Source organism: Panthera pardus, unplaced genomic scaffold, assembly GCF_024362965.1.
Source record: "Panthera pardus isolate Hobbes unplaced genomic scaffold, ASM2436296v1 HiC_scaffold_22, whole genome shotgun sequence".
Taxonomy (NCBI): domain Eukaryota; kingdom Metazoa; phylum Chordata; class Mammalia; order Carnivora; family Felidae; genus Panthera; species Panthera pardus.
In genome coordinates, this window is record NW_026526788.1 from 38,013,167 (window position 1) to 38,085,036 (window position 71,870).

Consider the following 71,870-nt stretch of genomic DNA (forward strand, 5'->3'; position numbering starts at 1 on the left):
TGCAAATATCTACGTGTGTCTGACACGACGGAGAAGAGGCATAAGCCTTACAGCTTGGAGGCTGTGGTTTGGGTCTCAGCATTCAGTAGGACCTCTGCCCTCCTGGAGCCTCGGTTTCCTCATCTGGGATGCAGGCATGGTGACTGTCCTTAGAGACCGAAGTGTCAATGAGAGTGACGGGGAAGGGGGCCTGCTAGAGGCATGAGGACTGATCTTCGGACACTGTTCTGCTTCTGCGATTGAGTTTCCCAGACCCGCCCCCTCCCCCTGCCCGTGCACGGATGACATTCAGATCTCCAGCTCCTGCTCAGGATCCACCTGCCGGCCAGACACCTCCAGTCCCCCCAGGAAGTCAGGAGCGGTCTTCTCCCCGAAGTGGACGGTTGCACATAGACGTCTCAGAGCTGAGAGCCCCGACTCAGCTCTAGCGTATTCTGTGACCATTGGTGAGCACCTTCCTCCATCTTGTCCTCAGTTTCCCCACTTGTATAATGACAGCTTTGGCTATTTATTCATTCTTCGTGTCTCAGAGAGCTTTGGGCCCAGGGAGGGAGAGAAACACTGGGTGTGTGACTGGGCAAGAAAAGGTGTGGCAGGGCAGGGTGATGACCCTGAAGTGGATGTGAATCCAGACGACCAAAGGCACCATTTTTATCTCATTCTTCACTGAGAGTCTGTCCCTCGGCCTCACAGCTGCAGCCTCCTCTGCCCAGTTACAGAAGAAGCCATATTAAAATAAGGTTCTGCTCTCAGCTGAGCTGCTAAGCCCCAGTATGTGGTCCACCATCACCTCCCTTATGAATGCAACTGGCTAATCATGACGTCCTTTCCCAATACTGAGAGCCAAGCAGAGGCACCCCCCCACCCCCCAACCTTGGATAATAGCAATGCAACATGGCCTCTCCCTCATTTCCCCTTCTCCACAGAAGACAAGGTGGAGGAAAGGATGGCTTTCCCAATCTCACAGAAGGACAAGGGCCTCCCCACCGCAGTCGTGTGGCTCACGGCATTCAAGGGTCGCCCACTGCCTCTGGCTTGGGAAACTTGAATGTGTGACATGACTTTACCCTCTTCCTAGCCTGGACCCTGCCACGTCCCTGCAGTCCCCCTGTACTGAGGCTGGAGCAAGGCTGCTGCTCCCCAGATGCACCCTCTAGAATACGGTCCCTTCTTCTGAGCCCGGAAAACTGTAAGTCATTCTAGGCTTCACTCTGAGTAGCCTCTCCAGTGAGCACTGGTTTCTGGGCCCACTGTCCTGGCCTTCTCCTTTGGGCGCCCCTTGCCTACAGGATCCTTGGGATTGTGTAGCAGCCTATGTAATCCTCTCCCCACGTGCCCATGGAGCTCTGTCACAGCAAGGTCACTGCCTTGTTCCTCCTGGTCCTCAGCCCCAGTCCAAGCTCTGGATCTAAGGGAAGACCTGAAACACATTTGCTGAGCCCGGGATCCTTGTGGTGTCTGTGAGAACTGACTGCTGGCCCTCCCTCATGCCGGAAGCACCATGCAGCTCCCTGGACCCGTGGTCCTCCCAGCTGCAAGTTCAACCTGCTCGCAGTGTCCCAACTCTCTGCCTCTGAGCCCTGAATGGGATGGAATGCGATCCCTGCTCAGTTTTGTCTGGGATTCCTCTTGGGCCCTGCCTCTTCTCCTCTTCCCTACCCTTCACTTCAGAGGCAGAGAGAGGGCCGGAAACACAGAGAGGAAGAGAAACACACACAAAAGAGAGCTGTAGGCTGAGGCCGAGACAGACGCACGGGGGACACAAAGAGACAGGGAGAGAAGGAACAACAGAGAGAGACAGAGAGGGAGTGGGAGAAGGGGAGAGAGAGACAGAGAGGGAGAGAGACACAGGCAGGCGGAGGCAAGGCCGAGGCAGCAGGGGGAGGGGAGGGAAACGCAAGCTGGAGGAGGCAGACCTCCTCAGGTCAGAGCGGCCTCGCAGCTGCAGCGGGGAGCCTGCCAGCCTGGCGGCGAGGCTCTGGCCCCAGTGTAGGGCCCAGCACGGGGCCGTGGCAGCTGGGCTGGGCATTTGGCTGTCTCTGCTGAGCCCAGGCAGAGACACCCCTTGTGCCTGACCTGAGCCCAGCTGCTCCAGCTCTCTGGTTTTTTGTTTTTTGTGTTTTTTTTTGGTTTTTTTTGTTTTTTTTTTTATCACCTGCAGCAGCCAGACCCCTTCCTGCTCTGAGACTCGTAGCCTGGAGAGCGGGTGGCAAAGCCTGACCTCCTTGGTCAGCTCTGCCAGGGAGGGAAGCAACCCCTCATCTTCCACCAGTGGGGCCCATCCAGAAACCCATCCCGTTTGGCTTGGGGCTGAGACATGTGGTTTTTGTGACAGTGGATCTCCTTCCTAATTAGGGACTTACTGAGGCGTGCGTTGAAATCAACGGCATTTCCTGAGCTCCACGAATGAGAAGAGCACCACACATTAGGCAGCGCTTTCCTGGGTTTGAGGAACCTCCCCGATGTTATTTGTCTAATGCCCTTTCCATAACATTCCTGCCCGTCAGGAGTCAGTGCAGCGGAAAGTGGGGCCCCAGGAGGGTAAGTGTCAATGCCAGGATTTGAAACTGACTTGCAGGTGTTGTGCTCCAGCTGGCCCCTGGATACTGTGGTCCTGTCCTGGCTAACTGGCTGGAGGGCCAACCTGTGGGTAGGCCATGGAGCCAGGTTGGAGAGTATCTCCAGTAGGGTGCAAAGTCAGGATGCGAGTTCGGGAGTCCTTTTCGCCTGTTTTGCGGAGCCTGATACGTTTAGGGATGCGGGGTGAGTCAGCCCATATAATTTTTAAAGCAGTGAAGACCTTTCAGATTTCTTGCCTTGAAGGCATACTCATTCTTTGTGCTTTACTGCACTTAAGTGGGATCAGAGCCCAGACACTTGCTTGGTGGCTGGGGAAAGATAGAGGATCCTGGGGACCTAAAACCCAGTCAGAAGTAATTGACATATAATGAGATGGGGGGAACATTCCCTCACGTGCCTCTTGAGGCAAAAGCTAAGATCCCCACAGACCGCCCCCCCCACCCATGGAGGTAGAAGGACCGAACAGGAAGTGCAGGGTGGAGTTTTGTGCAGAGGGTAGGGGACGGCAGGGAGAGCACGTACAGGGGCCCTGGCCTGTGATATGCGCCACCTGCCCCACGATGCCCTCATCAAAGTCACCGACTTATGACATGCTGGCTGTGTATGAACCGTGGGCACCAGGCTGTTTTGCAGATGTTTGTATGAGGCCACTGGGAGTGGGAACAAGTCAAGGGCAGGGATCTGTGGGCTCAAAGCCTGTGAGGTTGAGGGGCTCCAGCCAAGTGTGCCTAGATTTGAGGGCCTGGAGGAGATTGCTGACATCTGGGTTATGGATGTGCAAAAAATATGGCCCAGGATGCAGAGCTGAAGGCTGGGGGGAACGTGCTGGTTGGGGAATCAGGATCCAAGAGATCCTGCCAGGCTGAGACCAGACTAAGTTTATTGGCGCAAGAGATTTCTCGTCAGGATGGCTGACGAGGCTGATGTGAGATGATCCCCATCTTTCAAGATGTTTGATGAAGAAGGAGGAAGAGAAGGAGGGGAAGGAGTCACAGAGTGACAGAGACAATGGGGCACCTGAGCAGACATGTGCTTTAGGAGCTAGATGGGGACTGGAGTGGAGATGGTCTCAGGCTCTGGAACCTGGCTCCCTGGGGACAGTCGGTAGCCAGGAAGGAATGAGATCATCTGTGTTTGGGAGCCAGAATCTCACTGCCTGTAGGAGGTGGATGACTGGCCCAATTACACGCCCTTCTCTGAATCCACACGCCAGCTACCGCCTCATCAGGGGAAGGGCCTTTTTTCATGCCCCTTAGCTTTGGGCTCAGCTGTGCAGCTTGCTTTGGCCAATGTACCAGATGCCTGAATAAAGATCCTGAAAGATGGTGACAGCCTGCAGTGAAGCTAAATCTAATAGGATGAAGTTTAATTGGGACCGGCGACTTCTGGCCAACATGGCTGACAAAGCTGATGTGCGATGGAAAGTGACAGCATGGCGGCCTGGGCCTGGGTCTCTGTTTTGCTAGGTCTCTCGAGTCTCTGCCCATGTCCCGAAAGGTACATGCCCTGGCTGCCCCGCTGGTCTAAGGAGGAGGAGAGAACAAGGAGCAGAGGTACCCAAGTTGACCGCAGGTGGGGTATGCAGCCATCCCCGTTTTCCCTGGACTGTGAGGTTCACTGGGACATAAGACTTGCAGTGCTAAGATCAAGAATGTCGTGGGAAGATCAGGACAAGCTGTTTACCCGATCCACACACTTGCAAACAGAAGTGTGGCCAACCTAGCTCTACAGTCTGAAGAGAGCCACCATGTCACTACAGCTTAGATTAGGCAACACATAGACAGACAGAGCTGTCCCAGCTGACCCACAGATGTGTCATCGACTTGAGTGCTTCTTATTGCATTGTCTCTGATTTGGTGGTTGTTTGTTACACAGCAATATTATGGCAGTAGCTGACAGATACATCGCCATGAGCTCAGAGTCAATGTGAGGAGTTGCTCACACCAATGTACCTTGGAGTCTGAAGTTGACACCCCTGGAGTCTGAAGGAAAAAAAAATCCACTTTTTAATAGATGTGTTAAACCACTGGCTCTCTATCCAGATTGCAATTAGAATTGCATGGAGAGCATAATAAACAGAAGCAGACACCCACAGCGCTCTTCAGAGAGTCTGTTGACTTCTTCTGGGACGGGGTCTTGGCATCAGAGTTTTTACAAAGTCTACCAGGTGATCCTAACATGCAGGCAGATTTAAAAACGGATGGATTAAAGAGTAGATCAGACACCGCTGAAAGAAGAATGATGTTTAATTTGGCTAAACGTTAAGGTTCCGCACCTGAATTGACATATGTCAACTTCTTCCCACCCAGGATGCAGCTTGGGAGCAGTTTCTTGAAGGAGACTCAGGGGTCTAAGTGGACCCAGGATCCTTTGTGTTGTTAGGGTCCTGCAGCTGTAAAGAAGCCTCGGAAGGAGAGAGACGAGAGCCCTGTCCTGTGCACTTGAATTCTGGGTCCTCAATGGACAGTGTGAGGTGTGTGTAAGCCAGAGCTTTCCAAAGTGAAGCTAACCCCGGAAGCACCTGGAGATCTTGTTAAAATGTGAGTTCTAACTCAGTAGGTCTGGAGTGGGACTGATACTTGGCACCCAGCTCCCAGGTACTGGGGACACCAGGCTACTGGAGCATACTTTGAGCTGCCACGGGGCTGAGGGAGAGGAGATAGGGCTCCCAGTTCCATGATAGCCTCAGACTGTTCACACCAGAGAGAGGATTCACAAGAGCCTTGTCATTCTAGAAGGGCTGTCGTAGGCTAGAGGTTCGGCACGGTCCCACAGGGTCGATCTGGAGCAGAGGGAGACATCCCATCAGATATGGAGACATACCCAAGAGGGGAACAGCAGCGTGGGAGGTAGTGTGCCACCCATGGCAGCGGGGATCTGGCCGGGGCCAGATGACCTCTGGGAGAGTGGGCTGTGAAGAGTGGCCCAGTGGCGCTCATCCAGCCACAGACTTCAGCTTGCCTTCTGGCCTCAGACTCTCATGTTTGGGTTGTCTCATGGCTGCCCTGAGCTCAGCGCCTGGGTGAGACCTATGGGAGGTGAGGGCAGTGGACCGGCCATGTATCCTCCTGGGCACTTGGAAAGCTCACGCCTACATGGTAAGCTGCGGGCCCAGGCAGGCACAGCCAAGCAGGTAGCCCCTCCGGATTCTCTGTCTTAGAGGAAACCGTGATCTTAGAGAATGGACATCCCCGATCGCGTGGAGGCTGCCTCCTTGGATGAGAGTCCTGTCCTGTTTGCGTTCAGTGTCTAAACTGACAGCAAGATTCTGTTTCACGGCGGTCCCTGCCTTGCCGTATCCCTGGGCGAGCCCCATACTTTCTCTGGTCCGCAGTTGCCTACTCCGCACGATGCAGTTGATGTGGGTGGTTCCTCCAGCTCTGATTTGCCACAACCCTGTGGAAAAGTCTGCCTGTTTTAGCTTCCAGGTCCCATCAGAGTAATGAAAGCCCGGCTGATTCAGAGGAAGCACGATGTTAGAGCGACCTTTCACTGCATCTCCCTGGAAAGGGTTTCCGGCTGTGGAACTGAGGGAACGGGCAAGGGAGCCGCGGCTGCTGCCAGCCTGTGCCAGGCGCCTCTGCCGTCCTGGGCTGGGAATCCAACCCAGTGCTTCAGGCCCGGAGGAGGAAGATCCATCTGGAGCTCCAGGCAACTCTCTCCCTCCCTGGCTTCTCCTGCTGCTGCTGCCCTGGTCCGGGCCAAGGCTCAGCTCTCAGCAGTGTGGGTCGGCAGGGAGCAGGGGGCAGCTGAGGGCCGCAGCTCACTGTCAGGAGATGAGAAAGGAGAAAGCGCAGGACACTCAAAGCCCAAACCCCACGTCCAAAATACAGAACAAACGCCATGCGCCTGGTGCTCACTTGGGGGAAGGGGGCGTTGGATGGGGTGTTTTTCAGGAGTTAACGGTGAGGTAGCGGGTCTCAGTGGCCTCAAGATTTATTTCTGGCTCACATGTCAGGCCCAGCGGGGGCTGGTAAAGGGCTATGCTCCACAGACTCTCTTAGAGACCCAGGCTGGTGAAGGCCCATCATCTAGTGAGGACTCAGGACAGTAGCTTCAGTGCTCACCAATGGAGGGCAGAGGCTGTGCTCAGAGCAAGACTGTTCCCACATGTCCTATACTAAAGGTGACAAGGGTCACTTCTGCTCGCTACCGGCTGGCCAAGAGTCACTGACCACAAGGGACAGGAATGCCCTCTTTGTCTCTGTAAGGGGGAAGAGAACAAGGTTTAGTGCCACTGAGAGACACCCACAACGGCTGCCACGAATGGAGGTTTCTTATCGCCAGACGGTGCACAGCATGCTCTGCGTGAACAATGTCATTCACTTCTCGGATGGGGATTAGGGTCGTTATACCCATTTCCCAGATAGGCAAACTGAGGCACAGAGAAGTGAAGTGATGTCCCGATATCACACAGCTAGGAGATGCCAGAGATGAGACGTGAACTCCATTCTGGTCGAGCCCGAGTTCTCGAACATTAAATTCCCAGTCAGGTAGGGGAGGTGTCGGGTTCCTGAAAGTTTGGGACAGCTCCTGACCCTGCCACAGTGGATGGCAGAGACGCAGCAACTCATTCAGGTTGGGCTCAAGGTGGGACCTCACTCCCTAACCCAGAGGTACAGAATATAGAGAAGCCCCACTGCTTATTGGGGCGGGGGTGGGGGGGGGATGCTGACTCTGGGTCTAAAGTGAGACTGCGAAGTCCCAGCTTATCCCAGTCCTGCCAGGCTGTCAAGGTTTGCGGTCAAGGCCTGAGGGGGCAGAGCTGTGGATGTGTTGCCGGTCCAAGCTGTGGATGGCTTGCCCGGACACGGGGGGCCGGTGGGCATTCTGGCTGGGACGGGCTGGCGACAAGGCAGGAAGCGGATAGTTCAGCATGGCAGGAAACCTCTAGGTGGAGGTTTGGAGAATCCCGGGTCCAGTGAGAGAGGCTTCCATCGTCCCCTTCCCTGGCACGTCACCCTCTGGGCCCTTCAGTCACCTGGAGGCCCCCTGAGGCTTCCTGGACCCGGGGCCCAACCTCTTCTGGGGTTTCCTTCTGGTGTTCCACAGCTGAGCCTGATGGAAAAGCAAGGTGAGGCCAGTTTCTGCATTTTGGAGCATTCCTATCAAAATAAAAGGAGCTGGAATAAAAGCGAATACCATTAAATCCCAGGCAGAGATGGAGAAAACTGTGCCTTTTATGGCTGCAGCTATGAAAAGTCCACTTAGGAACATGATGACTGGCCGCGCCTTGCGCTCCTGCCAGGATCTCTCATGGCCTTCCCTCTGCTGTTGGCCAGGCACGCCGGCCTTCTGACTTCGCCTCGGCGCGCGTTACAGTTTTAGGGGGCTCCTGACAACTTTATGCGCGCAGTTTGGCGAGCACCCATCTATCTGCACGGATCTCAGAGTGTATCGGGGGTCATTTCCAGAGACCAGTCATATTTCATGGTTTGCGTGGACTTTGCCATATTGGAAACTGCCGGCTGTGGAGGAACCATTAAAAACAAATGTTCTGTGTTTTCAGTTTCTCTCACCTGCCAAGAGGTTTCCTTGATGGCGCTGGCCCAGGAAACCATGGCAGATGAAGATTAGATTAGAATAAATTGATTTAGAAGTGACACCAGGCTCCTCAGGAGAGGCTTAAATATTTCATACATGTGTATGACATAGATTTCAGCTGGGGCCCGCAGGAAGAGGGAAGGAAATGGAAATCTTATATCTACGTTGGGTGCAGCCGTGGGATGTGGCGGATGGAAGCCAGAGGACTTGGGCTGGCCTTACATGCTGCTGCATAACCCCCTCCGCCTCAACTTCCTTAGCTGGAAAGTGGGAACAAAGTATATTTATGTGTAACCTCCTGGAATTTTTTCCCAGATTCCCAGGGGTTCTGGGCAGGCTCTGGGGGCTGAAGGCACAGCGGGGTCTAAACGGGTACTAAAGCTGCCTGGGATCCACAAACCAGATTCTCTGAGGCCCAGTTTCTCCAAGCCGCAAGCGTCATCAGGATGAAGTCTTGCCTCTTTTTTTACCCCACCTCTGCTACACCCTCATGGGACTACTATGTGGCACTTTCTTTCCCTTCCAGATGCTCTGGCTCTTCTCCAAGTACCGATATTCCCGGGCCACAAAGGTTGGGGGATTTTTTTCAGGGCCTGCGCCCCAAGCTTACCAGCGCCCCAATAACCTTCCAGTGAAGTTGCTTACCTGGGGGAAGCCAGAGGGATTTGCATATTGAGCTTGGAAACCACAGGTTCCCCGGGGCTCTACCTTGGCCTTGATTTGCACTGGTGACCCTAAGACAAGGTGGTAACAAAAGGGATTGGGGGTTGTCACCAGTTCCTAGAATACGTGGGTAGACTCTCTTCTGAAGGAGGTGGGGGAGTGAATGTCTTCCTGGGGCCAGTGAGAACTTCCTGGAGCCGAGCCAGTGAAGAGCAGAGAGGGCTTCCTGCAGGGTGCGGAGCCGGCAAGACTTCTGAGCAAAAAGGGCAGGTGAGGGCAAGAGTTCTGGCCTCCGCTGGACGTATGTGCCCAATTCACAGGGAGGACACCTCCAGGGAAAAGAAGGTCCCAGTTCCTTCCTTCCTTCCTTCCTTCCTTCCTTCCTTCCTTCCTTCCCTCCCTCCTTCCTTCCTTCCTTCCTTCCTTCCTTCCTTCCTTCCTTCCCACCTTCCTTCCTTCCTTCCTTCCTCTTTCTTTCTTTCTTTCTTTCTTTCTTTCTTTCTTTCTTTCTTTCTTTCTTTCTTTCTTCTTATGTTTATTTATTTTGAGGCAGAGAGAGAGAAAGAGAGAGAGAGCATGAGCAGGGTAGGGGCAGAGAGAGAGAGAGAGAGGAGACAGAGAATCCCAAGCAGGCTCCTGAACCATCAGTGCAGACTCTGACGTGGGCTCGATCCTATGAACCTTGAGATCATGACCTGAGCCAAAACCAACAATCGGATGCTCAACTGACTGAGCCACCCAGATGCCCCAAGGACATGGTTTCTTATTACATTAGAGGAAAAAAAGTCATCTTCATGAGCAAGTTTCTTAGAGTGTGTGAGCTCTCTTTGGGGATCCTTGCCCCTTCAGGGAGAATTGTTATTTTATTTTTAAATTTGATTTAATCTTAGAAATTTTTATTTATTTGTGTATGTATGTATGTATGTATTTATGAGAGAGAGAGAGAGGCAGAGGGAGAGAGATTATCTTAAGCAGGCTCCATACCCACTGTGGAGTCTGAGATGGGATTCAATCTCACAACCCTGGGATCATGACCTGAGCCGAAATCAAAAGTCAGACCCTCCACTGACTGAGCACCCAGGTGCCCACAGGGAGAAGAATTTTAATATGGCATTTGAATGTCTGGCAAATGAAGTCCCCTGAAGGGACAGAGAGTCACCCTTGGGGCAATCTGTGGAGCCATAGGACTTTCTGGACTTGGGGCAGTGGCCCTGATCCTGCTGCCGATTGGCCTGGGTGGGTCCTCACACTATAGTCTAATTCCTCTCAGCCCTTCCTTCCCACCTCCCAGGAGGCAGGTGGGACTGTGGCAACCGTCCCCCACCACACACAGGTCCGGAGAGCCCCGTGCCGAGAGCTGAAGGCCAGCAGGATGGCGCTTTGCTCATTGTTGGAAGACACAACCACGTGCATGGGGAGCTGTCGCCCTGTACTAGATGGGTGCTGGAGGTGAGTCAGGCTTTCACTCTCCACACAATGTGCCAGGCGGTCCTGGGCACTGAAGAGGCAGCAGGGAACAAGATGGGGCTTTCACCTTAGGGTCGGGCAAGAGGAGAGAGGAAAACAGCCCGGGGAAGAAATGAAGGTTATTTCAAGCATCGGAGGTGCCACAGAGGAGGTAAAGAGGGCACTGGGGTGGATAGAGGGGAGCGGGCCTGCTTTGATGTGGCAGTGGAAGGAACTCTCTGAGGAAGTAAGTGGAACAGAGGAGGGAAGGGGAAGAGGCAGAAAGGCTGGCGAGGAGGCTGGTCCCTGTCCAGTGGCCTGGGCCAGGAGGGTGACTGTGGAGACGGCAAACGTGTTTCAGAATCATAACCGACAGGATCGTTGATGGATGGATCTACAGCAGGTGTGGGGAAGGGCGGGTGTGAACGGTGAAGTCAGGGAAAGAGCTCACTGAGTATATGTATTTACTTACTCCATGCCTTTCCCACCGATGATTTGCAACTTCTTACAAAAGAACACAGGAAATCAGTAAAATCGAATATTTTATTTCAAGAATCAGAACCAAGGTGGGGGAGGGGAAGCACACCAATAGCCCCACCCCAGGGACCAACAGAGTTATCATATTTGAGCTTCAAAATTGACTGAGTTCCTTAGCAGGTAGAGAAAAGGGGAAATAATATATAATAAAGAGAATATTTGTGATTTTTTTAGAGTAAAAAACCCAAACATGCTAAGATGCTCTTAGCACTGGAGTCAAAACAATTTTTCCCAGGGGTACTTTTTACATAGGCCTCTGCTTGCAGAGCAGGGTGGCATCTTAAATGTGCCTGTGACACCTGCACCAAGAAATTGTACCTGACTTTCCTAAGAGACGTTGGCTGAAAACCAAGGACATACCACTAAAAGGCAGCAGAGTGGAGAAAGCATTATGACAACCTTCTAATAGTTCATGGAAGATGGAATGTTAAACTGTGCTTAGAAACCAGAGGGGAGAAACATAACAAAATAAAGAAGAGTTAAAAAAGCAGCAAGACTGGGAAATGGAAATCGCAGTCCTGCGTGAGTCAAAAAGTCGCGTGCGTTTTTCTTACCTTTGCTTTTCACGTTCTACCTGCAGTTTGTTATTCTGATGTACGCACCAGAGACAAAATTAAAAAAAAAATCCTTAAAAGAACGGATAAAATAAAAATAAAAGCCTTTCCTCGGAGATAACCACTATTAAATATTTAATGTACTTCTTGTCGGTCTAATGTTTCCGCACACGCACCCACATGCACGCACGCGCACACACACCAGACATTTGTGTGATAAATTTATGTCACATTTCCGCTCACTTTTCATCTTTAATGTTTCTGAAACCAGTATGCTTCTTAGAGTTGCTTTAACGTTTCCTTTCTGTGGAAATATTATTATGCCAGTGGTGCATCCGAAAATCACTGCCATTAGAGAGGACATACTGCATATAGGCACAGTATTAGGGTTCATTGTGCGCGTATGAAGAGGTCTCCTGCTCCTTTCACTTGACGTTACCTCATGAACATTGCCACATGCCTTGAAATATGATCTGAACATATGAGCTTTATTGGCTACATAATATTCCATATTAAGGTTGTCCCCAAATGGACTCAATCCTTTCCCTGCTGAAAAACACAATTTCTCAGCCACACAGAGGCGAGAGAAATTATTTGCTTAACTTGCAGTGAAACTGTGCAGCGGATGAACTCCTACATAGGGCGCGTCTATGTGTCCGGGTGGCCTTTGAGGCAGCAGTGGACCAATGACCAAGGTCTAAGTTTTTGTTACTTCTGCTGTTCCAGAGGTGCCCTGGGGGTGCGGTTTCATCCCGCTGAGCATCAGTTTCCTTCTCTGTGAGACAAGAAGGCTTGCTGAAGCTCTTTTTTTTTTTTAATTTTTTTTAATGTTTATTTATTTTTGAGAGAAAGACAGAGAGCAGGTGGGGGAGGGACAGAGAGAGAGGGAGACACAGAATCGGAAGCAGGCTCCAGGCTCCGAGCTGTCAGCACAGAGCCCGATGCGGGGCTCGAACCCACGGACCGTGAGATCATGACCTAGGCAGAAGTTGGACGCTTAATCGACTGAGCCACCCTGGTGCCCCTGAAGTTCTTTCCACCTAAAGTAAGCTGATAGCTAAACCTTGGCTTCCCAGCCAGGTCACAGGGAGGAGGTGAGTTCAGTGGATCTATGTTGATATGACCCCAAGTCCCAAGGAATCCTGTATAACGGGCTGACCCCCTGCAGAGCCATCACCACCCTGGCATTTGTGCGCACCTTCTCCTTGCAGAATTCCAACAGCTGTGACACAGTTTCACCCTTGTCCCTATGTGTGATTTGGCACCTGGGGCCAGATAGAGTTTCTTGGTCAAAATATCCTCCCTGGAAAATGAGAGCCTGAGAAGGGACAGAGCAGCCACTGCCTGCTGGGACTCCTGTGTCGAGCCTGGTAGAGCTACGGGCAGGTTGCCAAACCCCAGTGGGATTTCCATCTCAGAACCGGAGGTGGGGAGGGATTAGGAGGTCAGAGATGTTGCATTACTTAACTTTCTGCTTTTTATAAAATAAGCAGTCCTCAAATCTTTGTTGAATGATGGGTGACTGAAAATGGTGTGTGTGGCTGCCAAGAAAAGTAAGCGTGGAAAGGCAAGGACTTCAAAGGCTGTTGGGAAAAATGTGCTCTGGGCAGGTCTGTTTGTCTTTCGGATCCTGCGATTCTGTAAAGTGAGTACTGGATGTGGGAGGGAGGAAGAGGCAGTTCCATCTCAGAGTTCTTGCCATCTGGTACCCGGGGTTCTTGGGGAAGTCAGTTCACCCTCCCCCCACCCCCCCGCCCCCCACCCCCGGACTCATCCGTTCTTTCAACAAACGCATTTACTCAGTTGCAGAATTTATCGGAGCGCCACTGTGAGCCAGACACAGTTCCGGGCTCTCGAAGTCACCAGGGAACCAGAGTTGAAAGTCCCTGCCTTGTGATGTAAGAGAGAGAGAGGACTTAAGGACCAAGCTTCCTTACCTGGAAGCAGGACTGTGGGCTGGAGGCCTCCCAGGCGGAGTCACCATGGGGGCAGGCTCAGTGGAGACCAGGTGTGATATGGGCTTCCTACCGCCCCTTTCTGCACCTACCGCCCCTCAAGATGGTAACCGCCTATGACAAGACACTCAAGTGAATGTTAATGAGCCTTGCGTGGACCCTTCAAGACTGGCTCTGTTCCCTTGGATTGTATTTGAATATATATTTTTCATCAAATTTGTTAGTGATTATTTATTTTTAAGAGAGAGATAAGAGAGCATGAGCAGGGGAGGGGCAGAGAGAGGGGGAGACACAGAATCCAAAGCAGGCTCCAGGCTCTGAGCCATCAGCACAGAGCCCGATGCGGGGCCCGAACTCACGGACCACGAGATCAGGACCTGAGCTGCAGTCCGATGCTTAACCAGCTAAGCCACCCAGGAGCCCCTGAAATGAGTGATTTTGAAGGCACGTGATGGGGAGAATAGTTTGGGGGGCCATGTGAGAAGGCCATGGCACCATCTTCCATCTGCTTACGGTGTGCTTCTCGACACATGCCTGTCCCTTGGGACGCAGGCTTTCTCACCTCCAATAAAGGGCTCAGCTGGCTCTCAAGGGGGGCAAATTCAAGGATTCTAAGAACAAGTGCCTTTTGTTCCAGGCTGCTGCACCACTGGCTAGATCTTTTCACACGTCATATGTTTGTAACCACTCTAGAAAGACTACCCGCTACTACACCAAATAGGAAGGACACGATTTATTAGCGGCGGTAACGGTAACACGAACAAGTTAGCCCTGCTTACGCAGCTCTTGGGTGTACAAGGCATGTTGCCATCCCGTCTCACTGAGCTTTACAAACACCCTAGGGGTGGTGAACGGGGTGTATTATGTCCACTTTACAGGTGAGGGATTTCAAGATTTGAAGGATTAAGGGACCTGTTTAAGGTCATGCAGGTAGTAAATGGTAAAGCGAGGACTCTAATCCTTGACCTTGAATGTCAGTTCCGACCTGGTGTCTCTACCTTGTAGCCAAGGTTACGTTAGCTAACATGCACTTAAGATTAGGTCAAAGGTTGCTATGAGCAAGGCCCTGGAAGATGCTAGTTGGGGAGAGAGGAAGCGGGGTTCTGGGCAGGGGTACACAGGAAAGCCCATGCTTCAGTGCTAGGAGGAGTGGAGAAACTTTCTTTCTCCCAGAGAAACACTGTCACCCACTGCCCTCTCTAGTTGTCCTGGGGGACTTCTGCAAGATATTTGACAACACCTTTCACAGTCACCGGGTGGACAAGACGGAGGAACAGGTCCAAATAAGTTAAATAAGTACCACGTTGAACAACTCTGACTGCTTTTTAATGGGCTAGCAATACTGTGGAAGAAGGTGTCCATTGGCCAGCCATTGGGCTCCGTCCTTAACAGCGTCCTGGGAATGTGGACGATGACCGTGCCGGAGGCAGGTTGACTGATGTCATTCACAGATGACACTAGGCTGGGAGTAGCTGGGGCTGTTTTGAATGACAGGGCTAGAATCTAAATGATTGAGTGATGAGCTGATACAGCCAAGAATAGATGCTGAGTTCTGCTCAGGGATCCCCAAAACTTAGCCACGTGTAGGAAGGAGGCGAGGGGTATGTGAGTTTACAGTATCACTGGTGGAGGGAGAAAAGGACACGTTCAGGTTTCAATTTGCAGTTTGCCATGATTGCCTTGTGAAACTCTCAGAAAAAGCTGATGTGGATTAGCAGCGCGGATTGTATCAATAGAGGTAGATGTGCCGTCAGAGGGAGGTGATGGTGTTAGTTTATTCTGCATATTCATAGAAGTGGGATTACTGAGTTGAAGATTATGACTATGTGTATAATTCTCCGTATGTGTTACCAGATTGATTTCCAGCTGGTGTGGACCCATTCACATGCCCACCAGCAATATGCAGAGTGCCCCCTCCCACTGCACTCACACCAGCATTAAGTAGTATTCTTTCAAAACATGGGTAAAGATGTGTCATATGGTAATTTGCATTTGCTTATTAACAGTAAAGACACATGTCATTTTTAGGGTAGTGACCGCGTGTGGTTCTTTTACGAGCTGTTGGGCCCGTGTTCTTTTCTGCTTTTCTTTTGGGGTTTTCACCTTTTTTTCTTCAAGGATTCGAATGAGTTCCTTACTCTTCAGATATGAACTCTTCTCTCTCCCGCTTGTTGTGAATATTTTAAAGGAAGATATTTTCTGCAGCTTCTCTTTTTCTCTCTCCGGATGCAGGTTCCTGAATGCCTCAGTCTCAACTTGCATGAAATGTCCCGTGAAATGCCTAGAGACTCTTTCAGGCCATATGGTCGCAACTCCGGTGCTCCCTCACATGTCAGAACCGATGTGGCTCATTCTCCCCTGCCTTTGCCGCCATATGCGCGCGTCCCTAATCTGCTGGGCAGATCGGCAGCTGGGGGGAGGATGTGCCTGTGCTGGCAGAGGCCTGCCTGGCAAATCTTGGCATCCTGGGGGTGGAGGGGAGACGGCAGTGGAGACTCCCTTTCTAAAAATGCATGCTTTCGTTCTGAAAGAAAGTCACAGATGAGGTTCTTCTGGGGTTTTTTGCTTGTTTCTTATCTGCCCTTCTTCCATTTCTTTATCTGGCCACTGTCCTTTGATGCCAGGAGAGCTGGGGTCTGGTCACTGTGCTTCCATACTGCCCTTCTGGGGGGGGGGTCTGATGATTTCTCAACTCCCGTACTCCTCAGGTGCCTGAAAGGACAGGCCTGATGTATCCCTGCAGGAGAGCCAGCTTCTCGAGCAGATTTTCCTGGGCTACTGGTCAGAGAAATGGTCATGTTTCCCATGTCTGCAATTCCAGAGCCCGTGGTGACCCCGGATCCCCCCGTACCTCTACCCAGCTCTCTAGATAAGGGGTCAGCACATCTGGCTTCCACGGGTGTCTTGTGAATAACATTGTATTGACACACAGGCATGCTTATTCATTTAGGCACCGCCCCCCTCCCACTGCCCGCCCCAGTGTCGCTTTCACGCTAGGTTGGCAGAGCTGAGGAGCCGCTGCAGAGACAACGTGGCCTGCAAAGCCCAGAGTCTTTACTATCTGGTCCTTCGTAGAGAAGCTTGCCGGCCTCTTCTGTGGGTTGATGGTCATGAAGGCTGGCGTGGGGGAGAGTGTCCACTAGCTCATGGCAAAGCAGGAAAAACGAGGACCAGAAGGAAAGCTTCCAAAAAAGCTATTTTTTTTTTCAATTTAGAGCCTGTCCTTTATACCAAGATTGTGTCCTTTTTTATGTTAAAATGTCTTGACAAAATAGCGGCAAAGGTAGACTTGTAGTTAGTTTTTCAATGTCCTTACTTGACCAAATATAAAGTTGGCCACTCTATGTGAGTTCCCAAAATAGCTTGAAAATTTTGTCCATCTGTGAAATCCTCAAATGAGGAACCAATAACTCTCCTACCTTGGATGACCCCCTGGAAGCCTTCCACATCAACCTGTCTTTTTTTTTTTTTTTTTTTTACCACACATAACCGTATGTTTTTGCCAGCAACATCTTCGTTCATTCATTCATTCATTCATTCATCCATTTGTACGTTCATTCATTCATTTACTTATTAAGACATGTATTAAAGACTTTGTGTTAGATCAGAGGATCTCAGACTTTCTGATCATAGGATTCATTTTCATTCCCCAAATTGACCGAGACTGAAGGCCTTTTGCTTTTGTGAGTTACATCCGTTAATATGAAAAATTAATACCATAAAATGTTAGTAATACTTAACAATGCATTTAACAATAGCAACAGAAATCAGCTTCATGTTTACATAAGTATTTTTTATTAAAAATAACTATTTTCCAAAACAGAAAACAATGAGAAGAATGTCATTGATGCCCTGGCAAATCTCTTTTGCTTTCTGGCTTAATAGGAAACAGATGGATTCCTACAGGTGTTCCTGCACTCAGTCTGCTGTGATATATTATTTTGATTGGAGTATATGAAGAGAGTCCTGTCTCACTCAGTTTTGTAGATGGAAAAAAACAAGAGCATTGCCTCTTCAGATAATTGCAAATAGTCTTCTTTTATACTACACCAAAACTCAACAAGTCCTAGTCTCTTACAATTTCGTGGTGATGTGGAATCTGAAACTGTATCAGTGACCTTGATATACGACCCTGAGATCATGACCTGAGCCGAAATCAAGAGTCTAAGCCACACAGACACCTCCAAGGACGTTCTTAAGTACAACTTTTTTTTTTCCCTTTAGTTCTAAGTGCATCGGAATAAAATGAGTCTGGTTTGGTGCCACAGCCTGACTTGTGGTAAGGCCCCAGCAATGTTACCTACCATGGGTTTTTGTAGGATCAGTGTAGGTCATAACTCTTTCATAGCAAATGGCAAATCACGGCTTGGTAACATCATGAAAAGCGTTTGATTTTTGTGAACATCCTGTAAGGGTCTCGGAGACCCCAGCGGCTGACAGACCATGTTTTGAGAACCATTACATTAGATGCAGAGAAGGATTCATAGATAAATAAGACCCAGTTCTTGATATCAAGTTACTCATCATCTAATGATGATCTACTGAGATCAACACACTGGCAGCTAAAATCCAAGTTGGAATAGGACAAACGCTAAAAGATATTAATTTACTTTTATTGTGGTAGAGTGCGCATAACATAAAATTTATCATTTGAACTATTTTTTTAATGTTTGTTCATTTCTGAGAGACAGCGAGAGAGGGAGAGCGCGCGCACGAGTGGGGGAAGGGCGGAGAGGGAGGGAGACACAGGATCCCAAGCAGTCTCCAGGCTCTGAACTGTCAGAGCCCGACATGGGCTCAAACCCACGAACTGTGAGATCATGACCTGAGCCGAAGTTGGATGCTGATCGGACTGAGCCACCCAGGTGCCCCTGAACCATTTTTAAGTGGTCAGTAGCATTAAGTACATTCACAGTGTTGTGGAAACATCTCCACCATCCATCTCCAGGACTGTTTCTTTTTTCCAGATTGAAAGTCTGTACTCATTAAACAGTAACTCCCCACTTCCCCTACCTACACTCCTGGTAGCCATCATTCTGCTTTCTGCCTCTATGGATTTGACTACCTTGCGGATTTGACACCTCTCATATGTGGTATCATGTGATACATGGCCTTTTGTGACTGGCTTCCTTCACTGTGAATGTTTTTGAGGGGCAACCATGCTACAGCACCCGCCAGAATTTCTTTTCTTTTTAGGGCTGAATGATATTCCACTGTGTGGATATACTGCATCTTGTTTTTATCTGTGCGTCCATTGCTTCCATCTTTGGGTCACTGTGAATAAAGATGTGAATTTTTGCAAAGTGTGGTCTTGTTTCTAATCAGTCTGTGATTCTCTTTCCTTTTTTGGTCATAAGATACCGAATGCTCCCAGGTAGGGCCTTCTTTGAGAACAGCCTGCCACACTCTCCGTCCAAATCGCCCGCCTTGGTTAAGAATACCAGCATCATCTCTCTAAAACACCCTGCTTGGGCCTGACCCTCAACCCTCCCCGCCCCCCACCTGCCCGGTGTTTTCCTCGTTCAGCCCACACACTCTGTACTCCAGGCTAGATGTTCAGCAAGCAGCTGCTCTCTGTTCATTTCAACAAGTCTTTATTGATCACGCATTATTTGCTCATCAAACAGATTTGCCTTTTCCAACACTTACAGTCCTGGGCTTGGCTGCACGTTTGCCTGTTAAATCTGTATTTACACATGTTGCAGTTGGCAGCTCAGCTCAATAAAGACAAAAAGGTCTACGTGTTGGATGTCGGTGTCTGGGGGAGAGTTTCTGAAGCACAGGGATTTCGTTAGACTAGCCGTGTGCCTCCTTACCTACCGAAGCCTCCCTAACACCGTATTTATAAACCATTTAGATATTTTATTACTAAATTTACCATTTCAGCCAGCATTTGGGCCGTTGTGCTGCAGCATCCTATAAATCGAGTGCTAAATGAGATATGGGTAAATTGGACCGTCACTGAGGAGAGACGTACATCATGGGAAACACACAGGAGAAGAAATTGCCTCGCCTTCTGTCCTCCTTGTTTTTCTCGGAAAGGAAGCTTAAAACTAGCATTCACCTTTTGTTTCCGAGATGGCCCTTGATGTAGTGTCACTCGTCATTACTTTCAGGCCTCTGTGTTCGACCTTCCGGTTGGAAAAGCCCCTCCTGTTTTCACAGGGGGGAAGACAAGTTCTGGAGACCCCCCGATAATGGTGGGATTCAAATGTCCGCCTCGTGTTTCACGGTTTAAAAAGGCCTTTCACTGGGGCGCCTGGGTGGCTCCGTCAGTTAAGTATGGACTCTCGTTTTCGGCTCAGGCCCCGATCTCACAGGTCGCGGGTTCGAGTGCCACATCAGGCTCCATGCTGACCGTGCAGAGCCTGCTTGGGATTCTCTGTCTCCCTCTCTCTCTGCCTCCCCCTCCCCCGCCACACTCACTCTCTACCTCTGTCTCAAAATAAATAAACATTTTTTTAAAAAAGAAAAATAAAATAAAAAGGCCTTCTGAATAGCTTATTTCCTATCATTCTCCCCAAAGAGCTGCCGTTCACGATGGACCACATGCTTAGTATTCACTGCAGTTCCTGGCCGCAAGGTGGAACTCTCTGAGGAGGTGCCATCGTCTTTGCTAGCAGATGGAGAGCCCAGAGAGGTCAGGCTAATTAACCAAAGTCACACAGCTTGTGAAGAATTGTTTCTTGCAGTGTAAATTCATCTCTTGGTGGCCATTTCTAGTGCTCTTTTCTCTGCAGGCACATTGTCATGTAATCCTCCCGTCCCGCAGACCTGCCCAGATACCTAAATAATCTGATGTCCTAAATGCTTCCCTGCTCCTGGTTTAGAGGAACTTAACACCCATAAGAGGTCATGGGAGGAAGAAGGAGAGGGTAGGAAAGCAAAAATGAATCAGGCATTTTCTAGATGTCATACAATATGTTATTTAATGCCTAGAACTAACGTTGCATGAATATTAGCTCACTGTTTCATAAACAAAGAAAACAAGGCTTGGAAAGGTTAGAAAACTCACTGAATGCCATGGAACCAGTGAGAGAAGGAGCTGGGGCTCTAAACTGGATGTGTTTAGAATTCATGTCCTGTCATAGCATGCAACTATACTGTGAACTTGGGCTACCACGAAGTAGGATGACTCTTTAGGCCATCTGGTCCTGTGGCCTTGCGTTGAAGTCCATGGATATGGAGGGTTTCAAGAACCTTCATGCGTCTCAGGCATCTGGGTGGTTCAGTTGGTTGAGCGTCTGACTCTTGATTTCAGCTCAGTCATGATCTCACAGTTCGTGAGATCGAGCTCCTCGTCAGCCTCCACGCTTGGTGTGGAGCTTGCTTAAGGTTCTCTCTCCCCCTCACTCTGCCCCTCTCCCTGTCTCTCTTAAAAAAAAAAAAGAAAGAACCTTCATGCCTTTTATGAAATTATGTGTCGGTATGAGTGTGGCCAAAGGCATATTCTTTGGGGTGGGTTCAGATTAACACAAGTTTAAGACTCACTGATCAACTCCAATACCAGTTCGTCAATGGGGCGAGTGACTCCAAGGAGGGAGAAGGTGTTCCTAAGCTTCATCTGTTAGTGGCACAGCTTGGTCCTGTCTCCAGCCCTGTGGCTCCCAGGGTACACTACACAGTGCCCCCCGCATCCTGCAACCCAAGCTGTTCCTCCAGCACTGGCAAAGCACAGAGGTTAAAGGCCAGCATTATCTATTTGGAACTGCACTGGCCAGGCTGTCCTTGGTGGACTTAGGCCTAAGTGGTCTCAGAGAGAGCCCCAAAGTGAGAAAAATCTGACCAAGAAGGGAGAAACGAAATGTCAGTGCATTGGGGTTTTATCAAAGCTCAAAGAGGTTTCAATTTGAAGTGTGAGAAAGGGTCGGAGCTTGGCTTTGTCTGAAAGGGCAGCTTCTGAGCCTTCATATCTCAGAGGTTTATAATTTCACCTTGTTTCACCTCCCACCCCAGCCAAGCCGGTCATTATAGCAGAAAGAGCACTTGATAGAAGAAAGACAGGTTTGTCTCCGCAAGAACAATTTCTCTGTTGTCTGTAGAATGCCACCCAATATGATAAGTGAAATGTCGATACTTCAGACAGACTCCACTGGTCTGGACATTTATTCACTTTCGTTGCTTATCGTCAAGTTTACCCAGCTGGCCAAGCAGCAGGTTTTAACTTCTTTGACGAGGAGAGACGCGCTGTGAGGTGGGAACAGGTCTTCCAACGTCATGTTGGTTCAACTCTTTGGATTTCTTCAAGCTTCTTCCCACGGGGTTGGGACCTGGGAGGAAGATGGCATGGGGTGGGGTGGGGGTGGAGGCTCTTACAGCTCAGGGCAAAGTGCAGGAGGGGTCAGGACGATGGGTCCCGGACCCTCTGACTTCTGACTTTATGCCTCACAGGACAATACAGGCTCAACCACCAATCTGTCCGTGGCCACTGGGTCTCAATCACTAAATCAGTTTATAGGGGTGGTTTTACCTTCGAGGGACAGTTTTGTTGCATTTGGAGACATGTGTCATAAATGGGGGGCTGCACCTGCTATCTGGTGGGTAGAGGCCAGGAACGCTGGTAAATATCCTACAATGGTCAGGACAGTCCCCACAGCAAAGAATTATCCAGTCAACGATATCAATAGCCCTGAGGTTGGGAAGCCTCGTGTGGAGGCATAGGCTGTATCAGGGCTTCAACATGGCCCACCATTCACTGGTAATCTGCCACACTGGCCGCAAATGAGATGCCTCCAGCAAAGAGCTGTCTAGTCCCAAATGTCCCTATGTTGAGGTTGAGAAAGCTTAATTTCAGGTGCTCGGGTTCTAAGCAAGAGAAAGCAGCCCAGCCGACCTAAGTGTTAAAGGAACTTGGAAGGCAACAGGGTAGCAGACAGAAGAGCGAGAGGCAGCAGGTCCCAGAAGGAGCAGGAACGGGAACCTCTCCGGCGAGGAGCATGCGGGACCTAAGGGTGGTCTCCTGCAGGTGTCACTGCAGGGTCCCGCCCTTTCATCATTAGCAGGGGAATGTACATTCCTGGGCGGGAGGGCCGGACTGGTTGTCCTGGTGCTGGGCCCACACTGGCCAGAGGCTGGGAACCTGCAGACCTGCCTGTGAGGAGCAGGAGGCTAACGTCAGGAAAACGGAGGCATCCTGAGCAGAAGGGGGCTGTGTGCTGGGTGGGCAGACCCCACAGATGCCCGTCACAGCAATCACAGGCTGTTGACGGCACTGTAAGAAACGCCTTGGGCTCTGTCTCACAGGAGTCGCTCAGGAGAGCCAGGCGTGGCTGACGTCGTCATGAACACTTGGGGATCGGAGGCAGAGACACCCAAAGCCACAAAGCGCACCGGGATCAATCTTGAAAAGAATACACAGGTGTCGGGTAGGGAGGCCTCGGATTCCCTATTTTGTTTTTCAACAGGCGCCGTGTTTTCCATTTCACGTAGTGATTTGACAAACATTTCCTGGGTGCCTACTGTTTCTGGGCGCTATGCCAGGATGCTGAACGTAACCAGGTGTGGGCCTCGCCCGGGAAGAGCTTCTAGTCTGCTGCGGGTGAGAGAGCCGTGGGAGCTGGGGATCGGGAGAGGAGGGAGAAGCAGACAGAGTAAAAGCTAAGGACAGCGGTGGTGCCAGCTGGAGGGAGTGGAGCTAGGCGGCAAGTAAGTCAGCGAGTGACAGAATACTGAGATTCCACTCGCGCCAAGGTGCCTTTCCATCAGTAGCGATGGGGGAGGACAGGCCGGGAACTCCCAGGAAAAGTGTTGCCTTTGGCTAAAGACATCTTGGTGTCCCCAGAGCGGTATTCTGGGAAGGGGGGTGTTGGCCCCCTGTTGCCCATGTGTACTGGTTAAGTGTGGGAATGCCGCCTATCCCGTGACCCTGCTCGGGTCCCCTGAGAGGCCACTGCGGCGTTGGCACAAGAGACCCCGCATCTGTTTCTTTTATTTGTTCTGTTAAAGAAAAAGGCCCATTGAGGGCGCACGAGGGGATCCAATCCACCGGTCACAGGGCAATTATTTATTATGAGCCTTGAATACCTTTCTGATCGTATAAGGTTTTATTGTGTTTTTACACGGAGGGTAGACTTGGGGAGTCAGTTTGGCAGCCGAGAGAGGGAGGGGAAAAGGGCTTTCAGGGATCATTCTGGGAGTGAAAAGTTCACCCTGAGATAGAGGTTCAGAGACTTTAGCAGGAGTCCAGGGACTCCACCAGAATCCCGGTTGGCACTTACCCCTCTGCGGGAAGTCACAAAGAAATAGATTTCCCCTTTTCTCCTAACGGTGATGCCATTTCCCCTCGAAATAGCTCAACGGTTGGACTCCAGGAGACCTGAGAGAAAAGGGGAGTCTGTTTTCCAAAATGCCAAGCTGTCCCTTCAGCCTCGAGGTCACCCGCAGGCCACCCTCCCCCCCTCCCCCAGACCCAGGGACCCTGGGGCAGCTGAGGACAACAGCGCTGGGTGCAAACACTCCCGCCCTCCCTCTGTGAAGAGCAGGGGTCTGGCCAGACCAGCCCCGACTACCTCGGTCCTCCCAAGTTGGAAAGACCACCATTCATTGGCCTTATGAACCAACTACTATGACCTTCCCAGAAGGTCTGAGCACACGCACTTGAATTCCACCCACCCTTCAGATGTCAGCTTTGCCTGGGCCCATGAGGCCTATGGTCACCACCACTAACTCCTCCTCCCCCATCTCCACGATTTATTGAGTGCCAACTGTGTGCCAGGTGATAGGCTAAGTACTTTAAAGGCATGTTCTCAATTCATCCCCACGAAAATCTTATTATCACCTGTACTCTACGGAGAAAAATTCTAGGGCTCAGAGACGTTTCGCAGTTCATCCAGGGTCATGCTGGTGGCAACTCACAGAGGGGAGCCTCAGACCCAGGTAAGAGTGGGGTAGTCATCTCTGAACCTCCAGGCTCTCCTCTGTGACCTTCCCCGACGCTGGCTCACACTTCCCATCACTTCTCTGGACTCGTCACACGCTGGTGCTGTGAGCGGCCACATGGCACCGTGGGCAGGCTGCTTGGCCCCGGTGGATGGTGCATGGGAATTCTAGCATCTCCTTCTAGCTCTAGGGTACTTTATTGTGGCCTTGGGCAAATTACGTGCTGCTTCAGCTTTCTGAACTGGAAAACGGAAATAAAAATCCTTACCTCGCAGGCTTGCTGTGATGCTCAGTGACCTATTACATTTCAAAGTTCTCGATACAAAGAGTGAAAATGTTGTTGTTTTTATTCTGCCCAATGCCTCTAAGTAGGATCACAAGCTCCTTGGGGACAGGCTCTGTGCACCTACCTCATTATTCCCATAGCTTTTAGCCAGAGCTGAATATATAACTGACACTCAAACCAAGTGGCCGACCTCATAAGAGAACCTCGTTCATGAATGTGCTTTCTCCACAATATTGCCAAATTGCCTCCCCCCCCACAGGGCCTATGCCATTCTGCACCCCAACAGCAGCGAGCGAGCCCTCCTATTTCCACACACTTATGCCAATACGGTATATTAGCCATTGTTTGGATTTTTGCCAATCTGATAGCTAAAAACGAGTATCCCAACATCACTGAAATTTGCATTTATTTTATTGTGAATTAGGTTAAGCACAGTTTCCTATGTTAAGAGCCATTTGTGTATCCTTCTATGTACACGGTGATAGACGGTATTGAGTTCATTGTCTTGTTTCCTCACTGATTTACAGGGTATATATTTGGAAGATCAAGGCAGAGATTCAGGATCAAGGAGGTTGAAGTTTAAAATACAGACGGATAGATGGATGGGTAGATAGATAGTAACTTACACCATTACTTAACGGTAAAACGAATGCAGATGTGATACGGCATAGAATCCAACATTTGTGTGAAGTTTTAAAGTAAAGCATTGGGATATCATGGAAGTTTCCCACTTGTATCTGGCTGCTCTGGGTTCTGCCTCCAGGCACCCTGGGAAGGGTTCCTCAAGAGGAAGTTTGGAAAGCATTGCTTTCAGGGGAGTTAGGAAACCCTCATCGTTGTCTCAGCACTACCACCGGGGAACAGTGCGACCTGGGTGCATCCCAGGGCCTTCAGGACCTTCACATCTGCCAGAATATAAACTCCACGAGGGCAGGGTTACTGTCTGCTGGTGAGTCTTCAGCACCTATGACAAATACCTGGTACATAATAGGGGTTGGATACATGTTCAATGTCAATAGAGCGACATTCTCAACATTTACTCTGTCCCTCACTTTCCCCAAAGATAGAGCTTTCAGTTCTGTTAACACATAAGGACCTACTCTCTGTAGGACTCCGGGACACCACGACAACCGACGCAGGCCCCTGCCTTCCCCTGTCCATCAGAGGCAGAAATGTATGCCCTGGTGCCATGATGCATGTTTCTGGTTCCATGCTTCTTCTTGCTCTGTTCCTGCCTGGGTATGGTAGAACATCAAGGCCAAGCGTAAAAACCTTGCCGTGGTTCTCCCAAGACCACCTTATCCACTGCTCTGCCATCTTTAAACACCACTGCACTCCTTGGGGGTCCCTTGGGTGGTCCAGGCCCCATGAGACTGTTAGCAAAGGTGGTCCTTTCACGTCATGGTGGTCCAGGCCCCTCTCCCACACCCTGCTCTAAAGAAACATGATCTTGGCTGTTTATGGGGTGTGGGCTCTGATATGTGGGTGGCAGGCTGCTGAGCCATCGGCAGGCAGTAAAGTCTTAAACGTAGGCCTGTTTTCCAGCTACAGCTGCCACATCAAAGAGCCAAATTCCCTACAAACTCCGCCTTAATTAAAAAGTTACGGTAATCCTCAGGATGGAGGCAGGTCAGACACCCCTGGAGACAAAAGTTCTCTCTGTGGCCACAGACCAGGCCTTTCCTCCCACCCCAGGTGCTATTAAAAGCGGACAGACAACTCTGTAGGTATCACAGCCCCCCGGCGAAATAGGAGCGGAAATGCTCCCCCCACCCCCACCCCCGCCCCACCAGCCCGCATTCATAATTTGCTGCGGAGGGATCTAGGATTTTCAAACATTTGAAAAGGGGCTCTGGCTTCTTGGACAGGTTTCTCTTTTTCACATGTTCCCAAATTCTTTGGGGTCTTTCACAGCTGTGCGTTCAACTGCCTCAAGGCCCCAGGGCCACGTGTTAGAGCACCGTGAGCGGTGAAACACCCGGGCCCTCTTCTCTCTCTGGAGCCAGCAAGGCAATTAATAACTTTGTCTTGTTGATGGGCAAACCGAGCCCTGGCCGTGGGAAGGGGGCTGCCTGTAGTCACCCAGCATATAGGGGGCAGGACCCAAGCCAGCACCAGGGCCGGAGGAGGCCACCCTGTTCGTGATCCCAACCAGATCACCCACAGTTACGAAAGTCCCAGAGAGAGCAGTGCCTACCCACGTTTCCTGGACCCCTTGTAGGTGGGCAGGGTCATGTGACTGGCCTATGAAAGTCCCCTGGTGGGAACTCTGTCCCTTCTGGTTGCAGCCGGGAAAGGCCTGTGGAGGACTGTAGTCTTTCTCTCCCACTGCCGGGTGATAAGAGTTGCCCACAGGTGAAGCCTCCATGAGGGCCATTATTAGCTGGCTCTTGCCAGGGACGCCTGGGTGGCTCAGGCGGTTAAGCGTCCGACTTCGGCTCAGGTCATGATCTCACGGTCTGTGAGTTCGAGCCCCGCGTTGGGTTCTGTGCTGACAGCTCAGAGCCTGGAGCCTGTTTCGGATTCTGTGTCTCCCTCTTTCTCTGACCCTCCCCTGTTCATGCTCTCTCTCTGTCTCAAAAATAAATAGATGTTAACTGGCTCTTGCAAATGGTACCTCTCCATCTCACTCCACACACACACAAACGAGTGTGCAAGAGAAATACATTGTTGCTGCGTTGATCTACAAAGATTTTTTTTCTGCGGCATACCTCACCCTAACCTAACCTGACCTAACCTGACCTAACCAATACGCTGAATTAGCTCAATGAGCCCACGCTATTTACCAATTCACTTGTTCCTCAGGGCCCCAAAGACCACCCAGGAGAAAAGTTACATCAAGGGAGGTTTCAGCTCAAACATAAGACAATACTTTTTCATGCACCGGTCTCAGTTCTGACAGTCAGAGGGCAGGTCCCCACTCCCCTGCTGTGCCAGCTACCAATGTGTTGCCTCTCCGCACCAAATGGAGCGGGACTCTTTAAACAAATATTTGACTTTTTTTTTTTTTTAGTTAAAATTTTTGGGGGGCGGCTGGGTGGCTCAGTCAGTTAAGCTTCCGACTTCGGCACAAGTCATGATCTCACGGTTTGTGGGTTCGAGCCCCGTCGGGCTCTGTGCCAACAGCTCAGCGCCTGGAGCTGCTTCGGATTCTGTGTCTCCCTCTCTCTCTGCCCCTCCCCCACTCACACTCTGTCTCTCTCTCTCTGTCTGTCTCTTAAAAAAAAAATAAGCATTGGCTCTCTCTGGCATCTCACCGCTGCGTCAGTGCAGGTAGGGGATTGAGCTCGAGCTAGCTTGAATAAAGGCTCTTTGCTTTTGCATCGGAAAAAAAAAAAAAGAAATAAGCATTAAGAACTTTTTTTAATTTAAATTTTTATTCTTTTAAGTTGTGGTAAAATACACGCATTATAACATCTACCATCTTCGCTGTGAAACCATTTCCAAGAGCTCTTCATTTGCAAAACTGAAACTCTAAGGTTATGCTTTGTAACAGAGACATCTGCAAACGAGCTGGGCTGCTTCAGGGCGTGGCGTGATCTCTGCTTTTGCACTAATGTGTAGCCGAGGCCGGATGGTCTCTGGCAGGAGGATGGGGAGCCGAAACTAGCGGAGTTGTGTGAAGAGTCACCTGCTCATTCTCGCAGACCCTTCGCCCAAGCCGTGCACCTTTGTGCAAAGTGCAAACAGGCTCCCGGGGGATGGGGAGCTGGTGGGGACGAATCATCTGAACGTTCTTGGTGGGGGGGGGGGGGAATGAATTTTTTTAACCAGCCTCATAAGACCGACCAACAAGTTGAAAAAAGCTGAAGCAGAATGTCAGCTGCGTGTGCCTCTCGGCCAGGTATCCTGGTGCAGTGCGGAAACCATGCAGCTGTATGGAGCTGCCCTACGTGTTGGGTGCTACCGTAGCACCTTGCACGTGCCATCTCATTCTTGTACTTTCAACGGGGACCCGGGGGGGTGTTATTATCCCTATTTAACAAAATGAAAAAACTTAGGCTAAAAAAAGAAAATCAAGTGGATTGCCTCAAGCCACATAGCTGGTGATCAGAAGAGTTGTGGTTCTAATCCAGCCTCTTTACTTCCAGGTCCAGTGCTCTTTCCACTTCCCTGGAGCTGCCCCCCGCCCCCCACCCATTCCATGTGGGAGTCTATGTCCAACGTCACACCACGTGCAAAGCCAAGGACTCAGGCCAGCAGTATTGGACCACTGGGGCCTAGGCTCCCTACTAGCAATAAATAAATGCTTCCATGCTAGCAAGAAATTTCCACGGGTGCCATAAGCAGGGACTACTCACAGTGCGCTCAGTCTTGCTTTAATGAAAATATTTAAGGTAGTGTCAAAACAAAGTGTTTTATTTTATCTACAAAGACATTCATAGGGGCTGAAGGATGCCATGAAACATTTGCTTCTGTAACCAACCAACATTCTCCCATTTCAATCCCCGACTCTGTCTGAGGATCTGGGCTCTGAATATCAAGCAGTGTATGTAATCTTCTCAAACACACTAGTTAGGAAAAAAGCAAAGGAAATACAGAGTAATTTTCTTTTTCATCTCCCATGCAGGTGATTATATTGCAGGACCGTATGGAGGGAGAAGCGATTTTGTTTCTTGGATAATGGAATTAAGTGGGCGCCTCCCGATTGATTCCTAAAAACACGGAGAAGCGGTGTTTATGTTCCCGAAACATGAAATCAGTAGAAACACCACTAGGTAAAGAAAGGGAAATTAGAAAGAAAATCACCCATCATCTGATTATACGACAAGCCATGAACATTCACACACTTGATTGTCCTCTGCAAGTCTGTAGAAAAGATGATTATTAAAAAAAAAAAAAAAAGGCGCTGGTTTCAGCATGTTTTTTTGTTGAGAAGGGGCTGTGGTGGCTGGAAAGGAAAGTGTCCTGGAACAAAGGACGGCCCTCATTTTTGTGCAAGGTCCTTAGGGCTCACAAAGCCTTTTCCCACGTGTGCTCTTTATCCTCCTTGTTCTGGTTCGGACAGGCCCCCAGCTCCTCTCACCCTCCTCGTACCTGCTCCAGGCTTCACGTACTTGGAACGGCACCCTGGTTGTCACAGGCCCCGGTCCTGGCATTTCCGTCTGTAGACAGACGTCTGCACACCAACCTACCCTGCTGTTCCACAGCCCCGCTGCTGGATCACCTCCATTTTTGTCTCCGTGGCTTCCTCTCCTCGTGCTTTAGGATTTCCTTCAGTTCTGGAGCCACCGCCCTGCCTTGAGTGCTCCTGGCCTTGGGGACTGTCCCCTTTCCCTGTACTCCGGTGTCCTCTATAACCTCTCAGTGCATTCAATGGCTATCTTCTTGCAGGGGGTCTGACGACAGACCTTGCTCGTCTCTAGATTGAGGGGTCCCTGTGAGCAGGACCCAGCACAGAACATGGCTCAGAGTCTGCACCCAGGAAGTACTGGGTGAGCAAATCCCGGGAAGGTGGTGTCAGTGTCCCTATGGTACAAAGAAACTGAGGGTCACAGAAGCCACGTGATGTGTCCTGTGTCCCCAGTGAGTTAGAGGCGGTGTCTGCTGGCATTCCTACTTGCTGTGGAGCTTGAGTCCTTCATAGACCAGGAGACTGGGGTATGTTTGAGGCCATGCCCTTTGGGGCTCAGGCTTTCTCTCTTAGAAGCAGAGCCTTGGGGTTAAGAAGCCCTGTGATGCATGCCACCGCTGGGTGGTTCTTTGCCCGGGGACAAGTATGGGAGAGGTGACATTAGGGTTTGGGAGAAAGAGTCTCCACCTTTGCTGGACTTAAAGAGTGAACGGATTAATCAGGGCCAGGCTGGGACCCCAGATGGAAGGAACAAAGTTGGGTCAACTCCTTCAATCAAGATGGGCTTACATAGTCTCAATGATATGGGCACTTTCTGTCTCCTATTTAAAAGATAAGGCTAAAGGGGAGATGAAATTATGAAAAGAGATAAAATGAAAGCAAAAAGAAGGTAATATTCAAAAAGGACCTGCATGAAAGAGTAAGAGCCATCTGTGGGGTCAAAGGAATCACACAAGAGTAAAAAGCACAACCCTAATTATAGCCGCCAGAGGCTGCAAGCCAATGTTTGTGTCAGCAGCAAGGCGGGCCTTCTCCCCTCCTAGGCACCCCTGCAAAAAGCAAAGAGCGCCATTCATTTAACACACTTCTCTGGAAAGCCTACTATGCACACGTCCCCGAGGACGCGAGGAGTCTTGCAGTCCTGGAAAAGCGATAATAAATGTCATAAAGAAACACCGTGACAATCTTCAACACATGCTGGGAGCCCAGAAGAAGGACTGATCATCTGCCTACAAGACGTGGGGACGGAGCCAAGGAGACACGTAAGTAAGCCAGGATGGGTGAGGGGACAGAGAGAGGGGGAGGAAAGAGTCTCTGGCAGAAGCAGCCACACAGAGAATCAGCAAACAAGCTTGTGGTGGCAGAGAGGAGAGGCTGGATAAAGAGCGGTGATGGTGTGGGGTCCTGGCCACCGAACATTCAGTATGGAGGCCCTGGACTAACGATACTATGCCTCCTATTAACTGACTTACTCATCACAATACTTGGAGGCAAGCACTGTTATCAGCACACGTTAGGGAGAAGATCAGATACCGAGGTTACGTAACTGGACCAAGGTCCCAGGGTTGGTGTGCACTCAGACCCAGGTCTCTCTCTAAACCCATGTGCGAGACATTAAAATGTCTTTCAAGGTGTATTAGTTACCTATTGCTGTGTAACAAATTAGCCCCAAACTTTCTGAGGGTCACGTGGCTGTTGGCCACAGGCTTCAGTTCCTTACGATGTGGACTCTCCACAGGGCTGCTCGTGATGGGATGGCTTGTTTCCCCAGAACAATTGATCCAAGAAAGAGAGAGCATGACAAGGCACAAGTGTCTTTTATAACCTGCCTTGAAAGTGACATGCCGTCCTTCCCATTGGATGAGATTCTCACCCAGCCAAATCCTCTGCCAGCACGTGGAGGGGACTGCACGTACATGCAAATACCATGAGGCAGGGATCTGAGAAGTCATCTCAGAGGCTGCCTACTACACATGGCACCCTAAATTATTGGGACTTTTTGTCCCAGAAGGAAATGGGCAAGGGGGGTGGGGTGGGGGACCTGATGCATGGGCTCCTCTAGTAGGAACGTCAGGGGCAGTTTTATTATAACATATATGTAGGGAAGCCCAGTTTGACCCCCAGTGAGAAGCTCAGCTCTTCCCTTCCAAATATCACCGGCCACAGACTGGCCCTTTCCTCTGCTCCAGGGATCCCTGGGTCTGCAAGCAGTTTGTCTAAAGGTGTCTGTGCACAGGAGGTGCTGTCCTCCGTTTTGGTGGAGTTGCGGTGGGCTGCAACCACAGTTCTGGGGAGCCCGGGTGAGGCAGTCATGCTCCGAATGCCCTCGACCCCATGTGCCTGCTTCCTCAGGCTAGCTCATATTCCATCCCCTCTGAAATCGTCACCTCCGCATATCCCCATTCGTCAGCCACTTCCCGCAGACCCGCAGCACTCCAGGCAGGCGGGAACAGACGCTCCGAAAGCCTTGGCTTCTCTTTTTGAGAATTTTCATCAGCACAAAACAATAAACAGAGCTCAGGGGGCCCTTGATGTCTCAGGGATGCATTTTAATTATGGTTCCTTTCCGAGAAGACAGACTGGCCCTGCTTCCTGGTAGACACCCACACTCATACGAGCAGAGCTGAACTTGGGGTCTTGGGGCCAGAGCATCCCAGAGTGTGATTGATCAGTGTGCAATTAACACTTCATTAGAGGGACACCCTTTGTCCACAGAAGCAAAGCTAGTTCCCAGAGCCCAGATAGGGACTCCTCTGACGACAAGGATCAACATTTCCTACCCATTTACAGAGTGATCTTTCTAGAACCCACTTTTGAGCACACCACTCCTTGCTCAAAACTCTTTTTACACCTCCCTGCCTTCAGGACCGAGCTCAGACTCCTCAGCCTGAATCACAAGCACTGGCCACAGTCTGGCCTCTGCCTGCTCCCCTGCTGCTTCCCGTCCCCTCGCCTCCAGCCCTGCTGTCTTTCATTTCTGCTGCACTCAGATTCAACTATTTGTAGTCGGTGAATGATTGATGCCGTCTTTTACCTCTTGTCTGCCTTGAATGCCCTCCTCTTCCTAAATAGCATCTATTTCTGCTTCAGAATTAACCCTCACCCCCCACCATCACCTGGGCAATCTTTCATTAACCACCCCCAAGCTGAATTACATTCTCCCTTTCTTCCTTCTGCAGCCGGGAGACGACGGTGGTGCCGTGCCTTGACTCTGGGCTGCTTCCTGGACGTTCCAGGCTGTGGTCCCACTTTGGGTGAGTGTCCTCACCCGTATTCAGGAGAGCTGCCTTGTGAGGCTTAGTCACATGGAATGTCGCCAGGGGAGGGAGGACAGGCTTCTGCAACTCAGGTGACACAGGATGTGCCTTCTGTCCTGCATCACCGTGGTCCATGGGAGCGCATGGCGATAGCTCCTGAAACCCTTGCTGAGAAACAGAGGTGGTCAGGCCAATAGGAGACTCTGCCCTTTGTCAGCACAGGACCCCCGGGTTTGGCTGATGCTTGGCTGCCTCTTCAGTGGCTAAGGCTCCTTACTGCTCACGCCTCTGGACAGCTGGAGGAAAGAATTCAAGGGACAGCAAGGGCTGTGAGCAGACGTGGCATCCAATCCCAACACCACGGCGAGGAGTGTGGTTTTCAGCCAGTAACATACACTCGTGGAGTGTCAGTGGCTGACTGGTCAGGTGGAGACAGCATCCCAGTGGGCTGGTGTGAGGGCCACACGAGATAACTCCTGGAGGACATAATGCAGCCTTAACTCCGTCCTTCCTCTCTCCCTCCCGGCATTCAAAAATGTGCTAAATGCCAACCGCATGCTGGGCCCCACGAGGAAGAAGCATGAGGAAGACACAGCCTGCCCTCAAGAGCTCACAGTCTAGTGTAAGAAGTGGCACGCGGGCATGAAACCTTCGAATTCAAAGTGATGAGTGACCCGTCCTACAGGGAGGTGCGGGCCATGCCTTTGGGAGATTTTTCTGGGGAGCGGGCTTGCAGAAAGCTTCAAACCCGAGGGGATCTGGGTCTTGAAGGGCTGTTGCAGGCTTGGGGGCAGGGTGCCAGGATCCCGCCCCCTCGCCGTGAACCGGAACCCTGTTCTGGAGAGATGAACATTCAGCCGCCAGGGCTGCTGGGCGGGGGGTGGGGTGGGCTGGCAGGAACAGCCAGTAACTCGTGGGGACGACCGCATTCTCCGAGTCCTTTTTGCCAGGATCTGAGGAGGCCTGTTTACACGGGTCCCCCCTGCGGTCTCTGCTGCTTAATATGCCTTTTGAAAATGATGCTCAGTGGGATGTGTGCACATTTGTAATTACAAAGACGGGGCTGGTTTTTCACGATCTGTGCCTGCTAATTTCTCAGTCGCGGGAAGGGCAATAGCAAAAAGTCCAAAATACTCCTTGTTGAGTGGGTTCCCTGATCGCACTGCAGTGCTTCCTATGTACAAAGTGCTTTTATTCCTCCTCGTGAGGGAGGCGGACCCGCTGCTATTAGCCCAGAGGGGAAACTGAGACCCACAGAGGAGAAATGACTTGCCCGAGGCCGCACGATGAGTGAGCAGGGCAGGTGGGGCTGCACCCGGGGTCTCCTGGCAGCACGTCCGGTGTCCCTTCGTATCAAGCTGTGGCATAGAACAAAGGAGGGCTGAGGCAGGAAATTCCCAGAACCGAGTCTGCTTCCCCTACGAGGTGGGCATCCTGCCACAAGAAATGGCTCATCGGGAGCCACTGGGTGAAAACCCACATTCAGGGAAAGCCTTCCCAGTAACCGAGAGCCAGCCCGAGGCTTCCAGGAGCAGAGCCACACATGGAATGAGGGCGGGCTAAGATTTCAGCCAACCCTTTGAAACTGAGCCTGCGGTTGAAGTCAGGTCAACACATTCACAGGCGTTTTGGGCCCTATCGACGTCTGGGGTGGGAAACCCACCCGAAAGCTGTTGAAATGCAGGGGCCGGCATCGGTCTTGCAGAACAGTGGCTCTTTGAGTGGAAGGTGTTCGAGAATTAAGTTTCCCCAGTGTTCCCAGGACTCAGACTTAAAGCCAAGGGGGGCTGGGGCCCCCAGTGCCTGATGGAGCCACTGATAGGTCCCTGCTGGCTAGAAGTGATGACATTGGCAAGAAACTGATCTTTCTGGGGAGCAGAAACTCAAGAGCACTCAAGTGCAGAACACAAGGCAAGTTGTGTTACCTGCCACAAAGCCCCAGCTTTCATGCCTAGGGGAGGGGAAGCGGACCACTGGTGTTGGGTATCGGGGGTCCCCGACCAGCCCCGACCCTGAAGGAGGAGTCCGCTGTAGTGAGACCTCTTATCTTGTCTTGTACCCTCCTTCTTCACACAGGAGCAGGACACGCTCAGGCCAGAGGCAGAGACCGTGCGATCCACTTTCTCTCTCTGCTTCAAGGACAGGAAGCTGCGCCCCAGCAGCATCAGGACACTTGTCTCTGGGCAAGAGAGAGCATCAGACATGGGACTCAGAGCCAGGTCTCCAGATTCCCCACCGTTCATCTGGGCCGGGAAGAGAAAGAGAAATCGAAGCCCCCAGCCCTTTGTCACCATGTCGCACCCAGGCCACGGCCACAGCCACAGCACACCTACCTCTGGTCTCCTTCACACTCCTTTTGTGAGCCCACTGAGCGCTGTTTCCGGCCGTCAACTGATGCTCGCACGCAAGTGTCTGGCTAGAGCTGCGGGCGATGTTTGTTTAAAAGCTAGGACAGCATGTGAGAAGCAGACCCTGCTCGGTGTGACTCCCTTCACGCAAGTCAGCCACACGTTCTCCCTGCTAGTCGATGCCTGCTTGGTTCTGGAGACTGAGGGCTTTCGGTGTGAACGTCAGGTGAACGCTGCCCCGGGACGGTCCTGGGGGACAGCTGCTGACCTGCCTCTGAAAGTCAGGTCGGGTCCCTCAGGGCTGGCATGGATACAAGAAGTGGCAATCCTGAGGCAGGTGGATATTTGAGTTGGATTAGGATGGGCATGGAGTTGCTGAAACGACGGGCAGCTCTTTCTCCATGTTTGCCTGGGCGTCTGCCTAGGAAGCCCCTAGCTTGCATTAGGCACTCGATTCTGAATCCTGGAAAGTTTAAGAAGCCATAACGTGGCCATTGGAAGGCGTCTCCGAGCCCTGTCTGCAGCGTCCTCAGGCGTCTCATGGCGTTTGGTTGCATAGAGCCCAGTCTAAGCTGGAACATCCTCTTCTGGCTTCAAAACCTTATGTGTGGAAAGTCTTGGTCATGATTGGGTGACCCAGGCTGCTGGAAATGCCACATCATTTTTCTAGTAACTGTATTCTTTCTGTAGGACAGTCACTCTGAGGGTAGGGGTTTCTGGGAGGGGGCATGTAAAGTCTCTGTGGTATAAAGAAGCCTTTCTTCTGACATGCAACTCGAAAAATGATCCCCCGTTGGGGAACGCCATGACACTTCATGTGTAACTTATACAAACGTCCCCTGGCAACTGTAGTCTGGGGAACCCGATATGGCCTGAGCCTTAGGTGTGCAGAGAGATGGTAAGACTACCAATATGTTGACCTCCTTCCAAGCTTCCTCCAGTTAAGAAAGGACTTAGGGACAAAAATGAGATAATAAAGTTGGAATCATTGAATACCAGCTCTAAGAACTTTAGTTTTCTCAGCTGTGACATGAGACTTGTGTGAGCATGTCCTTAGTAACCTAGTGAGGTCTTACCCACAGAGGTAATATCAAAGCCCAACCCTTTGGCCCTCAGTCAAATGCCCACAAAGAATCCCGGGGAAGTGAGTCTTGAGAATGAAATGTCTTTGTATTCTTGTGGGATGCTCATGACTCGGGAAAGGTATCACAGAATTAGTCACATAAGTAAAACATGAAACTTTCATTTTCTTGGATCTGTTTTGTTGCTACTGCACCAATTGGAGACAATTGCCCCAAATGCAATCCCTTTGAGTAAATGTCTTCCCCAGCGATCAGGGTACAGGTGTTTTCTAAAGGTTGCAAAGGGCCTTAGAATCATGGGGAGTCAGTACTTGGGAGTGCCCACAAGACCACCTAGTCAAGTCTTGCCATTTTGTTACAGGGGTTTGAGGCCCAGAGTGAAAAAGAGACTTAAGCATTTGATCTGTGTCCATTAGATTCTCCTCTACAGAAAGGAGACAAGGAGTGGAGAGAAGAGTTTCCAGCTATCACAGGCACTGGGGTTTGAAGGTCACACAGCCTTGAGAACATGGGAGGCAGGTTTTGTTTGTTTGTTCACGTTTGCTGGGATGAGTAAGCTGTTGAACATATCAGTCTTCAGAGAGTGGGGAGTGGAACCATTGAGCAGGGAGGCCTTTTCCTGCCCTGGCTTCCCTGCAACCCTTGAAATGCTACTTTAGTGGAATGAACTAAGTTGGTTCATTGACATGCAGAAGAGCTGTGGCCAGAACAAGAGGTATCGGGTGTGCAGAGGAACTGGACTAAGTGACCTCCAAGGGCCCTTCAGCTGGAGGCACTCTGATGTCAGGAGTCTTGGGTTTCAGGGCTACTGGAGCTCCGCTGAGATTGTGGGTGGTCTCTGGGAAAGAGTCCCTGAACTCCTTGGGGCTCATAATATGGTCCACAGACAAACAGCATCAACATCACCAGGGAGCTTGCTGGAGACGTGGAACCTTGGCCCCACCCAGTCCTCCTGAATCAGAATCTACATGGTCACAGCTCCCCGGTGATTCCCATGTGCATTAAGTTTGAGAAGCAGTGGTTTAGGAAATAGTCTTTTAAAAGAATAAAGGATGTAATGGAGAAAAGACCTTGAGCAGAGCCATGAGGGTGGGGTGGTAATCCCATCTCCAGAACAAACTCACCGCGTGGCCTTGGGAAAACCATGGCCATGCTCAGAACGGCAGCTCTCTCATCTGAAAACGAGGGGGTTGGACTGGATGATCTTTTTTCTCTAGCCTCGCAGGCATCTCTGATATGAGATGGGAGGGGGAGCCCCACTCAGCTGAAGATCAGAGAGTTTCTTGCTGTGTAAAACACTCCCTAATCAGCCTTATGTCAAGTCCCCCGCCCCCCGACTAACCACAGTGACAAGTCCCAAGAGTGCACCTTGTCAGGCTGTGAATAAAGTTCAGGCAGCTTGGTAAATTACCCTGACACTGACTAGAGTTAGCTACCCAGCAGCCCGGGAACTTGTCTTAATGATTATAGGAACGTACACGCCATGCCTTCCGGCACCGCCACCACCTCTGCAGCCTTTGTTTCAGAGCCTCAGATTCCAGCAGAAGGTCCCCAAGGCATTAGGAGTCCAGGTAAGTCCCCCTTGCCCATTGCACACGAGTGTGAGGTCATTTTCCAGATGCGTCATTAGCGAAGCCTTGTAACCATAACAGACAACTCGGTTTCTTTCTCTCATGCCTCTGCTTGGAACCTGTTCCAAGTTCTCCACTGCTGACAAGAGAGAGCTGTGCTGGATATGCTCCTCATAATTCTCCAGTCACGTCCCCATTAATGTCTACGTCAAACCTTCTGCCCTGACCCCAGAGGGCTATACTTGGTTCCCTGTAGCTTCTTGTTTCTATCAACAGATGAAAACATGTACTTTCTTCTCTTTGCACACGCTGCTTCTGCTCAAAACACTCTTCTCTGCTCTTGACTGTAATCCTTACTCATCCTTCAGATTTTACTATCTATATCATCTCCCCCCAGAAAGATACAGTGTCCCCCACGTTTATGTCCCCATATATCATGTCCCCATGTTCCGGCTGAGTGCCCACATTTCTGTAGAGTCCTGTGCTACATCAGGTATATGAGCTATCACACGGAATTTGAAGAGTTTCCTCACAACACAGTGAACTCTGGGTTGTCTGAGACCATGCCTGGCATACTAAACATCTAAGCTCCGTGAGGGCAGGGATTGTTTTCTGTATCGTCGATAGCTGTATTAAGAGCGTCTTGTACATCGCCTGACACACAACAGATCCTCAGTAAATGCCCTTTGAAGGAATGATGAAATAAATTCCCTGTGCTTAAGATGGTGTCTGGTGCGCGATGAATAACCAATGTTGGTTCAAAGTGAATGCGAGGATGAATGGAGATGTTTCCGTTTTCAATAGTCTGGAGAGTGAAAGCTCATTAGAACAGACTGCTTGATAGCCTGAAGCCCAAAGGTGCCTACAGCTCAAGTTAGCTCTGGAGAGGTGTGACACCAGACGAGGAGGTGAGACTCGTCTCGTGGTTGTGGGACCTGCCGTGATAGGTGCAGAGAGGGACTTCTATCAGAAGATTGCTCTGGATGAATGACCATAGGGAAGTGTGAGGGCCCCACTCTCTCAGCCAGTGTGCACAGCTTTTCTTGTCTGTGGGCTGTCTGAGGTCCTAGAAGGCTGCTCCCAAGCCCAGCCTTTTATCTGGATCAAGAGATAGAGGCAAATAAGGGTTCTCTCAACAGGCCCTTTAGAGAGGAGAAGACATTTTCAATTTTTACAGCCAGCAAATAATATGTAACTGAGATCAGAACCCACCCCCTTATGGGCCTTAAACCTGGGTGTTTTCTGAGCATCATGCTCTGAAAAAAGCTGGGGAATTTTTTTCTTTTTTAAGCAAAGCCTATTTAAAAATATCCATTTCTTTACTTGTGGTGGCAGCAGTGGGATAAAAGTCCAATGTCCACATGTGAAAGTAACTGGGGGGAAATCGAGGCATTGCCGGAAGGTTCTCCTTTTTTCTAAGCCACTTTGGTCTAGGGTGCTCGGCTATTCTCTCAAGGTCCAGGGTTGGAGAAGAAGAGTTCTACTTTATTTACTTCTAAAAGAAGATGTCTCAGTGCACCTGGATGGCTCAGTCGGTTAAGTGTCTGACTTCAGCTCAGATTGTGATCTCACAGCTTATGAGTTCGAACCCCTCATCGGGCTCTCTGCTGTCAGCACAGAGCCTGCTTCAGATCTTATGTCTTTCCTTCTCTCCTCCCGTTCCCCGCTCATGCTCTCTCTCTCAAAAATAAATGTACAAAAAAAAGTAAAAATAAAAAGTAAAAGAAAGTATCCCTCCCTCCCTTCTTTTTCCCAAGCAATCTCTCACCCTAACCAAGTCACTTCCCAGGGAGCTGTGTCGAAAGGTTTCTTCTCACACGACCCAGAGCACAGAGCTGAAGAAACAGGATGAATGATGGTTAAGAATCCAGATTTGGAAGTCAAACACATGTGGGCTTAAACTCAGCTTTACCACTGATAAGCCATGTGACCTTTCCACATGACTTAATCTCTGTTTTCTTATCTATACATCGGGAACAACAGTAGTATTAATCACGTGGCAATTTTATGACATAGTGAGATAGGTACAAACAAGGTATTTAGTATGGGATGACAAACCCCATCCACTACTCCAGATTAGAAAGTTCTGAAAACTGAAAGCATTTTTCATAACTCATTTGGCAGTAAAATCTGATCTTACTTGAACTCACTTGGCAACAAAATCTGACTTGAACTCACGTAGAATTATTCAGAACTGTTTTTGTGACTCTCCATGTGTTTTGATGCAGAAATATTGATGTGTTTGATTATAGGGTAATACCTCAGTATCCACCAGGGTGTTAGGTAACACAAGCCACATGCTGTATGCACCGTATTACCTTTCTAAAGTCTAGAATGGTTTGAGTTCCAAAATACTCATGGCTCCGAAGATGTCCCACAAAGATTGTAGACCGTAGAGTACCTGGCCATGTTGACTACTCAGTACCTGAGAACTATTGTCAGTTCTGCTTCAGGGGGTTTCCCAAGGACCCCCAGAGACTTGTTTGCATACGAGACTGTCCTCACGTGTTATTTACTCCACAACCATGACCTTGACCAAAGATATCTCCTTGACGTTCAACTTGAACTTCCTCCCATAGAAATCCATTTCTTTAGATATTTCAAGCTTTTTTGGTCATTGAGAGATCACTTGTAAAGATGAAAGTTGAAAATCCATTGAGTGAGAATTGAGAGTGAGAAGTACTCATAAACCAGGACCAGAGAAGAGCAAGACATCGAGTCATCGAGGAGAACATGTGACCCATAGGGCAATGATACTAGTTCTACACCCAGAGCCAGCTCTGGAAGTTAAGTAGAACTTTGACACGTGGGAAGTTTTAGTTGTACACAAAGGGTAGAGGAAGAAATCAGATTCCCAACGTCCCCCTCTTTCTTTATCAAAAGAATGTGGGAAAGTTTGTAACAAAAGACACAGATCTAATCTCCTTAACATGGGATTAAAAGATCAAATGTTATATACATAAAGCAAAAGAGAAGGGATAAGTTAAAGAAGGTTACTCCATTTAAGTCAGAAGTCTAGCTCTGAGTTTCCTGGCAGCAAAGGAAAAAAGGAAAACATGATGCTTACATATTCTCATAGTATGTGTTTTGAGTACCTATTGCTGCATAACAAGCTGTCTCAAAAGTTAGTGGCTTGAAATAATCATTTTCTTTTGCTCAAGATTTTATGGATTAGGGATTTGGAGAGAGCTGGTTGGGCAGTTTATCTCTGGTGTGCAGGAATGATTTCCGAGAATGGCTGCTATAGTCTTATATCTGGTGCATCCCTGCTCTTGGCTTCTCTCCCCGGGCAGCACCTCATCCTCCAGGGCCTCTCCCCGGGGCTTGGATTTCTTACCGCATGATGGTCTTACAATATTTGCACTTTTTACATGGCAACTGGTTTCTCAGAGATAGGAATAGACTCTGTAAGACAAGTTAAGGTCCAGGCTCAGAACTGGCACAGCATCAATTCCACCAGATTCTCTCGATCGAAGCAGTTAGAGCGTCTGCCGGCATTCGAGGTGCTGGAGAAATAGACGCCCACTCCTGACTGAGGTGGAGGACAAGGTCACCTTGCAGAAGAGCATGTGGAATGAGGGGTATTGTTGTGATCATGCCTGGAAAATAATCTGCTACAACAGGATAAAAGGAAGCCTATACATTTGTCAGGAGGAATGACATTTTTCTAGCCCTGAACCTGTAAGATGAATTATGTGGCATCTTTTCTAGAGAACAGTCATCGCACACTGACAATGTCATGAAAGCCAGTTCGAAGAAGATGCAGAAAGAGCTCAGGATTTTATATGCCTCTTCTTTTTTTCTTTTTTTTTTCTTTTTTCTTTAGTTCTTGTTTATTTAAGTGATCTCTACACCCACTATGGGACTCAAACTCACAACCCCGAGATCAAGAGGTGCATGGTGTTTTTCTTTCTTTTTTAAAAAAAAAAATTTTTTTTTAACATTTGTTCATTTTTTGAGAGACAGAGAGAGACAGAGCATGAACAGGGGAGGGGCAGAGTGAGACACACACACGCAGAACCCGAAGCAGGCTCCAGTCTCGAGCCATCAGCACAGAGCCCAGCGCAGGGCTCGAACTCAAGAACTGCAAGATCTTGACCTGAGCTGAAGTTGGACGCTCAACCCACGGAGCCACCCAGGCTTCCCAAGACTCGCATGCTTTTCTGACTGAGCCAGCCAGGTGCCCCTATCCTTCTTGATTCTGAAAGCTGAAAACTTTGTCCGGGAGCTCTGGTCCCCGAAATCAGTGACAGCTCTTAGAATCAAATTTTGCCCTTCAACTGACTGCTGATCATATAATGTAGCAGCATCACGTACTGTGGGAGCCATTTAGCCAGGCACGTGGCCCCTGCCCTCCTGTCAGCCGGGCTTGCAAGAAAGGCAACACGCATAACAGTACAAAGTGTTAAGTGTGGACCTGAATTTTTCAGATGTGATTAGAGAACTGCCTACATTAAATTTGTGTTAGACACGAGATGTTTAGACACCTAGACACAGGTGTTTATTAAAAATCCAGAAGCTTGGCCCCATCTTTCCCTGCAGAGACCTAGGGAGCTGATTTGAACATGCTCCCCAGGTGATTCTGAGCATACTAACACTGAGGGCTCCACACAAGAGTCCACTGTGAGAGTTTAGAGCAAGATCACTACCAGCGGCCAATACTAATTGAGGACTTCCCCAGCTCAGGGACTATTCTAGGTGTTTCACATCCCATTAGCTAATCTTCACAACAGCTCAGTGAACCATTTTTCTCCATTTTTGGATGAGAAATTGGAGACTCGGGTTTCTGAACCTCTCCGTAGTCACACAGTTTCTAAGGGCTAATGCCTAGACTCACCCGAGGGGTCTGGTTCCAAAGACCTTGTTGATGGGTTCTGTGAGTCTAAGTGACCAGAGAACACTTCTAGAACCCTCTTTCCCATGCCAGGGTGCTATTAACTTCCTGGGGCATAAGACTGTCTCCCAGACATTTGTCCTGGCACTTGTAAGGCAGATGTGGAAAAATTCAACACAACGAGTTTGGTCGACGTGCTGTCTTCAGAAGATGGCAGGGAGGAGAGCAGCCACTGGCCTCATATTTGAGTGCTGGTATCTGCTAGGTGTTTAGCCCCCGGACGAGGGGTTTCACTTCATGTAGCCACAGGCTGCTGGTCTGTGAAAGGGGAATTGCGTTGGGCCACGTCCAGATGTTCTAACACCTCAAAATTCGTGCTGAGCCCTGGATGGTCTGAGGTAATAGCCCCATGCCTCCCACTGCTTGTGCATTCACTGATTCACTGCTTGTTTCATTCATTCAGTCCCTCCAACAAATGACTTCTCTGGGTCTGCTATCTATTGCACTCAGGTCTCCGAGGAGTAAGTGTTTAAAGTACCCACTTAATAACTTAAATGCTGGTTTTGCCCATCTCATTTCGCTTCTCAGCCCTCCAAAGGAGTCACCTGTTGCGTGTTTTGTGTGGCCCCCACCCACCTTCAGGACCACTCTCTTGTTTGGGGGGGAAACTGAGCCCTCTCTGACCTCCATGCTTTTTAATGCTAATGGACCACCATTCCCTGACCTCCGGCCTTTGGGGTAAACCCTCAGCTTCGGTCCCGCTTCCATCCTTTAGCCCAGCCGCTTTCCTTTCACAGCTGAAGTAACAAAGGTTAAAGCAGATGACAGCCATTTCCAGAGAGTGGGTCCTTTGCCCCCAGGACGCTCTTGTGGCGAGACACAAGGACACCCAGCAGAAGAAAGGCGAGGTGAAGCTTTGGAGGCTGAGGAACCCTCGCGTTGGATACTCCGGCGGTGGAGTTTCCTCAACAAAAGTGCAGAAGCCCGGTAGAGCGGAAGTACAGCACAAGGCTGGGGGCTGGGGCAGGGAAGTGCCCTCACCCCTGCGGTGGGGACTAGAAAGCGACCCCTCTGTCACCTTACAGGTGGGGAAACTAAAGGGTCCAGAGGAAGGGAGCTCTTTGTCCAGGGTCGTAGCAAGTCTTGGGCAAGAGGGAGGGTTGGGGGGATGGTGCGGGAAAGAAAAAGCAAAATAACGCCCCACAAAAGAGAATGTGACACTGCATTCCACCGGGCAGCCATTCTCTGAAGATCCCTGGTGTTGGCACGGACTCCACCTGGCCTCTCTGTTAGCCCTGAGCATCATTCCCGGGCCTGGGTCTCCTGGCTGGGCCGCCTCCCTGAACCAGCCCCTCCCCTGCTTCACAGACTTTCTCCTTTTCAGAGTTGCCAACTACAGCCTTGGGGGCTTCACCCTGGCCTCTGCCAGCCTGCTGCTGGGGGGAGCAGGGGAGCTGTAGGCGTGTTCCTGGGGGGTCCTACGTGGTTAGGTGGCTTTGGGTTTATACCAGCAGGAGAGGAGGCAGCCGAGTCCGGAGGTACGGTCCCTCTCCCTCCAAGCCCTGTGCCTTGTGCCCCGGCAGCTTTCTTCCCAGTTTCGGGCCTTCTGGGTAGTGCTTAGCGGGTGTCTCAGCTTCCAGACCAAGGCCGGCTGTTCTTGGCTGGAGGCGAGATGTTTTCAGCCTGGAATGCTCCGTGCAGACGTGCAGACGTCTCTGCAGGGGTGGGCGAGGAGTGGGTGAGGGCAGACCTCTCCACTCATCAGCATTCAGAGCGTGACTTCCCCACTCTGCCCCCTCGGTGACTTTACATGTTCGAGGACAGCTTTCAGAATGCCTCCTGCCTTGCTCCTTGCACTTGGGAACGGGTGGGGGGAGCGGTGCGGGGGACTATATGTGGAATTTGTTGAGATCAGGCAGAAGGAAGCAAAGACACTCTCTTCTGATGCATGACATGTGAGAACGTTCTTTTGACAGAAGCAGCTCCTAGTAATAGTAACAGCTCCCGGGCCTTCGACAGGCCCCAGCCCAGAACCTTCAGCACCCTGCCAAGTTCAGCAGCAGCCCTCGGCAGGAGGGGGTGGAGAGTAGGGAGGCAGAGGCTGCCTGGAGAGAGGCAGAGTTAGAGGGGGGCAGAGACTGAGAGACGGGGCAAGAGGTGGAGGGAGATCAGGAGAGTGAGGCACAAGGACAGGAAGTCCAAGGGGGCGGTGGCTGAAGACAGGTGGAAATGGGCACTCAGAGATTGGCGCCTGGCTCCCAGCATCACTCACGCGCCCCCTTAGCCCGCCCAGGGGCCTGTGGACAGCTCCCTGCCTGGAAGGCCCGGTGGCTAGCCCAGCCCCGAGGAGGGAGGGAGGTGCCATGACATGCCAGGATGCCCGCCTCAATACATTTGTGAACCTCTGTAGCCCACAGAGATTTTCAGACCCCTTGGTCTGTAGCTCAGGAAAGTCGCCTTCTCCCTGATGTCAAGATCTGGGAGCTCTGGGTCGTGCTATTTCTTTCAAAAAGAATGTCGTGCTAAAAATCAAATGTAGCCTTTTCTCTTTTAAAAATAATTTTTTCCCACCCCCGCTACTTCACTACAAAAGAAAACAATGCAAGCTCATCACCGAGAACTTGAAAAATATAAAAAGATGCAAGATAAAATAAAACATGAATTATAATCACATCACCTCATGATAACCACCGCTAGCAATCGGAAGGTTTTCTTTTCAGTTTTTTGTCAGTGCATGGAGCTGTATAATTAGCAGTAATAGACTGCAAGCACTTTATTAAAGAGTATTTGATATCACCATCTTATTAGTGTATGTATTCGAACCCATGGGTGAGGCTTTCTGTGTTGAGGTAATTTAGTTTGTATCTAACTTCGCTACCATGAATAATATTTTAATACATATCGTTTTGCCTACATGTTTGCCCAAATTTCCAGTTGTTTCTTCCGGATATATACATACATGTATATGTCTCTATATCTATATCTGTATCTATATCTATATCTGTATCTGTATCTACCTATCTATATAATGTGTATCTATTTATTTTTGTGACAGAGAGAGAGAGAGCTAGAGAGCAAGGGGCAGAGAGAGAGAGAGAGAGAGGGAGAGAGAGAGAGAATCCCAAGCAGGATCCACTCTGTCTGCACAGAGCCTGATGGAGGGCATGAACCCACCAACTGTGAGAAAGTGACCTGAGCTGAAATCAAGAGTCAGGTGCTTAACCCACTGAGTCACCCAGGAACCTCTCTTCAGGATGTATTTAAAGAAGGTGACTTATTATGTCAAAGATCATGGACTTTTTAACACATACCCTCTCTTTCTCTCCCTCCATGTACACACACACACACACACACACACACACACACATGCACATATGAGAGACAGCAGAGATGTAACTTTCTATAAAAAACTGCTCAAGAAGGCTGGTGTCCCTACTTCTGCTGTGGATCTCCACCCCCATCCCCCACCCCATTCCTCTATCACTCGTCTTATACACCAAAGTTGAATCAAACCTCTTGAAAAGACAAATTTGGTCCCATCAGTTCAACACCTTTATTGATTCCCATTACCTGGTATCTTCCACATAAAGAAGAAGTGCACATCTACAACTATCTTTGCTCTTTATCTGCATTTGCGTTTCTGCACAATTATCACATACCATCCGTGTCTGGATGGAGGCCCTAAAGGCACAGAGATGAACCAACCATCGACTGTACCCTTAATGAGCCTACGGTCTGTTGGGTTAAAATAACACACAGTTCCTGGCCTGCTGCCCTGCTTTACTTTTCTTTATAGCACTGACAAATAACAGTATTTCATTATTATATTATTACTTGTTATCTGTTGCCTCCATTATACCATAAGCTTCACAAAGGAAGTGGCTTTCTCTGTTTTGTTGACTTCTGTGTCCATAGAGCCTGGTATAGAGCTTAGAATGTGCAGTTGCAAAGTTAATATCTGAATGAATAACTATACTCTGTGATATTGAACTTCCACTTCTTTTTGTTGAGCTAGAAAACTTGGAAATGAGACAATGCTCAACTTCAGGAGTTTATTTCTCAAGATAATGCTTGAAATATGACCTGTACCCTGTCATGATATCAAATGCCAGCATGTCATGTCCCTGAAAACAACCATCACTCCCTCTACCGCTGGGCTATAGAAAAGGGATAATACAAGATGAATTTTATGGCAACTGTTTGGTGTCCAGAGGAGACTCCTAGTTCAGACTCTCTCCCAGTTGAAGAGATACATCAAGCTTAGCAAGTTACACAGCAGTGAAGCTCAAAGAGAATATTCACTAGGCTCTCTGAAGCTGTGATTAAAAGAGATGAAATAAGCACTTCTCTGCACCTCTTCTGTGGTAATGATTTCTGGGAGTGTATTTAATAACCATGAACATTCATTTGAGTAGTTAGAATTCTTTCCCAGTTGCTTGTTCACTTTTGATACTAATGGCAGCAATGGGACAAGAAACCACTGAAAGGGCAGTACTAACAAAAGGAGTGACAGGATTTCAGGTCCAAAATGTGTCATAGAGGCTCCCCCCACCTTTTCCTTGTTTTCCTTTATTTTTACCTTTATTCAGTCTTTCTGTCATAGTCTTTTCATAGAACCTTTTTGTTTCCTTCCGTTAATTTTTTAAAACCAAATGAAGAGTCCCTATATTTTAATAGGAAAATTTAATCCATTTACATTTAGTGTAGCAACACTTTTACACAGTTTTATTTCTTCAGTTGGCTTTATACTTACTCTTTATTTTATTTTGTTTCGTCTTTTCCTATGCTTTATTTGACAGTTTTTGTTATTCTTCTTTCTTCTTTGTATTCATAATTTTGACTCAATTTTTTTATTACACTAATATCTTCCTTCTGTTTCCCCACACTCATAATTAAATACATGCTTCACTCTCCTATGGAAAAAAAATGCCAAATATTTTTTCTACTGTTCCCCCCCTCACTTCAAAATTGTATGGCCTTTAAAATCCTTTTAAATTCCCCACTCTTCCTCTAGATGAGACCTTTAGAACTCTTTTATTTTTACTTCTCTTCCTTTGCCCCCACCCAAATCCCAGTTTTTCCCAAGATAGCTTTATTATAATTAGTTTCAGACTGTTATTAGGTTTTCCTATAATATTGTGTCATTTCTATTTTAAGATCATTATTTAGCACTTTCATTACACATTCCAAGGAACTCTATAATTATCCACTTAAGTTTAACTATATATAGGTTAATTACTCACTGCTGTTCCTCTCTTTCTGTCTTCTTCTTTTTTCCTGTATTCCACAGTCTCTGTTCTGATTCAATTTTATGGTCTGAATCCTTCCTTTATTGTTGTCCTAGGATTGTGTGGTGGTTTTATAATAAGTCCAAAAATTCTTCACTACTCCTTTCTTCATGAGGTAGTGCTTCATTCTCTCCCCTGTGTGTGGCTGGATGTGCTTCCAACAAGTAGAATGTAGAAGCAACAGCATGTGGCTTCTGAGACTAGGCCATAAAAAGCACTGTGGCTTCCTTCTTGCTGTCTTTTTTGGATAACTAGCTATGTAAGAAGCAAGTTACCATATTCAGAGCACTCGAGCAGCTCTATGGAGACATCTGTGTGGTTAGAAGTGGAGGCCTCCTACCATCAGCCATGGGAGTGAGTCATCTTGGAAGCAGGTCTCCAATTGGTTCCAGTCAGATCTTCAGACGACTACAGCTGTTCACATTGTCAGACCCCATGTTGAGACACCCAGATGAAACATCTTCATCTTCTCATTACCTCCTTGGCTACAAGGATGGTGAGGACCCAATCTACCTGTTCAGCCAACCTGATCATGTGGCCAGGAACACCAAGTGATTGTCTCAGGAATACACCTGGCCTATGTATGAGGTTCTTCTCCTGGTTTCTCCACAGGCTGAGGTCTCTCCAGAATTCTTTATTGTTCTGATGTCCTTGGTGCCCTCAGCTGCTGAGACCCCAACTCTTGCCAGGATCAGAAAGGAAATGAAATTTCGCATTCTCTGTCAGACTGGGGGGTTTGCTCACAATTGGCAGATCCTGCTTCTCACTGACCCCAGCACTCGTGACTTCTGGAAAAGGAACTGTGGTTGGATTAGATGTGGAGAGAAGCCATTTCCTTCCCAGAATACCATCTATCTCTTGACAATTCCTTGACCCTGGAGAGAGGTGACTCCCCTGTCCCGCAAATGTTCATTGTCTCTAATAACATCCTACCTTGACATAGGTTATTTGGGCCTGGAGTGGCCTCCTCCACTGCACCGTGAGCACCTTGAAGTCAGTGATAATACTTCACTCTTCCTTGTTATCCCAGTGTCTGGAGCAGCACAAATGCGGGTTGGAGACTTGTGAGTTAGAACTCATCTTTTCTCTTTGGTGGCTTGATTAAACACTGGCCTTCCCCTTTCATAGAGAAGGTACTGGTGTGCCCACTGAGGGTCCTCAAGACATATGTACTGGAATAGTTGGAAGTTGGGATGGGGTTATACCTAAATATACCTAATATCTTGCCTGAATTCTTTTGCTATTACAGCATTTGCTTCAGGGAGTGGCAGAAGGTGTGATTTGTGATCCATTGGGCTGGAGAAGATGGATAGAATCTTTGTTTTGTGCAACCCATATGGGTTCTGACACACGTCTTGTAGTCTACCATGAGAGGCTGTCTTAGTAAACCCAAAAGAGTGAGTTTGGACTCTAGGCCACCCACAGAAAGCCTCTATGGCCTTCCCACAATGGGATAGAGAGCACTGACCTGGGCCATTGTTTCTCTGAGGGTGTTCTAGGGAGCATTTTTTCCATAAGTTACTTTGTGAAATAAAGATACTTGTGAAAAAAAAAAAAGATACTTAGAACACTTGCCAGATCATGTCATAGAGTACATTTGAACATTGCATAAACAAACACAGAGCAGAAAACCAGTAAAGAAACCCGTTTAAATCCAACAAACTCAAATTTCTCAGACACACTTGACTGTGGACCTCATCCCCCTTTTATCATATAATGCCAATCAGCAATCTGTGGGAGTACTTCCTGTGGATCACCCTATGGGACTGACTGGGATCCAGGATTCTGAAGGGACCTTGGGTTTCATAAGGAGTTCATTTTCCCTTGAACTCTGAGGAAATAGGGCCTAGAGCAGCAGCTCTCAGAGCATGTCCCCAGACTGGTATCACCTGGGAACTTTTGGGAAACGCAAATTCTCAGGCCCCACTCACTCCCAGTGAATCAGATACCCCAGGGCTAGGGTCTAGCACTCTGCGTTTCAACCATCCAACAGGTGGTTCTGATGGACGGTTAAGTTTGAGAACCGGGTGGTTAGGAAACAAACTCAAGCCACATTTCAGCTCTTCTGCTTAACACCTTGGTGATCTTGGGTGAGTTTTTAAAACTCTCTCCATGAGTTAGTACCCATCTCATGAGGTTATCCCAAACACTAAGTGAATTAAAATATATGAGGCACCTGGAACAGTAACTGTGAGGTGTTAATTACCAGTAAGTAGTTATTATTGTCATTATCGAGTTGTTCTCTAAATTTCCACTGTATGGGTAGAGTAGGGTAACAGGTATTGAGACCTACGATGTGACGGGATTGGGCTAAGGTTGGGCAGCAGAGAGCATGTTGGTGTCATAACATTGTGACATGTGATCTCTGACCTTAAAGCACACAAGACATTCCTGAGCAAGAGGATGTTCTGCCCTGCGACATTCCAAGAAACATCTTTTTTAGTACGGTTTATGGTGATTAATTGTGAACCACCAGCCTTGTGAGAGGAGGAGCTTAGAGGAAGTAGGACCATCTCTAGCTGGATTTTCTGCATTGGCCTCAGGTAGCGAATGAAATCTCAAATTCAGCAAATGCCCTTTGGATCCACAGACAAGGCGCTTGTAGCAATGATCTAATTTCAGTTTGTGTCCCAACAAATCTGCTGACATAAGAGCCTCAGCAAATTGACAAAGATTGTCTTATGGCGGAGTCAGTACTTGAACCAAGGCCTCAGACTCTCTGTGCGGTGTTCCTACTGTATTACTGTTGTGTGTCCCATCTGGAGGACGCTTGAAGAGCATCAAGCCCAACCAGACTGATCTACAGAGAGAAGATTGAGGTCTAAGGGGGCCTGCGTTGTCTCCAGGTTGTACAGCATTGTGGCTGAGCTACTTCTGGAACCTGGGTCTCCTCCCCTAAATTCGATGTCCTTTATCAAGATGTGGCTGAGTCCCCAGCGTGATTCTGCTGCTCGATGTGGTGTGTGGGTTAGATCTTGAAGGTCTTCGTCGTTTTCTCTTCCAAGCATCATGGCCTGAGTAAGGAGGGTCAGTCCCCTGTGGTGGGTGGACATGGCTGGGCTGTCAGTTGCTCCCTCCTACCCCAGAGGCCCCTATCTAAGGTCTGAGGCACGCTTGGCTGGCAGTCTGCAGGAAGCTCTGGGAAAGCCAAACAAAAGGTAACTAGAATGTGCCACAGGGGGCCCATTAGCTTCCTGGAGCCTCCCGGAGCATTCCCAGGAGGGATCATCGCTGGGAGTGTGTGATCAGCGGCAGGCACGGTCACAGGCAGCTGCTGGCATATTAATATTCCAGATAAATGGCTTTTGGCTCAGGCAAATGATCCTGCTTGGAAGCAGGTTTCTCTTTGAAGCTCCTAAGAGGGGCAGCTTGCAGAAAAAGGCAGCTTTGCAAAATGATTCCACTGGAAACCCTCTGCTCCCATCCGTCTCTGTTTATTTTGTTCCTCTGTCTCTCCTGATTCATGGCAGGCCCAGAAGAAAGGAAGAGAGAGGCAGCTCAGCTACATGCATCCTCAGGGAGGAACTGTCAACAATTAGCTGGGGCAACAAAGCCGCAGCGCCGGCTTGCAGGACATAGAGCTCATCACTGCCCTACCTAGCTCTGCTGTTTCCCAGCAGTGTGACCTTGGGCAGGTTACTATTCCTTGCTGAGCCTGTTTCCTCAGCTGTCATATGGGGGAGTAATACTTTCCCCCACACAGTGGTTGAAAATTAAATGCAGCCAGATATGTAAAGCACTTAACACAATGCCCGAGGGTAGTTGAAGAGAGATGCCAATATTACAGAGGGGGTGGCTCAGAGCAAGTGGACATACCAAAGGGGTGACATTAATTTATCCTCACTGGCTTCTGAGTCCTTTTGGGCCTGGGGTCATGGGGAATGTATGCAGATATTTCAAGCTTAGGGAAACTCTAACCCTAATTTCATAGGTGGGGAAACGAAGGCCCAGAGAGGGGAAGCAACGTGCTGAAGTTCACACAGCAGATGAGATGCTAGAGTGTAGCAGAGCCTTGCTTTTCTCCATCTTCCTCAGCACAAAAGAAGCATTCTCAGAAGGGGCCACGTTGCTCGGGACTTGCTCTCTGTCCCTGCACTTGGAAAGGGGCGTGTTTGTTATTGTGGGTCCATCCCCGGTGGACCAGGCCAGGACGGACAGGCAGGGAGGCGTGTGGTGTGGTCATTCCCATATCTCAGTTACACTGGGATGGCTTGGGGAACTGTTCAGAGCAGGTGGCAGGACTGCCCCTCGGAGCCACCTGGTGGGTAGGTCTGTACTGGGGTCCAGGCATCTGAGTGTCTACAGTTTTCCCCTCTATGTGCTGTACAGGAGCAGGCTGGATGCCTGCTGGGCTAGGAGACTGGAACCCCTCACCACTAGGAGGGACATTGGTTACTGACCTCTAGGTGACCCTGAGCAAGTTACTTTTCTGAGTCTCAGTTTCTTCATCTGTGAAATGGAGAGAAAATGCTCCTCTTTTCAGGGGTGACTGTGGCACCAGCAGAGAACCTGTGGTGGCTGTCCACCCCAGGGCCCGGTTGTCTGCACTACCTGGGCCAGTGTAGGAGTGTTCAGCACAGTCCGGAGACGGGGCCTGGGGTAAAGGGCCACCCGTGGAGGGACACCACCATATAGCCCATGGACACCAGAAGCTGGGCCAAAGTGTAGATCCAGGCCTGGGCTGGGTCTCCAGTAGGGTAGCCGAGGTGGATGTTCTGGACACCGAGTCTTGAGATATGGGATGCAGGGCATGATGAACACGCACCACAATGACAACAACAGCGTGTTTGGGTGTGTTTGGCACTGTGTAGCCAGTCCTCTCCTCCCCATCTGGGACGCAGCAGGCGGCACCATCTGACAGCAGCAGGCAGTGACCTGAGGGCCCCGCCCACGGTCACACAGCAAGGCAGCACCCAGCCCCTTTGGCCTTGAAAGCCGCCACCTCCAGCAGGGAGGGAAGGGCCACCCAGGCACTCGAGAGGATGCTTCCCAAGGTGGTGGCCAGCTTCCCAGTCTGCAACATGCTCGAGGTTTGGTGCCAGGCCAGGATCTGGGCAGGCAAATCTCCAGCTCACACCCCTGATCCACAGCTACCTTCTTGACCGGAAGAGGATCATGCTCCTGACTCCAGCTGCCTCCCATGACCATCAGGAGAACCTCAGGAGCAAGTGAACTTGATAGCCCATGGAGAATACTGAAGCCATTTTCGATGGCAAGAGAGAAGATGATGATGATGTAGGAAGGGAGGGAGGTGAGAGCCACATTGCCCCAAGTCCAAGAGAGTCATCATCATAGAAACCGCAACTCCAACTATGAGCCAAGCATGTCCAGGGCCGGTGATACAGTCCATTCATTAACACTATCCCTCCATCCTTCCCTCTGCTGCCACTGTCCTTCCCCTTGAGGGAAGTCCAGTGCCTTGAGCACTGTAGACCATTACTCCCCAGCCATCAGGGGCCACAGCTCTTCCTGAGGATCTCTTGCTGTGCCCCAGGAGTTGCTCAAGAGGGATGTCTTTGTCCCTGTGGGCAGAAGGTGGCCAGCCAGAGGGCATTGCCTTGTTTCCACAAGATGTATAAGAAATGCTAAGGGGGCTGGGGGCATGAATCACAGTCTAAGCCTTCTGGAATTGTCAGAGTGGAAGGAGCCTCAAGACGGCCAAGGTGAGGTCAGGCAAGAGCATGTGCTACACCTAGCACTACAGGGTAAAGACCCTGTGTGTTTCCATCCACATCCCTACGGTTCCATCCATGAAGTCACATTACGATGCCCCCCAAGTTTGATAGATATCATTCAATTCTGAGAGTCTATGATCTCGGGCATTCTGTCTCAACACCCGTCAGGTGCACACCATCACTTAGAGCATCCTTGGGAGGTAGACATGGAGCCCCAGTTGTACACTTCCTATGATTGGGAATTGTTAGCTTCCCTGTCTGCCCATTCCATCTCCCCATGGCTCTGACCTGGTTGGAAAGTGCTCCTCGCACTACCTAGAATCTCCGCTTCCCTGGGGGTGCTCCTGTTCTCTCTGCCCCACGACTACCCTTTAGAGATCTTGGAAGTGAAGCTTTCCCCTCTCTGAGTCCTCATGAGGCGGGTGGTGATGGCAGACACGGGATGCCTTGTTCCATCGCACTTCGAGGGAGCATAAAACAAGCTGCTATTTGCTCTTTCTCGTAGAAATGCCCCACCTCTTAGCACATGAAGGCACGTCTGTGCTATTATTCTCTTCTAATTGATGAAACTAGTGAAGCACAGAGAAGGTAACTGGTGGCCAAAGGCCACGTGGCTGATAAGGTAAGGAAGGTAAGGATAGTCCAGTAACTGCCCTCCAGTTGGAAGCTCTCTGGGGCTCAGAGTCAGAGTCACACGGGGTTCTGGGATGACCCATGCCCCTTCCCGGAACTTGACCCAATCACACCTTTTCTGCACAGCACTCAGCCTCCTGCCCTGTGTGACCTTCGGGGGAAGGGGACATTTCATTCTTCAAAATGGGGCCAGACAGCCCAGGCAGCTGGCTTTCCTCCAGCAGTTCCTGGGGCTGCTTCAAGAAGAAATGTCTGGAAATCTGTGGAGTTTGTGGAAGTGTCTGTTAAAATTTCCTCTGCTGGAGACTGAAGTAGACAGAGCAAAAGCCAGTGGGCCTCCCACCTCCCCGACTGTACTCCAGGGTCTCATTCTCCTTCCACACCAGCCCAGCCCTGGAAAACCCATACCCTTGTCTGAACACCAACACCAAGCAGACCCATGCAGAGGGCCATATGTGTTAGATTATATTACTGTTTAAAATGTTCGCTGGTCTTTCCCAGGGAAGATTATTCCTTCTTACCCATTAGACTTGGCCATTTGATTTGATTTAACCAATGGAATGTGAGCAGAAGTGAAGTGCACCTCTTCTGAACAGAAGTGTTAAGAGCTATTGAGTTCTCCTGTCTTCCCTCAGACATGAGGTTAACGATGCTCCAGATAGAGTGCTCTTGGAGCCTGCTACTGGAAGGAAGATGGCATAGAACATGACTGTGGTTGCCCTCGAAGGACGTGTAATGGGCATAAGAAATACTCTTTTGTTGCTGTAGGCCACTGAGCGCTGGGGGTTGTTGCTGCGCCATGACTGAGACCACACCAGACCTGGCGGGAGATGGTGCATCATCAAGACAGATGGGTCCGGAGTCTCCCCCAGATCAAACATCCTATGATATAGGGGGCACGAGAGAAAATACCTGCAAAGAAACTCAGAGACAAGGGAGCTTGACTCTTCCAACTGCCTTCTGCAGCCTTCACTGACTTAAAATGGGGAAAAGGTAGAGTTAGCCTTCACCTCCATTTCCCCACAGTCCCCCTGGTCATAGAATTTGTTTGGGATCTCTGATGGGGATGGTGTGAGGCCCGATTTTAACTCAAGTATTGATTTTTATCCTCAGGAGAAAATAGATTGTGTTCTTTAAATAAGAAAAGAAAACAACTTTGGAATTGATTCCTAAGTAATTTAATCACCTTCTGTCCGGACTCTTCAGTGCTGGCTCACGGAATATCTACATGTTGACTCAGGTACTGAGTTTTCAGCAGCATCCAAAGACAGAGGGACACAGGGAGCTTCAATGCCCCTGCTTCTCCTCTCCCTTCTCTCTTTAGATAGACCTTATGTAGAGAACTGTTTCTGGACCACAGAACCTTCCAAATCACCTCAGACCACAGAGTGCGAGAGCCACTGATACCAGCCCCGTGACTGTGAATATACTGTAGTGCCCCATTATCCAAGGGGGGTAGGTTGTGAGAGCCCCGGCAGATGCCTGAAATCACAGAGAGTGCTGAACCCTGTATATACTATATTTTTTCCCTATAGATACACTCCTATGGTAAAGTTTAACTTATGAGTTAAGCATGGTAAGAGATTAGCAATAATAACTGATAATAAAGTAGAACAATAGTAACAGTTAGTATAATAGAAGTTACGTGGATGTGGTCTCTCTCTCTCTCAAGATATCTTATTGTACTATGTTCAACCCTCTTCTTTCCGTGATGATGTGAGATGACAAAATGCCTCTGTGATGAGGTGAAGTGACGTGAATGATGTAGGCGTGTGACCTAGCGTTAGGCTACTTCTGACCTTGTGAAGATATGTCAGAAGGAAGATCATCTATGTCCTACTACCAAACTGCAGTGATATCTTGGGCAAATCATGTCATGTTTTGGAGCCTCAGTTTACTTTCAGAGGATTAGTTTCTACTCAATAACTACTTTTTAAACACCTACCTGTAGGTGTAGATACAGTATGTAGATGAATAAAACTAGTGAAAGGAAAATAGGGTGTGACACATTGGAAAGATGTCCACAGATTCTTTCCATCTCTGGAAAGACTTCTGCAATGTGACCTTGCATCCAGAAGTGGAGCGTCTCTCGGGCTGGTCATGTGACTTCTTTGGCCAGCAGGATAATAGTAACTGTAACATAAGCAGAGACTTGTAAAGCACGTGCACATTGGAACTTGCCTTCTCTTTCTGTGTTTGGATCCTTGAAACAACCATATGAAGAAACCCAGGCCAGTCTTTGTTGGAAGATGAGATTCATGTGGCCCAATTACCCCTATGGCTTGTGCTGACAGCTTGCCAACCATTGATTAGCATGTTTGTGAGGCATCCCTAGACCATCCAGCTACCAGCCAGTCCGTTGACTGACCACAGAAGCATGAGCCCAGCAGAAATCAGCTAAACCAGCCCGAACCAGAAAAAAAACACACAGAATACCCACACAATCATGACCTAAATATAATTGGTGTTTTAAGCCATTAATTTTGGGGATGGTTGTTACACAGCCAAAGCTAACAAATATAGAAAAGAATGCATTTACTGAGCATCTCTTCATGAAAAGCCTCTTATACAGATTTCCTTATTATATCATTGCTGTGACCCCATGAGGTAGATAATATGCTCCCCCTTTAACAGTGGAGGAAACCGAGGCTCAAGAGAAGTTAGTCCACTGGCCAGATTAGAGAAGAGGGGGAGACAGGAATGGAGTCTGAGGCGAAGATGGACTGAACCTGCTGGGAGAAGGGTTTGTGCATCAGGATCTGAGTGGAGTCTGTGCTTTTGCAATGTGCAGAGTCGGTCTGTGGGATGCACAATCCATGTTGAGGCTTCACTCGTGGAGCCCTGGAGAGCTGTGTGCTGCGTGAGGAAAGGAGTGCACTGGGTCCAGAAAGCCCTAAAGAAGAGGGGGGGTCATGATGAAAGGTACGAGAAGAAGGGGTCAAGGCAGTGCTTTACAGTTGAAATGCCTCATAAGACCAGCTTATGGGAGCCCGCTTCTAAATGATCAATTCCAATCTCATTATGACCACAGCTGCCATTAACTCAGGAGCTAATTGCTATTAGCTTATAGAAACTCAAGAGGGTTTAGCTGCAAAAATTCCACGACATGGGGCCATCTTACTGCTTAAATGGCCACATTCCTATTATTAATTCCATTTGACTATTAGCTTATTACTGTTAAGTTATTATAACTTTGTATAAAGTCCTTGAACCGGATGCGTGTCCTCCATGCACATTTCATTACGGGCGGCAGAGTGCACCCAGAGGTTCAATATTTTAATTTTCAGTTTTCTTTAAGGTATAGGCTTATTAAGAAGCATAGGGAAGGTCCTTGATTTGGAAGACGGCTCTGTAAGCAAAGGCCCTAACAAATACCAGACTTTGCTCAGCGTTTTTATGCAATTAAGGTCTTGGCAAGTGTAGAGCAAGTCTGAACAACAACAAAGCTTAGCACTAGCAGTGCCCTTGGAGACTCTAGTCCATTATTGTGGCGCGGTTGGGGAAACTGAGGACTGGAGATGGGGCAGGATGCAGGCAAGACAAAAGACCGCGTCTGCATCCAGCCGATGGCATTATCTGAAATAGCCAGGTCTCTGCTTTAGGTAAATTAAAAGTCTGCTGAAGAAACCAAATATGTGCGATTAGCAATGCTAGACAAATTCCAGCAGGTTGCCTAAGATTTCCTGCAAAAAATGCTTGTGTGCGGGGCGCCTGGGTGGCGCAGTCGGTTAAGCGTCCGACTTCAGCCAGGTCACGATCTCGCGGTCCGTGAGTTCGAGCCCCGCGTCAGGCTCTGGGCTGATGGCTCGGAGCCTGGAGCCTGTTTCCAATTCTGTGTCTGCCTCTCTCTCTGCCCCTCCCCCGTTCATGCTCTATCTCTCTCTGTCCCAAAAATAAATAAAAAACGTTGAAAAAAAAAATGCTTGTGTGCTAAGAGACAGGCCGGGATACAATCATTTACTCCTTTCCAGTGGAGAACAGCTGGATGGACAGCTACAGATCAGCGTGTGAAATCAGCCATACTTAACGGGTGACAACAAAGTTCTCTGTCTATATTCAGAAGGCTCCCTTAACAAGAGCCAGTCGGTTTGTTAAGAAAATAGGAGTGTGAACAATTACTAAGTTCACCGTTTGTTTTTAACTTTGTAGCTTCTTCCCAAGATGCCTTGGGGCACATCTGGGAAAATGTCAGCCTTGTTGCTGAGCAGAGGCTGGTCCTGGGGGGCATTCCTTCAATGCCTTACAGACTCCCTCTGTGGCCAGGGCCAGCGGGCGGCTAGGCGGAGGGCTTGAGGAGCCGGCGCTGACTGGCTACGTGACCTTGGAGTATGCCGGTCCCCCTCAGAGTCTCCGTGTGCTCATCTGCACGACTGAAGAAGAGGAGACAGGATATGGCTTCAGTCCTTTCCTCTCCCATATGTCTATTCTCAATCTCTTTTATTGGATTTTGCTCTTCAAGGCACAGAGGAGAGGGGTGATAAGACAGAGCAAAGGAAATGGGCAGCTTGAGTGCAGGGCTTTCTCTGGGGTCAGGGTTTCTGAAAGGATCCTAATTAAAGCCAAGTGAGCTCTTTTGAGCCAAGATCTCCGCAGAGGTGCCTGTTGACCTTGAGAGCAAGGGACTGCTGAATGAGAGAGAAGGGGAAAGAAGAGAAAAGAGAGGGGAGAGAAGAAAAAAGAGTCAGAACAGAGAGGGGAAGGAAAGGAAATGAATGAAGTAGGGGCAGTGGGGACGAGGGGGCAGGCAGACTCGGGACAGGAGGAAGGATTGGAAGCAAAGAAATGAGGTGGGGAAGACCAGAAGGGAGGCACTGGGAGCAAAAGAGAATAAAAGGTGGGGAGGGACACCAGTGAGGGTGGGGAAACAGAAATGCAAATGTCTGTTGATTGATTTCTAGAGTGCACAGGATACGAGAGATCCTCCCATGTGGTGTGGATGGGACTGGGACATGGGAGGAGGTATGTGCAAGCAGGAAGTACTATAGTTGACGTAGATACCTGGACAGGGTTCTGTTATTGATCGATTGTGTGTACGTGTGTGTGCACGTGTGTGCACACGCACCGGCTTATGCAATAACAGGCGATTTTTGTCTAAGGCATCGTGACGCATGAATGCCGCAGAATCGACTGCTCGTGGTCAACTTTTCCTCAAAATTGAGATAATTCAAACACCAGGCCTGTTTGCACTCAAGCCATAACTCACATCGTAAGTCGATAGCTTTATGGAATCCCTGCAAATCTGTCCCCTCTTCCTGCCGCCCTGGAGAGACGCAGTTGTGTTTTACCTGGAAACAAAGCAGCTGCGCCCCCAGGGTAGACGTAGGAGGAGGGCTCCGCAGGATAATCTCTCTGAGCCCATTTTCCCGGTGACACACGTCCCCGCGTGCGGTGCCAGGTTTATAGGCCTCCGTGCTTAGGCCGAGGGCTTTCGCCTTCCTCAGAGGCAGGAGGGCAGGAGCGTGAGGAGGCTGAGGGAGGCCATCTGGCTCAGTGGTTTTATCCCTCCCAGTTCTCTTGCTTCTGGGGCAGGCGATTTGGCCGCAAACACCACACAAAGATGAAACATTTTGTTCCCTGGCTGCTCAGTGGCTCGCCCCCAGGTTCCAGAGATCTGTAAGCTGTAAAAACAATACAAAACAACAGAAAACAGAGCCCAACTCAGGGCTTGCTGGGGTCCTTTCACCAGCTCCGTTTGTCTTGATTTTGTCAGTCCCCACCCCCCCCCCCCGCCCCCTGCACAACCCCCAGAGGACAGGACCAGACAGGGTGGGCCAAACTGGGGAGACAAAATGTAGGATGTTTCTGAAGAAAAAAGACCAGAGTGGCTATAAAAGTGGATGAAGAGTTGATCCTGGAGGCCTGAAGGGAGCACCCCAGCTCCTCCTCAGTTCTGGTATTCTGCTAGGTGTCCACCTTTCATCATGAGCCCCGGGACTAACCAGGGGCGTGTGGAGAAACGGGACTCCGAGACAGAAGAACTCTGATTTGCAGCCTTTGCCAATCTGCACGGTGTCAGTCCTCCCACAATGGCTGTTTTCAAGCCGTCGGTGGTGACATCGCTGGAGGAGGGGTTGGGGTGGGATGGGTGGTGTATCCAGCTCTGGGAGGTCTGGTAGGAACTTGCTCCAACATGCCGCTTACAGGGGCCATTTCCTCGAGCCTCCCTTTCCCCTGTCCTTAACCCTCTTCCATACAGGGCCCACCCTGCTACCCTCAGGGGCTCCCCATTGTCTACAAGAGAAAACTCAAAGTCCTTAGCCTAGCATTCAAGGTCTTTTAAGCTTGGCTTTGCTCAGTGTTTTTTAGCCAACTGCATGACCCAAAAATATACATCATATCTGGCTTCGATGGTCCCCCTGTCCTGTTCCCCACTGGATTGTAAGCTTCTTATGGAGGGAGAGTCTGGGTCACTTTTCCTTACATCCCTAGTTCCTGGCAGGTGGTTTGTGCTTCACAAATTTGAAGGAAGAAAGAGGAAATTGATTAAGACTGGGCCTCCTGACTTTCCCCAAATAGGGCACTCTCACCACTTCCTCTGTGGCTTTTTGCCTTTGCCATTCCTCTATGCCCAGTCTGGCCTTCTTCACCCTCTTTCCAAGTGTCAAAATCTGGACCCATTTCTAGATCCAAAGTCAGTTGTGTGTGGGGACGTCTTCTCCACTGCATCAGTACATCCATTCAACAGCAGACATTAGCTGAGCACCTACTATGTGCCAGGGACGGTTCCATGTGCTGGGGGTACAGCTCTGAACAAGACAGACACTATCCTTGCTCTCCTGGCGCTCACGTCGGGGTGGGGGAAAGCCATGATCGAATGAATATAAATGTAATGGCAAATGGCAGACGTGATCGCATGAAATTAAAGCCAGGAGGGAGTGACAGGGGATCCAGTTTGATAAGAACAGCCAGGCAGGCATCTCCAAGGTGGTGCTCTGAGAGCGGAGACGCCATGTTTTTGTATTCCCCATGGGGTCCGGCCCCTCGTGTTTCCTCCAGGCTTTGTCTTGTTGACTATTTCTTGCCCATCTTACATCTCTTATGTGTGTGTCTTCCATTGAACATGCTTAGGTCTGTTCCATCCTTAGACAAACAACCCCTCCTTGACCTCATGTCCCTCTTCAGATGGTATTCTCTTTTCTCTCTCTCCCCTCCGTAGTGAGAAAGAACTTGCGATTCCTGTACCCGCCTTCTCCCCTCCTCTGACATCCACTCCCAATGGAGTTACTCCCAGTAATTCCATTCTCAGCCACAGTCCAGAGACCCCAAAACACCAAGTTTAGTGGACACTCCTCAGCCCTCACCTCGCAGGGTGTCTGCAGAATTTGACCTGTTGACCATTGTCCCCTCCTGAAATGCTTCTCCCTCAGCTCTCTTGACTAGTCTAGACCCCTGCCTGCTTCTCTTTCCATGGCCTTCATCTTAGAAGTTAGCAGTCCTCCAGGGTCCTCCAGGGCCTTTCCTTCAGCTTGTCTAGCTTCTGTACAACACGCCCAGGATGTCAACCTCCATCTATAAGCTGATGAGCCCCTGGTGCACATCTACAACCTGCTCCTTTCCCCTGGGAAGTTGGCCACAGAGCCAGCCTCCTGGACATCCCCAACTTTGGGTGGCCCTCAGCCCTCCGGCATCAGTCGGTCTGAAACACTTCTTCTCATCGCCCAGATCAGCAACTCTCCCTGGGTCAGCTCATGAATGTTCTGCCAGGTTCCCCAGCGAGGAACCTGGATGCCTTCATAGACTTAACTCCTCCCCACCCTTCCCTCATCTAAGCAAGCCAGAAATTGCTGCCGTTTTTACCTCCTACCTAATTCCCAAGATTGTTCCTCCATTTCTGTCTCTGCTCCCACATTCCCCCTTCAAGCCCTCACTACCTCTCCCCTCCTAAACGTTCTTTCTGACCCAGGCTGCTCCCTGATCTGCACAAAGATGTCAGAACAAGGCTTCAGAAATGCAAATTTGACCACATGCTTCCCTGCTTAAAACCTTTCTGAGGTTCCCTCTTGCCCACAGCATACGGTTCACACTCCCAGACCTGTCCCGCAGCCCTCCGTGGCCTGGGGCCTGCCTTCCTGTCCACACCACCCTCACTCTCTGCCTGGCCCTCAGTATTCTGGGCACACCTTGTCATTCTGTGCACTCAGCAGGCAGTTTAATGGCTCAGCTCCTTTGCTTTCTCAGGGTCCTCTGCCTGGAATATCCTAACTTTCTCCCTTAAGCCTGTTCACTGGCTCACCTTTCCTTAATCTGATCTAATTCTTTCCCTCTCAGATCAGACATTATCTGCTGCAGGAAACCTTCTCTCAGTTCTTCCTCACCCCTGCTACAGACCCCCAATGGTGAGATAGCTCTCCCTATTCTGTGCACACTTCTCTCTCTCTCTCTCACACACACACAGATACACACACACGTACCACATGTAATTACCCATCCGTGCTCATCCCGCAGACCGTGAAGGGAAAACTCAGCTATGTCCTATTCATCTTTGCATCCTCTGTGCGTGACCCAAACTGGGCACCTGATAAATGGTTTGTGCTCAACTAGGACAGGGCTAAGCACCTGGTTAAACGAAAAGAAAGGAACTCATGGTAGGCAGGGAGGCAGGATGCATTAAGCTTCCTGCCTTTCTGTTTAAGGGCTGTGCACTCTTGGGCGAATCCTGAACCTCGCTGTGCCTCTGTTTCATCCCCTGTAAAATGGGAAAGCACCATCAGAGAGTCTCTGGAAGACTGTCTGAGACAACGCGTGCTGAGAGCTTTGACCAGTCAACTCCTCTTGTTACTGGGCACACAGTGGGACCTGTGCATTTACACACATTATTCCATTTACTTTTCATAATGCACTTGGGAAGTAGGTACTATTATCCTGGTTGCACTCATTAAGGGAACTGTGAAGGAGGTTGAGTCGTCTCCCCAGGGGCACGCAGCCGGCCAGAGATAGAATGAGGCTGCTCTGGGCACCTCTCCGAGGCTCCTCTTCTGACCTACCTTCAACAAGATCAAGCAGAAAGGAGGCCCTTGGTGGAGAATGTTTCCAGAAAGCTGGAGAACACCCTGTGGTCAGGCGGGGGGGGGCGGGGGGCGGGGCAGGGGAGCTGGGGAAGGACAGGCTCTCGCTGTCCCATGGGTAACTTCCAGAATGCCCACAGAGAAAACGTGAGACCTCTTGGACCGTAATAAGTCAGGAAGGAAAGCTAGAACGTGTGCACCGAGGGGGCATCTCTCTTCTCTTTGGGAGTGAGGTCTGAGCCAACAGCCTAGCCAGGTGCCTCTGGAACAGACCTGCTTCTTTCTCAACGGTGGAGCTCCTGGGTGGGGAGAAGGTAGCAGAGGGGCAGGGTGGGGGTTGTCCGACAGGGCCCCTTGAGTGGGTCCCCTTGGGGTCGAACTTGCCTCTGCCTTATTCTTCCTTGCATTCCTGCACCCCAGACTCCTCATCGTGAAATGCAGCTATCCTCCCCTCCCTCCGAGTTCATATGCAGTGGTGAACACTCCTCTCTCTGGAGTCTAGAGGTGCATGGTCAGCCCCTGTGGGGTTTCCTATCCCTCCAGGAACGACATCCAGTGGATAGTCAAGCTTCATGTGATGCTGGCCGTCCAGCTCGCTGGCCTCGGCATAGCCTGGACCCTAGAAAATGTTCTCCCGGGACTCTGGAGCACCGGGGGCCATAAGACCTCTGAGAAATCCACCATCTGGGGAGTCACTTTCCTTCACACATAGGCAAGGTCAAATAACGCCTGTGTTTCTGACCTGGGAGGAGCGGGGGAGAGGGGAGGTTCAAAGGAGTAGGGAGCTCAGAGGAAGCTTATTGACAGAATGGAAACATGGAGATCCTTTTTGTATCCCAGGCAATGGGGAGGAGAGATTTTTCTGGGGGTGGTTCTGGTCCCAGCTGGGACAGCGTGATTGGTGCCAAGGGAAGGGCCCCAGACCAAGGTGCTGGGGACATAGTCTCTGTTCTGCTGTAATTTGTTCCATGGCCCCAAGCCCATCCTGTTCCCCTTAGGAGCCTCTGTTCCTCTCATCAGTACAATGGGGAGATCACACTCAATTCAGCTACTTACCCTCATTATTTATGTGTGTCCATGGGCCAGGCCTAGAGCCAGATGCTGGGGATACAGAGATTAAAGTCTGTGCCTATAGGAGTGTGCACATCTACCCGGGAAACTAGGCCACAGACTCTGGTACAAGTGAGGTGGAGACCCAGAAGGCATCTCACTCAGGTTTGGGAGGATATGTGGGCAGGGAACGCCATAGATTGCCCGAGGCCACCAGGAACTAGGAGGGAGGACTGGGACTGATTCTCCCACAGAGCCTCCAGGAGGACCCAACCTTGTCCTCACCTGGATTTGGGACTTCTGGCTTCCAGAACTTGGGAAAGAGTATATTTCTTTCTTTCTTTTTTTTTTTTTTAAATAATGTTTATTTATTTTTGAGAGAGAGAGAGATTGCAAGCAGGGGAGGAACAGAGAGAGAGGGAGACAGAGATTCTGAAGCAGGCTCCAGGCTCTGAGCTGTCAGCACAGAACCCAATGCAGGGCTCAAACCCACATGCCATGAGATCATGACCTGAGCCGAAGTTGGATGCTCAACTGACTGAGCCACCCGGGTGCTCCACAGTTGTGTCCTTCTAAAGCCCTTGGTTGTGAAACTTTGGAACCACAGTGCAGCCCTGCAAAGCTCACATGACACTTGACTCTGCAGGAAGGCGGTCTGGGAAGGCTTTTGAGGATGTGACATTGGAAATGCATCCTCAAGTCTGAGTAGAAGGAAGCTGGGCTACGGGGAGGAGAGGGGGGAGGCATTTAGGGGAGGGCCCAGCACAGCACACCTGAAGAGGACAGAAGTGGTGAGGCAGGGGACAGAGAACCATAACTTATCTAGTGGGCCCGGAGCTCAGGAATTGGTGAAAGGAGACATCAAAGATGGGCCTGTTCATCAGAAACTTACTCTAATCTCCTCAAGAGTTTGTATATTGTCCTGGGGTCACAAGGACTCATTTAGGAATTTTAGCAGGGGAGTGACCTGGTCAGTGTGCCCCTTGGAAAGACCACTCAGGGACCCAAAGGGAGGAACAAACCACTGTTCCCGCAGGGCCAGCCCCACAGGGATGACAGGGCAAGTGGAAGGGCACCATCAACAGAGCTTGGCGGCCCATTGTGGAGGGATTCTGGAAGGACACCTGGTTTGGGGTCTGGGTGACAGTGTAATTCCACTGAGGGATGGAGAAGGAGTGGCCTTGGGAAGCTATGTTGAGTTTGGTTTGGGGACATGTTGCTAGCTCATAGGACTGATAAGAGGATCACCTGACTCTAATATATGCAATATATAATATATAATATATAATATATAATATATAATATATGCATTGGACACAGTGCCTGGGGGGAGCTGCCTCACGTCTGTTACAAGACTAGAGAAAGAGGTCCAAGGGAGGGACACAGAGCTTTCCTTTCCTTTCCATTCCTGGCATCATCCACAGTGCTGGGCACAATAGATTCGCAATGCATGCAAATAGAGTCGAACTATGGGCTGAACCCCAGTCGCCACAGGCAGAGCCATAATAAGCCCAGCATGCTTTGTAACAAGGGATTCATCCTGCAGACCTCACCGCCCTCCACACAGTCACAGGGAGATCAGTTGGGCCGGTTCCAGCTCTTGAAACTAGAAGCAGAGAGGAACCTTGGACAAAGAGACCTCAGCTCAGCACTTTCTCTGTCTGGGAAGAAAACCAGGTGGGGGAGAGTCCCAGGCCATCAGAAGGTTATGGGGCCATAAATAAGAGATTTGTGGTAAATAGCTGCTGAACATATCCGCTCGCTGCCCTTTTTTATCACTCACCTAGAGAGCAAAATTCCCCCGCATCTTTTCTGCAGGCCAATAAATATCCTTCAAGGAGCCTGTATTTACATAGAGAGCAAGGGAGGCGGTGGGGGGGGGGCGGGAGGTGCCTCTGCTCCCTGGGCCCCGTGTCAGGAGGAACAATGTATGGCCCTAAAGAGAAAGGCTGTGCAGAGAATCAATGCAAATGCAGTTTCTTTTCCCAGGATGATGCTCCTGAGCGGGGTTCAGCCCGAGTTCAAGGATTGTGTTCAGGCAGGTGGTGTAAGCCCTACTCTAAGCCGAGGAGGTGAGTTTCTCCCCTAGCCTGGGTTCCTAGTCACACGGTCCTTCCTATCCTGGGGCTTACACTGAAAGTCTTTCTCCAAAATAGAGACCTACAGGATACACCAGGGCACCTCCACGTCAACTTGCGGATGTCGTTCCACAAAAGGTTGCGTCAAGGACCCACTATGTGCCAGGCACAACGGGTAAACAGAGGCAGGCAAGGCAGACAAGCCTTTTGCCCTCCTTGTATACGAGAAGCTGCAATCAGGTGCTTCCCCCCAGGAGAGGGGAAAAGCCTGTCTGAGTGGCTGATATCTACGCTGACGCATTTGCTATAATTTGAGGATGACAGGTGTCAGATGAGGGTGGAGAGAGCTGAGCAGAGGGAATGGCCTGAACAAAGAGCCCGAAGGTAAAAAGTACAAGGAAGCCTGGTGCGCAGGGGGACAGGAAGAGGAAGCGGGTGACCTCCTGGAGGATGGCCCCTGCCTACTCCTCCAGCCCTCAGGGACTTGACCTCACGGGCAATGGAGAGCCACTTCAGGGTCTTAGGCAGGGGAAGGATTTCCCAGCAAGCCCTCATTTATGGAAAAGCAATGGGCAGTTTTTCTCATGACTACAATGGCTTGGGGGCTGTCCCTTTGATCTTAGAATAATACCCAGCACAAACAAGTGCTTAATAATTGTTGAATCTCTGAGTCAACGCATGGATCCCCTACTGGGTAGATGTTCCAGGTATATTCCCTTCTGCATGACCCAGAAAGCCGGTGCTACAGAAAGCGTTTTGCTTGCCCCTCGGAGATGAAGGAGAGGCTGATAATGGTCACGTGACTTGCCCAGGATCACCCGGCTCCCTGATGGCTGAGCTGAGACTGAAACTCAAGCAGTCTGTTTCTTGAAAAGATTCCAATGTAATGCAGCTTGAAAAGAGAGCCCCAGAAAATACACGGGGGTCGAGAGAGAGGAAGGCAGAGGAGGAGGAGTGAACGGTAAGAAGGAAAAACAAAGTTTTGGGTGGCGAGATTGCCTCGTCTTCTCTCCTCCACTGCTTTGGGCTTTCCTTACGGTCCTTAGTGTAATCGCAGAGGACATGGCATCCTTTACACATGAACGTAACCAACAGCATAAGCTTTTTGAGCACGTACACATTCACATCTGACCGCAGTACGTTGTTTTACTTTATAAAGAATGAAGAAAACCGTTTTCTGAACATCAGGCTGAGATTTTTCCAAACCCAAATGTGGTAAACAAGAAAGACCAGTCAATAGGCTATACCTGCCAGGGGCAATTACCAACGTTACTCCAACTGTCTACACCGTCCCCCTCTAGACTCAGCCGAGGGGACTCGCCACCGCCCCAGGAAGGTTTCCACCCTCCAGAAGGCTGGTCTGCACCGTCACAGTTTCATTGTATCCTCGGGGTCTCAGCTGCTGGAGAGGGGGTTTCTGCACCCACTTTCTCCAGAGAGCTTCTCAGGGGTGCCGAGGGAGAGGGAAGGGCCGTGAGTGGAGAGGGCTGCTCTGAGGATGGGCTACAGCCCACGGCAGTGCCTTGAAGTCCTCTTTCTCTGTTCCCGCTTTGCAGCCTGTGGTGACGCAGGGGGATGTGCTGCAGATGTGCCCAACCTGGGTTCCAGGGGACGGAAGCTGCGTGCCTCATGTTGGCTCTGGCATGAGCAGCGCGCTCCAGGCAGGGTGTTAGCAGAGAGCAACACGGAAGACTGCCGGGCGGAGGAGATGTGTGCCTGCTCGGTTTAAGGAGGCATCCCCCCAGCCCTGCTGCTGGCCCTCTGCTGTCTTGCGTGTGTCCAGCCCATCCAGCGCCCCCTGCGGAAGGGGAATTAGCGTGAAGATTTGGGAATTAGGCATATATCATATCAGCAGTGGGGAAAACCTCATTACCAGCTTCTGTTTTCCCCCCTGGTGGTCAATGATGGTTTGTTATGTTGGGAAGTCAATGCTTGCTGGAGAGAGGGCCAGTCATGGGGGGCAGCTGGCCGAATCCAAACGATGACCGGCCATGGGTGGAGGATAGGACGTGGCCACTTGAGCCCCAGCTAGCTGTGACCGGCTTTGAGACTTTGGCCAGGGCACTTGCCCCAGTGGGCATTAGAACCTCTGCCTTGTTGTCTTCACAAAGCAATTGTGCAGTTCCAGAAAAAGTGCATGGGCACGTTTGGAAAACCACGAAGCATACTGTGCGTGTATAGAATTGCAGCATGAGGCCATTGGCAACTCTGACCTCTGCAAGAGGTTTGCAAACATTTCTCTCCCGAGGGGGCGGAAAGCAGTCAGGACCCCGAGCCCAATCCATACTCTAGGCTGGGTAGGGAGTCTGGGCAAGGGGAGAAGGCACCAGCCCCTTACTCTTGCTAGAAGATCTGGGGGGTGCTCACCTGCACACAGCCTACATCACCCACCCTCGCCACTGGGGGGTGCGAGCATCAACTTGGGCTGGACACACTCACCCTTTGTCCCTCTAGACATCCCCCATGACTGTCCTTCATCTCCCGCTTCCTCCCGATGATGTCATCTGTCACTGGACAGACCTTTGGGGGAAGGACAATCTGCACAGAAAGCCTTGGATATGGAAGCTACATTAGTTGTTCTGGTTACTTGTGATCTTCGGCAAGTCATTGACCCTTTCTGGACCTTCACTTCCTTATCCTGTCAGTGTGTAAAACCCATGCCCTGATCAGCCCTCAAGGTTGCCTTAAAAATCGAGGAGAACACGGATGTGGAAATGGTTTATCAGCCTGAAGTCCCCTTACACCTGCGAGGGGCTCTCATATAACTTTGAGTACCAGCCCAACACGGTCTTAGATGGAGGCCTGGGCCAAAGCATTAGGGGCTCACCCGGTGCCCCGATCCAGCCTGAGCCCCGTGAAGTATCAGCCACGGTGGCATACCATAAAGAATTTCACCTTAAACCCAGTAGAGGTTGATGGATAAACACTGACCCTCCAACCCAAAGCTGAGCTCCCGTTCCTCAAGACACGGATGCCAACATCAAGCTCAGGTTCGTAAACTCGACAGCCTCTCAACAGAGCTAAGACCCCATAGGTGGCCCTATCAGGGCACTCCGGCTTTTAGAAATGAGGCCAGGATTCACGTACCGCACCGAAATCTGAGTGGTCCTCCACTCACGGTGCCCACTCATTCTGTAAGGCGGCAACGGCATCCAAACAAGTTCTGCAATGATCCTTTTCTGGAGGACATTCCCAGAGTCCTTCAACCGGCTCTACTGCCTTTACTCCCTCATGCTGGACGGTGACGTCTCCTCCTGGGGGATTAATCTCGTAGCATTGTCACCCGCTGGTGGGCCCGGTCACACCTTCGTGGTAGGGCTGATCGTTATGTGCTCATTGGAGATTCGCCGCAGCAACACTGTTTGTAATCTGTTTGGGGGAGGAAGGGTGTTAAAGAGGCTGTCACAAAATCTCCCTCCGGTGAAATGCAGGCAGTTGGAAAATGCAAACACTCTGCTTGGGAACCTGCCTCTTTCCATTCAGTCCTTTCTCAGAGTCCCCCGTGTCTAGGACTAGGTGCTGGAACAGTCATGCAAACGGCTGGATTGGGACCCTTGGGCCGGCAAACTCTTCTCCCTGTGACCTTGGACAAGTCCGTCCCCTTAGGAGGCTTCGGTATCACACAATGTCATTCTCAAGAACTGAGGTGGATGACAGCGTGCTTGGGAGGACTTGAATCAACTCTGATGACAATCAGCGTCACCGCTGGCGTCTGTGGGAGACTTACCCCTGAGCACCATACATGTGTGCATGTATATACTCAGGACTGCTCCTCACAGGGGCCACCGTTTGCCTCCATGGCACAGAGAAGGAACAATTCTACGGGGCACTGTGATCTCCTTGGTGAGCGGATGCAGGACGTGCTGTGAGGCTCCTGGCAGGATGTCCCCAGCAGGCTTCCCAGGGCTGGTCAGACCTGAGAGGGGTCCTCGAGGCTGTAAAGGATGCCATCCATTTGAGAAAGGGGAGGGCACAAAAGCACAAGAGGAAGTTGCGTCACACTCAAAGGAAGGAGGTGGCAGCACGGGGGAGTTTGTTGATGGAGCATAGGAAGAGTGTGAGTGTGTGTGTGTGTGTGTGTGTGTGTGTGTGTGTGCACGCACTGGAGAGAAGGGTGAGGAGACCAGAGAGGTATTCCACATCTTCAGGCAGGCACGTCTTCGCTTGTTGCCAGTATCCCTCAGTGTTCCAGAAAGGATAGGGAGCAATATTCTTGTCCTGTGTCATTTTGGCCAGAAAGAGTGGCAGGAAATTCGTACCACCTCCAAACTGGTCTTCATTTTTGATAACAGCAGGCCCCACATCCACAGGGAGAGGTAGCAATTCTCTCATCAGGAAAGTCTCCCCAGGGATCTAGAAACAGCTCCGACCCCTTCTCTGGCTCAGATACTAGAAGCCACTGCTGCTGGAAGAGCCCTGGCCGCGCCTGGCTGTCTGTGGCCGAGACCCACAGTGACACGGTACCCCTACTCTGCAAGAGGCTTCTGCCTGCCTCCTGGTTTCAACAACTTGCAAATACTGCTCCCTCAGGATGCTGGTGACATCAGGTGGCTATGCCTGTGACCTGACTCCTCGAGAAGATGGTAGAAAGGCGTGGTCTAAATGACTTCCCCATTTAGATCTAAACTCTCTGAATCGTCCTTCAATCAACAATAGGAGCTATGACACCGCAGGCTCTTGCCAAAGAGCTGAGCCTGCGGCCATGCCTGGCATGGCGCCCGGCTGGAACAATGGGGAACAATGGCCTGCACTTCCGTAATGCCGCACGGTTGAAAGGCTGTTCTCACACGTGGTGTCTCTAGGGCAGGCTCTCCAATCATCTTCTAAGTGGTTCTTAGCCTGCGGTTCCTAGACGCCAAAGGGTTAATAGATTAATACCGGAGATTTAGAGGATCTGTGAACCACCCCATAGCTGTGTGCCAAATACTAGGAATGGATCTATTTTGCTTGGGAGAGGGTCTTTAGACTTTTATTAGCTTCTTTGCAGACTGTAATATGCTTAAGACCCTAAGAATGCTCCCGTTTGGCTCTTGTGTTAAGAAGATGGCCAAGGAAGCCACCACTCCTGACCTTATTTATGTAGGTCTTGCAGAGACATATACTTTAATATTATGATCCAGCTGCCAGCCAAGGTCAGATGAAGGGCATTTCTCCATCCTCCCGTTCGTTGTTATTGAAGGTATGACCCACGAGATTCAATCCAATACCCACACAATACATTCTTTTTAAAAACTGGTGCTAGGAAAGAGTTTGCATCCACTAACGACGAGGTGTGTGTCTTTCCTTTTCTCAGTAAGTGAGAATTATATGACTCAAAATGTTCGCCTTCCTGTCCTGGCTGCCGTGAAATTCTGAGCCGCATCTGATCCTCATTTATTAAATGGTTTTTATCTAGTACCTATGTTCTAACATCACGCTAAGTGCCGGGGACAGAGGATTGGACCAGACAGATATGGCTCCTGCTGTAATGAAAGGACTTTATGACCGCAGCTTTCTGTGTGCGTGCTTTAAAAAAAAAGAGTTCCACTGATG